This window comes from Pelobates fuscus, chromosome 5 (assembly GCF_036172605.1).
Source record: "Pelobates fuscus isolate aPelFus1 chromosome 5, aPelFus1.pri, whole genome shotgun sequence".
NCBI classification, from domain to species: domain Eukaryota; kingdom Metazoa; phylum Chordata; class Amphibia; order Anura; family Pelobatidae; genus Pelobates; species Pelobates fuscus.
Genome location: NC_086321.1, coordinates 61,798,399 through 61,870,487, shown reverse-complemented (window position 1 = coordinate 61,870,487; position 72,089 = coordinate 61,798,399). Strand labels below are relative to the sequence as shown.

The 72,089-nt window shown below is 42.0% G+C and overlaps 1 protein-coding gene across 5 annotated transcripts; it reads left to right on the top strand.

Annotated features, from left to right (window-relative positions):
- The first annotated feature begins 14,034 nt into the window (after positions 1-14,034).
- Positions 14,035-70,738, top strand: CCDC68 (coiled-coil domain containing 68). Of its 5 annotated transcripts, XM_063453901.1 has the most exons (15): positions 14,035-14,198; positions 39,976-40,042; positions 41,690-41,761; positions 42,405-42,532; positions 43,209-43,354; positions 50,827-50,910; positions 51,658-51,777; positions 56,740-56,865; positions 57,090-57,209; positions 58,050-58,178; positions 60,298-60,377; positions 66,884-66,989; positions 67,637-67,720; positions 68,735-68,808; positions 70,248-70,738. In XM_063453901.1, the coding sequence occupies exons 5-15, from the start codon at positions 43,241-43,243 to the stop codon at positions 70,330-70,332; spliced, it is 1,122 nt and encodes a 373-aa protein (XP_063309971.1). In that variant the 5' UTR covers positions 14,035-14,198; positions 39,976-40,042; positions 41,690-41,761; positions 42,405-42,532; positions 43,209-43,240; the 3' UTR covers positions 70,333-70,738. The 5 variants fall into 5 exon arrangements, with proteins under 5 accessions (XP_063309971.1, XP_063309970.1, XP_063309972.1 ...); XM_063453900.1 differs by lacking the exon at positions 42,405-42,532 and having other exon boundaries at positions 14,036-14,198; XM_063453902.1 differs by lacking the exons at positions 39,976-40,042; positions 42,405-42,532 and having other exon boundaries at positions 14,036-14,198.
- The last annotated feature ends 1,351 nt before the right edge of the window (positions 70,739-72,089 follow it).

Genomic DNA, 72,089 nt, shown 5'->3' with positions numbered 1-72,089 from the left:
CTTAACGGCAGCATGGAAGAAAGAGACGGCCTTGAGTCACTTCCTCCCACAGAGACGATGAACCACGGGTAAGGCTGAGCCAGGAGGCAGTGTGAAGGGGTACTCAGCAAGGGAAGCCAGACCCTAACTCCTAAGCACACCAGCCAGCACACTGGACCCCAGGAATGGTATCTGCAAAAGTAGGAAACTGGCTTTAAAAGTGTAAAGTTTGTGTGTGTTTGTGTGTATGTATGTGAGTATGTCTCTGTGTATGTCAGTCTGTCTGTCACAGTGTGTGTCAGTATTTCTGTGTGTATCAATCTGTCTTTCACAGTGTGTTTATGTATATATGTGTACATATCTGTGTATCTGCATATGTGTCAGTGTTTGTATCTGCATGTGTTAGATGATGTATCTGTATGTGTCAGTGTGTGTATCTGTATGTTGTCAGTGCATCTCCATGTGTGTCAGTGTGTGTGTGTATATCTCTTTTATTAGTGTATCTGCGTGTTTGTATGTGTGTCAGTTTGTGTATGTGTCAGTATAGCTGCATGTGTGTCAGTGTGTATATCTGTGTATCTGCATGTGTTTCAGTGTGTGCATGTGTATCACATTGTGTTTCTGTGTTTGGCAGTGCATGTGTATATGTGCATACATCTCAGCATTCAAGCGCCAACACTACACACAAATACACCCCTGCATTCAAACTTCAACAGTACATACAAACACACCTTTTTGTTAAACACCCAAATTATATATAAACACACCACTGCATTCAAAAACCAACACTACACATAAATACCTGCTTGCATTCATATGCCATCTCCACAAGCACGCTTGCATTCAAATGCCATCTCCACAAGCACACCCCTACATTCACACAAATATGCTTACATTTAAACACACAAACACTGCTCATTGCTAAATACAACCCTGCATGCATGGGAAAATGGTAGAGCTGTCAAAGCATTGTTGGAGTTGCATGACAGATGGGGATATACCGTTTGGCCACCCTTGCAATAGGGGAGCCCCCAAAAAACGAATGCACTAGAGCCCTCTCTACTTTACGTCTGCCTGGGGTGGGGGGCAAGGTCCAGGGGTCGCAAGCAAATTCTTGCCCAGGGTCCAATCAGTATTAAAGACGGTCCTGTTTTTGAGAGATGTACAAGAAAAGGATGTGGCTGAGGAGAGATGTTCAAAAGTCGGATAGGACTATTGGGTATGCATTTGTGAGAATAGGGTTAGTGTGCAGCAGTGCATTATTTAACCCATGGAGCACACTGTCTAGGGCTAGTCCTCTCAGACAATTTACACTTGGCTGTCAATCAATACTAAGTGGCATACCCACTGATTTGATCACAGTATGAAATCAGGGGGTAAATAATTAACATTCCATCACAGAATGTCAATTATCTTCCTATACAAGGAGAAACAGTACACCTTAATTATAACCAGCATTAATTGTAGGTATGCAACGCATTCTCTGCAAATATACAGTATATTATTATATGATAAAATAGCTTTTAACAGCAATTCATGTGCAATGGGTAGAATATATTTGCCTGATGATGATTATGCAAAAAGCAAAAAAAAAAAAGCTACAGTGAGTTTGTATTCATAACAGGTCACCATGATATTAGTTGCTACGATAGGGAGTTCAGTTTACATCATGGGAGTTGCTGCACGAAAACCTATTACGTGTAGATCAAGAAGGTGTGGTACTAGCAGGCTAAAAACATATTGTGTTGATTTAACATTAGCTCAAATACACAAATTGGGCTAGAGGTACACAACGCCTTGCTGTTTAAGAACCTCAAAAATAGCATTTTAAGCAGCATGGTTTTCTTGCAGTCCTAATCTATGCTCAGGCACAGTGTACCCCTCTCCCATCAGAGCAGGCACTTGCTATGTGGCTGCGCTGTGAATCGTTTGGATAAGGCGCTGCTGAGATCACTCGGAACTGGTCTCCCCAATCCCATGCATGCTCTGTACTTCTGCTGGAGCCAGAATATCACATAATTCCAGCCCAGGCATCAATACAGAGCAGCAGGGAGCTGGGCAATCAGTGCACAGTGAGTGATCACAGCAGCTCCCCAACTGGACATTACAACGGAGGTTCCACTCCAGCCTTCTCTGTCAAGGTATGAACAGGGTGGACCTTAGTGTTAACATTTTTTTTTTTAAATGTGTGTTTGTATATGTATATATATATATATATATATATATATATATATATAGATGAAAATTTATCCATACTTACTGTAATTTTCCTTTCCTGGTCATAGGCCATGGCAGCACAACAATGGGTAGCTCCTCCCTATCCCTAATTAGACAGGAACAGATTTAAATCAGGGGTATAAATACCCCCTCCCACCAATGAACCCTTAGTCTTTGTTAACAGCAATATCCCAGGGCGGGATCTAAGTGCTGCCATGGCCTATCACCAGGAAAGGAAAATTACGGTAAGTATGGATACATTTTCATCTTTCCTGGCCATATCCATGGCAGCACAACAATGGGTAATACCCAAGCAATAACCCAGGGAGGGAAAAAGGAAAGAAAAACACAGATTCAAACATTCTTTTAAATGCTGGTGTATTAGAAAACATACGTGCAATAGAAAATAATCAAGTAGAGTTAACTGCAGATAAGATTGATTTGTCAAAGGAGTCTGAGTGGCTGGCTTTAACGTCAATCTGGTAGTGCTTAATAAACGTGTTCGGAGAAGACCAAGTGGCTGCTTTGCAAATCAGTTCAGGTGACAAATTAGCTGCTGCTGCCCAAGATGAGGAAAGGGACCTCGTGGAGTGGGCCTTCAGCCCATCAGGAATTTTCATCTTTGATGCTCGGTAAGCCTGAATGATGGCGGCAACAATCCATCTACTAATGGCCATCTTAGAAGCCTGAAGCCCACTTCTGGGACCGTTGGGGAAGACGAATAGTCTTTGAAAGATCCGCCAGGCTGAAGATCTTTGTAGATAGATAGACAGACATCGAACAAGATCTAACGGAGAAGGTAGAGGTTCAGCATCCTCAGTAGAAGACTCCGACTGAAGAGCCGGGAGTACTATTTCTTTGTAATGTGAAAAGCTGACACCACTTTAGGACGAAATTCGGGAACAGTCCGTAAGATAACTCTGTCCTTATGAAAAACTGTAAAGGGCTCTTTAGTTGATAAGGCATGGATGTCATGCCTTAACTATGGTATCCTCTTACTTCCTGGTTCCACGGAGCTTAGCCACACCCCCTTATGACACGGTCTCCCTATTTAATTCGACCGCACCAGCTGAGCGACGCTGGATTATTGAACTACGTTCCGTACTCACGAACCGGCTACAACATCGTTGTGAAAGCCCTCTGTTACCGGACCGGACTGGAAGACTTCAAGTTCCCTTCACCTCTCCTCATCCACGACTAAAGCTGAACTCTCTCCATTCAGGATAACCGCCTCTGAGGAGATCTCGGGAACCAGTGTTCTATGTGCCGGAAGCTAAGTAAAACCTCTGTGATAAGCGTTGCATCTCAAAGCTGTTATTTCCTGTCTCCAAAGTCCTTCGATAAAACAAACCAGTTACAGCTAACTTCAACTCATACTTCATATCAGTTAGCTGCATTTGTCTTGCTTCAGTTAAAGCCTATGGAACAGCTATTGTTACTTCTTATCACCTAATTCATTAACACTACTAAGAGACTCTTTCTGATTCAGTGTTTGCTAATTACTACTGTTTACTACTTAAAGCTACAGTGCCTGTAATTGTGGACTTCAGTTATCGTTTACTCCTTAAAGCTACAGTGCCTATAATTGTGGACTTCAGTTATCGTTTACTCCTTAAAGCTACAGTGCCTGTAATTGTGGACTTCAGTTATCGTTTACTCCTTAAAGCTACAGTGCCTGTAATTGTGAAACTTCAGTTATCGTTTACTAATTAAAGCTACAGTACCTGTAAATTGGACTTAAAGTCAATACCTTTTACTTTTTATAATAAATACCCAAACTATAAGAAATCTGCAGTTGTGTTCCTTCATAACAAATGTTTAAACGTGACAATGGAGCTCAGACACTCGTCTACCAGAGGCTAAGGCCACCAATAGAACCGTCTTAATGGTAAGTAACTGAGGAGAGATGGATTCGAGAGGCTCAAATGGAGAATTGCTCAGAGCTTTCAGCACCAAGGGAAGATCCCATGGTGGGGAGAAGGGCTTGATAGGAGGCTTGATTTTTAAAACTGCAGCCATAAATATGATCACGTCTGTGTTCAAGGCCCATCTTTGATCCGTAAGGGCCGAAAGAGCTGAAATATGTACCTTCAGGGTATTGTAGCTTAAACCCTTATCAAGACCGGATTGTAGAAATTCCAGAATCTCCTTGGTGGAGATAGACTGGATATTCCTGTGGTTGGATGCAGCCCAGGAGGAAAAAACGTCCCAGATTCTGTAGTAAGTGGAAGATGTAGAGCGCTTCCTTGCTTGTAGTAGAGTATCAATGACAGCACGAGAAAATCCCTTGCAGATCAATCTTTCCCTTTCAATTTCCATGCCATCAGCTTGAGGGAGGCAGGGTCTGGGTGGAGGACAGGACCCTGATGTAGAAGGGAAGGAATATTCGGAAGCTGCCAGGGGTCTGCACTGCAAAGGCTCAACAACAGAGGAAACCACGGTCTGCGAGGACAAAAGGGGGCTATGAGGATGATGGATACCTTCTCCTGCCTCAATCGTCTCAGAAGGGGAAAGATGAGGGGTGTAGGAGGGAATGCGTAACCTAGGTGAAATTCCCACTCGATTGAAAGAGCATCCCTTCCTTAAGCTTGGGGATCGAAATTCTTCGAAAAGAAGTGCTTCACCTTCTTGTTCTTGTGTGTTGCCATTAGGTCGACTTGTGGCATGCCCCATACTTGAGAGATGTCTTCGAACACCTTGTATGACAGACTCCATTCCCCCGGATCTAATTCCACTCTGCTCAGGTAATCTGCTATGGAATTCTGGACTCCCGGAAGATGAATCGCTGTTAGGCCTGCTAGATGCTTCTGGGAGAAGGACATTAGTGGCCTCATAATGGACATCAGTTTTCGACTCCTTGTTCCCCCTTGATGGTTTAAGTAGGCAACTATAGTGGAATTGTCTGATCTGATCTTGATCCACTTGAAGCGAATGAGGGGCAGGAGAACCTCTAGAGCTTTTAGAACTGCCAAAAGTTCTAATTGGTTGGAGGGAGTCTCTGTTGCTGGAAAGGTCCATTTCCCTTGGACAAACTGATGTTGGAGGTGAGCCCCCCATCCCCACTGGCTTGCGTCTGTGGTAATAACAGTCCATGTAACATTTCCCAATGGAAACCCTTGGAACAGGGATTTCTTCTGTAACCACCAAATCAGAGATTGATGGACGTGAGGGGGAATCTTGATAGACTGAAGTGGATTTCTCGTTCTGAATTGTAGGATGAAATTCTTCTGGAAAATCCTCATTCTCCATTGGGCCCATCTTGTCAGTCCGATGGTGGAGGACATTGTTCCTAACAGGCTCATGCATCTTTCTGCTGAGGTCACATTGGATGCCAACATGTCTTTGACCTTGTTCATCAACTTCGTACCTCTTTCTGGAGACAGTCGCACTGTGCCCGACAGTGTGTCGAATATGGCCCCCAAATATTTCATCTCCTGAGCTGGCTGTAATTGGCTCTTCTTCTCGTTTATCTTCCAACCATAATGGCGTAGAAAACGTAGACAAACCTGCCCATGGGTCTGAAGGGTAATTGAGTCTCCTGCCAGGATGAGGATGTCGTCTAAGTAATGGTAAATGGCTATGCCCATTTTCCTGAGCTCCGCAATTAAAACAACCAAGACCTTGGAGAATGTTCTTGGAGCCATGCTGAGACCGAACGGCAGGGCTCGGAATTGAAAACGCCCTTCTTCCACCGCGAACCGAAGGAATTTCTGATGTTCTGGAGCAATGGGGATGTGGAAATAAGCGTCTGCCAAGTCTATAGAAATCATCCATTGGTGTGGAAAAACGACCTTTATGATGGATTGAATAGACTCCATCTTGAACTTTCGGATGAGGAGATGCTGATTTAGTCTGCTTAAGTCTAAGATAGGTCTCCAACCGCCTGAAGCTTTCCTGGTGAGAAACAGGTGAGAGTAAAACCCTTGACCTTGCTGTTGCTGGGGAACTGGAATGATGACCTGTCCTTCTTGGAGTGTCGATATGAAATCTTTTAAGGCCTGTCTTTTTTCTGCGTCTCCTGGCCACTTGGTCGTTTGAAAGGAGCAAGCTGGAGGGGGTCTGAAGAATTCCAAACGATATCCTCTTCTTATGATATCCAACACCCATTTGTCTGTGGTGGATAGTTCCCATGCGTCTTGGAAGAGTAACAGACGTGCCCCCACACCTATAGACCGGGGGGGGGACCAGTCATAAAGATCTGGGGTTCTTGTTGAACGAGGCACCTCTAGACTTACCGCCTCTGGTAGAAGACTGTCCACCTCTCCAAGGCTGGGGTCTACCATGCTCCCTTCCTGGCTTGTAAGATCTGGCATCTCGAAAGGAGAAATAGTCTGGGTATCGTTTGGATCGAAAGGAACCTCTGGGTTTACGATCCTGCGGAAGAAAAGCTATTTTGCCTTCAGCAGCTCTCTTAATACAGTCATCCAAGTTTTTACCAAACAACATGTCGCCGTGGAAAGGTAAGGCACATAAACTAGATTTTGAAGAGGTATCTGCTATCCAGGACCTTAACCATAAAGCCCTTCTGGCTGAAACAGAGAGGGCCATATTTCTGGCAAAGGCCTTAACCAGATCCACCGAAGCGTCAGAAGTAAAGTCTACTGCAAGCTTTATATCGTTTAGACTGTCCAGAAGACTGGATCTGCTCCTGCCTCTTTGGATGTCTGCTTCTAGATTCTCCATCCAGATCTTTAAAGCTCTGGAAACTGAAGTGAGAGCGACTGCTGGATGGAGGCCTGTGCCAGCAGCCACGTAAGCATTGGTGAGGTTCAGATCCATTTTTCTGTCCATAGGGTCTCTAAATGAGCCAGCGTCATCAACCGGTAGAGTAGTGTGTTTGGCCAGTCTTACTACGGCTGCATCTACCTTAGGAGCCGAATCCCAACAGCTGGAGTCTTTCCTCTCAAATGGATAAAGACGAGCAACTCTGCCTTGAGATGTCAGTTTTCGACGAGTATTAGACCATTCGTCTTGAATCAGCTCCTTGATAGTCTCATGAGCTGGAAATGTGGCTCTCTTTTTCTTTAGATCAGCGAAAAATCTACTGGAAGTAGAAGGTTGCTCTGAGGATATTTCCTTGAGACACAAGGGTTTGCGAACTCTGGAGATTAAATGGTCAACTTGAGCAGGCTCCATGAATTCTGGGGCATACGATTCTTCCTCTGAAGAGGACGGCCCGTCCCTGTAGGGGTCCATGGACTCATCTGAGGATTCCTCTTGAGAAAACCCGAAGGATTCAGCGAATCTGGGTCTCTTGTGGGACTTCCCAGCTTCTCTGATGCCCTGGGAGACCGCCTGCTTGATAAACTCCATCACATCTGGAGTAGGGGCAGTAGTAGAAGCACCAGCGGCTGTAGACAGGCATTCTGCGCAGAGACGTTTGCCTTCTAGTGGTTTACTGCTGCAGGCTTCGCATCTCTTCTTCATAGGCGACTTGCCTTTGGAAGTTCTGGATGCTTTAATTCCCGTAGAGCTGTCATAATAGGGAAATACAATTAAACCAGGCACTCTTTTGTTTGGTATAGATAAAGAGAGAAAAAAAATAAAAATAATGATGGCTTACCTATAACATAGGAAAGAATTGATATATTTATACCCAAAAAAGTATAAAAATTCAATATGTGAAAAAAAAGGGGATGTGCCTTTAAAAAATAAAACCATACCTGAGTTACAGAAAACTGGAGGCTTGAAAATAAATGAACAAAACTGGAACAAAAGATGCTGCAAGAGCTCCCAGGTGTCAAGGCAACCTGAAACAGGTAAAGAAATTAAATTTTGGCGCCTTTTTAAAGGCGGCGAATGACGTCACGATGACGTCACCGCGAACCCGGAAGAATGCTCCGCGCATGCGCACAAATACACCGCGCATGCGCGTAAGACCGTATGACGCGCCCCAGATCCGCACATGCGCGGAAACATCTACAGACGCAGCCACCGGTCCGCGCATGCGCGGGAGAAGCATAACGCAGCCGTCGGACCGCGCATGCGCCCGCGCGGGCGCCCGCGCGGGCGCAGAGCCCCAAGAGGACGCCGCCAGCATGGCGGCAAGCCGGTAAAAATTTAAAACTTTTAAAGGGAAAGAAAGGAGAGTACAAAATCCTTATTTGAAGGAGAATGAATGGCACATACACAAATAGGTGGAAGGGGGGAAACCTGACAGCCCTTAGCAATTTAATACATAAAAAAAAATGCATTTAAACTTACTATGCCCGTCAGGTAGAGGTGAGAAGAATCTTCTGAAGATGAGGTTCTTCTGCCACTTCCTGCTACCGCTTGGTTACTGCAGGGAATGTTCCTTATTGGCAATTTTTTCCTTGCTACCCCTAGGGTCACTGCAAGTGGCTCCTGGTCACTAAAGGAGCATCTCCAGGGGGTTATCCTTTGCGCAGGGCCACGTACTGGAGACTTCCCAAGGAAGAGAGGCTGAAACTCCCTTGAGGCCGAAGGTAAAAACCCTCAGGTAAGCCAAAAAGAAAAAAGTAAGTTCACAGTCTACACTGACTGGAGTCCTATAGGGATAGGACAGGAAAAAAAGACTAAGGGTTCATTGGTGGGAGGAGCTACCCACTGCCATGGATATGGCCAGGAAATATATATATATATATATATATATATATATATATATATATTTGTGTACGGGGTAATTCGAGGACGTACAATTAAAGGTATGTGGTTTGATAAGGACCAAAGTCGGTTGAGGTGTGCCGAAACCGACGAGAGGTCAGGCCTGTAAAAGAGGGCCCACCTGGTATATTGATGAAAATAATAAAGGGTGAGGTGGGAGGGGAACTTCAAAACGGCGACGATAGGTAAGCTGGGATTTACTGGGGATTTAAATAGGAAAATAACCCCTCCCACAAATTCAGGCATTTTGCCTTCCACATACATACATATATATATATATATATATATATATTTAAATGTAAGTATCTCTGTATATATGAATGTGGATAAGAATGTGTATGTGAAAATCAGAATTTGTGTGAAAATTCTATAACAAAAGAGGGTTGGGAGTGGTAAATAGGGATGGTAACGATGGAGAGTTTGGTTTGGGGGCAGGAGAGAAGGGGGACAAATATAATTTCCACCCTGGGTGCTAGGTAAAATAGGTATGTTACGGCACCATGCATTAAATATGAATGTTTTTAGTATACATTTGCTTTAGAAAAAGGCGTTCCTTATTCCTTATGCTGTCCTTCCTATCCATGGCTACACTCTATAGATTACACTCATGCATGATGGGTCCTTAAATGTTCCTCAATGAGAAGCATGTGATTCAAACAAAAAACAGTTTTAAATGGACATGGAAGCCCTGTTTCCCCTGAATAAAAATGATATATAATAAGTGTGGGTGCACTTAATATGAAAAAGATGAATTACTGTTGACATGTTGACAGACATATTGCGCAAATTCCAGGTTTTGTTTATGCTTTGTTTTGATCAGAACGTGTACATTTGGCTCAGTCCTTAACCCCTTAAGGACAGAGCTTCAGAAGCTTGTCTTTCACTTAATGACAACAGCATTTTTTGCTGTTTACCTTCAACTGCAATTTGCATTTTAGTAATTTATTGTACCGACACATATTATATACCATTTTTTTAAAGGACAGAAAGGGCTTTAATTTGATGTAACATATATATATATGCTTATTTATTATAAAAAAATACAGAAAAATGCAAAATAAATGAAAAATGTTGTTGTTTTTTTTACAGTTTTTGCAATAATAATTTGTGCATAATTAGGGCAGGTTAATGAAAGTAATTAAAAATAAATGCATTTAGTTGTTCTGATTTACAGAATATATAATGTGTCTGGGATTTTCAGGTTTTTTTGGTAGTTACAGGTCACAAAGCACAAGGAGTAAAATAAACTTTTAATGTGGAGCGATTTTAGAATTTGGTATGTTTGTCTTGTAAGCTTAATAGCCATAAAAGAAAACAAAATTGCCACACAAAAGTATACATTTATATAAAGTAGACATCACAGGCTATTTACCTAAGGTTGTTTTGACACTTTCTACGTAGCCATTTCACTGCCAACCTCTGCTAAATATTGGAGTAAAATTGTGTTTTTTGGCACACAAACTTATAACAAAGAAATTCTCATGTGTATTTTGTAAAGTTGGTATTAGACTTTCCTGTACAAAGTTTTATTTTGTGTTCAGTTACATCTGCTGAGTAAAATGACACCCCCATTGTATGTCTTTGGCACTATTTCGTGAAGCTACAGTGCCATATAGGAGACCTGTCCTTTTCAGTATTCACAGTAGAATTTTGAGAGACAGATTTTGATGAGCCTATGCTTCCATTTTGGGTATTATAACAGTTTGACTGTTCAAAAAAAAAAAAGTGTCTTTGGCACTAGTTTGTGAAGCTACAGTGCCATATAGGAGACCAAGCCATATCAGTTTTTACCGAACTTTGAATTTTGACGCTGGGCCTATGTGCAATTTCCAAGCATCTTAGCAGGGTTTAAATTCAAACTACCCCACAAAGGCCTACCATTTCTTAAAGTAGACACCCCAGGGTATTTCAAAAGGTATATTTTGAACCATAACGTGGGATAATTTTTCCGCTAGCTTGTACCAAGAGTACTGGTAATAAGTGTTTTTTCTGCCTTTTTGACACACAAAGTGAGTTTGCACAGTATATTTTGCAAACCTTATGTGTGCTACCACTGTATAATACTTCATATGTTTCTCAGCTATGTCGGCTGAGTACAGCAATACCCCCGTATGTACCTTTGCCAGGTATTTGTGGACATCGGAGGGGCACATTTGGGACACAGCCATTCCAGGTTTTTTCAAACTTTATATTTTTACGATGTGCCCATGTCGCATTTTAGAGCATTTTACCAGACTATATAATCCAAATACCCCATAAAGCCATACCATTTCTTAAAGAAGACATCCCAGGGTATTTCAAAAGACATATTTTGAACCTTAGCGTGGGATCATTTTTCCGCTAGCTTGTACCAAGTGTAGTGGTAACAAGCATTTTTAAATGTTTTTTTTTACTTTTTTAAACTTTTTTTACTTTTAAAAACTAGTTTTTAAACTTTTGTTTTGCTTATTAAATTTTTTTAAACTTTCCTAAACTTTCTTAAAACTTTTTTTACAGATTTAACATTTTTCTAAGCTTTTTTTTACCGTTAACCCCTAACTAGTAGTAAGCAGCACTAACAGTAAATTCCCCATTTTCCCATAACTCCCACCCACCCCAGCTAGCAAAATATATAATTATTAAATATTTAAATTAATAAATTAAATAAATTGAACCCCTGAAGGTTAAAAAATAAATAAAAGTTAATCCTCAGGGGTTAAAAAAAGATTAGATCACAGTATAATACTGTGATTTGTATTTTGATCACTGTAGGCAGTGATCGACTGGCAGGGAAGGGGTTAATTTTTATTTCGACTGGGTAAAGGGGGGTGTTTTTTTTTTTTTACTTAAAAGTTATTAAAACTTTTTTTAGCTTCATTTTTTTACTTTTTTACGTTTATTTTAAAACTTTTTTTTACGTTAACCCCTAGTTAGCCTAACACCAAATCCCCCAATTCCCCTAAACTTCCACCCACCCCAGCTAGCTAAACATATAATTTTAAAATATTTAAATTCATTAATCAAATAAATTTTACCCCTGAGGGTTAAAAAAAAATTAACCCTCAGGGGTTAAAAAAAAAAAAATCAGATGACAGTAAAATGTAATCCCTGCCAATTGATCACTGTAGTCAGTGATCAATTGGCAGGCAAGGGGTTAATTTTTTATTAAAATGGGTAAAGGGTGGTGGGATTTTAAATAAACTTTATTCTTTTTTTACACAGGGGGCAGGATCAGCACTGTTCTGGCTCCCTGCACTTCACACAGAACCAGGAAGTGCAGGGAGGCGGAAGGTAAGTATACTGAGCACATGTGCTCGCTCTGACATGCTGTCAGTGCAAGCACATGTGCTGGGGCAGCGAGATCGGGTGCTCCCGGTCTGCCTCTAATACAGAGGCAGACCGGAGCACCATTAACCCTGCGATCGCTGCGATCTGGGGTTAATTTTAACGCGTGACGGACAAGGTCCATCACTCGTCGTCATGGCAATCCCCTGAGTGACGGACTTCGTCCGTCACCCGTCATTAAGGGGTTCCGGCAATGTGATCGCGAGGACCCCGCGATCACATGGCAGATGGGGGCTGGATTGGCAGAGAGAGTCAGCCTGAGCTCCCAGGCAGACCCCAGGATGGGATTGGCGGGGATACCGTAAGTAGTTATGTCCTTCAGGAGTTAAGCAGCAAAAGAATGGTGTGGGTAGCAAAATTAACAAAATTTAAATAGTCTTAGGTGTACTTAAAGGGACACTCCAGACCCCTAAAGCATTTTAGCTTCATAAAAAGCTTTATGTGGGAAGAGTGTGTTCTATTTCTTTCTTTTTGCAAAAAATGCAGGTTACGATAGAAACTGACACTTTTATAACTTAACATGGTTACCCCCCCAGCAGCTTTCAAGTGGACAACAGGTCCTGGTATTACCTGGTTGTTTAGCTCAGTAGAGATAAAAACTCAAGAGGGAGGCAACCACTCAAAGCAGTGGTTCCCAAATCGTCCTCATGGCCCACCAACAGTCCAGGATTTATGTGTTTCCTGGCACAGAGCACCTGCCTTGCACAGACTTCTCATTGAGCTACATACTCAAGTCTGTGATTGGACAGTCAAACAGTGTTATCAAGTTAGAAGGGGAGGATTTGCAAAGGCAACAGACAAGGTGCAGCTTTTGCAAGCTGATTTTAGTCATAATCACGAAGAAACAAATGCATAATCAAATGCATGTTTTCATTTGGGGTATATCTACTAAATAGTGATTTTTTATTAGTAGAGTGTCCCTTTAAATTTTGTAAAAGACACAGTTTATCAGTGAGGTGTATTCTGACCACATCATGACTTAATCCGTGTTTACAGAGGGTGTAATCCGTAAAACTACCTACATTCCTCTTTACAAACTACAGTCCGGAACTATTATTTTTTTGCCTTTCATATAAAAGCAAGTCTCTTCTTAAAATCATGGCTGAGCCAAACAAAAACATTCAGGCAACAATGACAATTTGAAAAACGTAGTTGAAGATTCTAACGCCATGGGTCTCTCCCTTCATGCAGCAGGCTCTTGCCAATATCCATTCTCAGACATGTATAAAGTACTAAATAGCTATTTCTCTCTTTGCTTGAATCCCTATACTGGAATGCTGCAGAGGCTATTCTGGAGCTATTGTTTTTAGCTCATAAATGTATTTAAATTCGAAAACACAAAGGGCAGGGTGCAAATATCATATTCCTAGGTGCCTAGTAGGGCTGGCCAAAAGTTAGATCCCCAGTTACTCTAAAACTGTAACTCTTCATCACCTTTCCTGAAGGCTGGAAATGCATAATGGTAATTGTAGATCTGCTACAACTTGGGGTTATCTTTTTACAAACCCAATATAAATAAATAGAAATTGAAAAAATAATACTGTAAGGGTTTATCAGTTTGCTTAGTGAGGTGAGCACTTCCAAAATCAATATTTCTGGTGGGTGAGCAGACAAACAGTGCTGCTATCTTGCCACACCTGTAATATTATAGGGAACCCTAACCTGCCCTAGCAAGGATTTCTGTACTTGTACAGCTTGCTGCTACTGGCAATATGATGTTATTCAGCCTGAGATTGACACAGGCTCCAGGGCTAGGGCTGATTCATTATCCAGCTCAGTTATACCTGGGGAAAGGAGGGACAAACCTGATCGAAACTGCCACAGGTGGCAGGAGGATGGGCTGAACTTTGCTACTGTCAGTAGATCTGTGGGAGGGGAGCTGAGGAGGAGGGGGGAGGAGCTGCTGCACCTGTACTCACAGGTACGAGAGATCACCTGTGGCTGGGTCTCGGGCTCTGACTGCACAGCGCTGTACAGTCATGAATGTGACGCTGGAGTACTCTGCGTCAGTTCCATCATGAAACTGCAACTGTGCTTCAAGAGTTAAAGAACAGGTAAGCTGCTACACTGTAATACTACTGGTATTACTGCTGTAAGGGGTGGGTGTGGAACCAATAGTGATTTTTATTTTTTTTTAGTGCGGGGAGGGGGGGGAAATGTGACACACTAAACTCTGTCAAGGAAATGGATCAGTGTAAATAGTAATGAATGGGGAAATATGCAAGACCTTCCAATGACCTCTAGATTGGATGAACCAAGTCTTAGAATAGGCAAGCCTTCATAAGAGAGTAGGACACACTTGTTTAATTCTGAAGATGCTCTGTGACTTATTTCTTAAGGCAGTGTGTACTCTATATGTTAATCTGTGCTTGGCTCTAGAGGTTCTTTTTGAGTTTACCTGTTTTGGACTCTGGGGGTCTTTACCTGTGCTGTGGTTTGGGAGTGCTCCATGGGTTAATCTGTGATAGAGTTTTGGAGTGTATATGATGCTGTTTGCAGGTTTATCAAGTGTCACTAGATAAGTGTCTGACTCCTGGAGAGGTGGTGTCACCTGTTGGTTCTGTTATCTGATGTCACTGGATGGGGAAGTGAGAATTCATTGCAAGCAGGCAGTAATTCAGGGATGTCTTTCTCAGCAATCACAGCCATCAGTAGCTGGGGATGCCTACATTAATCTAACTGGTGGATGTAACCCAGTCTCTGTGTCGCTGGGTGACAATTCTACCGACCTCTAACTTCTGTATTTAGAAGCAATTTGGTAAAGGATTAGAGAAAGAGACATCTACATTTTAGAAACAAATTCTAATTTTAGAAATGTGGTATAAAATGCAATCCTTTTTTTTTTTTTCACAATTGTGTTCAGGTGTATACAGATTTCGTCCATAAACCAAACTTGTGCAAAGAATCCATAAAGACCTAAACAAGGGGCAGGGGCGATAATCTGGCTCAGCACTAGTGTGCACCTGGGCTAAGGGCAGTGGCGTACACACACTCCATGGGGGCCCCGGTGCGAAACTGATCCGTGGGCCCCCCCTACCCTGACCCACTCCCCCCTGACTGTGCCCCCCCCGACACATACATACAGACACAAACACATACACACACCCCCGACAGACACATACATACATACATACACACATGCAGACACATACATACAGAGACACACACACATACAGAGACACAGACACACACAGACATACATACAGATACACACATACAGAGACAGACACACACATACACACATACAGAGACACAGACACACAATCATACACACACACACATGTTTAAATTGATGTGATTGAGTGCGACCCTATCTCCTTTTTTCAACACACACACACACACACACAGACACAAACATACATACACAGACATACGTACAGATACACACACACACACACACACACAAAGACACAGATATACATACACACAGAGACACAGACAGACACACACATACAAAGACATACATACGGATACACACACACAGAGACACAGACACACATACATACAGAGACAGGCACATACACACATACAGAGATACAGAGACACAGACACACACATACAGAGATACAGAGACACAGACACACACACACACATACAGAGACACAGACATACACACATACATACATACACACATACAGAGACACAGACATACACACATACAGAGACACAGACATACACACATACAGAGACACAGACATACACACATACAGAGACACAGACATACACACATACAGAGACACAGACATACACACATACAGAGACACAGACATACACACATACAGAGACACAAATACACAAAATGTTTCCTACCATGTGTGACTTTCCCTGGGGTCCAGTGGTGGCTCAGTCTGATGGGAGTCAGAGTTCCCACTCTGACTCCCTCCTCCTTTCGGTTTCCTCCCGCGCGGGCTCTCAGTATGCTGGGAGGAGTGACGTGCGGTCACTTCCTCCCAGCCGTGATGATGTAATCACAGGGGGCCCGGTCGCGCTCTTGAAGTGCCCAGCGCAGACCGGGCCCCCTTACAATCCATGTCCATCGGGTGGCCCTGACATCATGGGCCACCCGATGAACCCCTTAACATGCGGCCCCGGCGGTTTGCCGCACGGGCCGGGGCCGCAAAGCGTGGCAGCTGCTACCCGGTCGCGGGGGTCCGCAGGGCGGCCGGGCCCCCTGGAGTGCCGGGCCCGGTCGCAGCTGCGACCCCTGCGACCGCGGTATGTATGCCACTGGCTAAGGGACAAATATACACAAATTACCCTTTTTTTCACACAATACACGCAGATCTTGGAGTCGATGGGATGGCCCTACTGCCATGGAGCATGCAATATATAGGTTTTGACAGGTGGAGGCTGCTGGAGTTGCAAGTGCCTTAAAATATCTCTGCATCCTCCATCAGTATGACCTGTGCAGATGATGGCACATTCACAAAGCCCGAGCAAGAGATGAAAACCATTTCTGGTGTGTGTTACTGTGGTCTACTGAGAATTCTCCTAATGGGCCAGTCCATACTGAGATAGTGGGCAACTAACCCATTCACAAATGCATACAGTGCTGGACTAGGAAAAGTTCCCTACTGCCTAAATCAGGGGTAATCAACTTTTTAAGACCTACCGCCCATTTTTGTATCTTTTTGATGGTAAAATTTCCTTACCACCCACCAGTGCAGCAGTAACTAATTTTATAGCGCAAGTATGACTTTTTTTTTATTTTTTTTAATTATTTTTTAGAAAGGAGAAATATATCTTAAATGTATTTTTTTTTTCTGTGTGTTTGTGTGTGAGAGAGAAGGATGCAGTGATCTCCCCAGCCAGCCTTGGTCCACGACCAACTAGGCCCACTGGGCGTTTTCTGCAGAACCCACCACCACCCACCGGAAATCATAAACCAGGCTGACTACCCATGGCCTAACTCCTACGGTAATCCAACAGACATGATAATGCGTCTCCGGTTAATTTAATCAACATAAGAATGGTTTGAGACTGCATTCCATAACCTCTGTATGCAACTGGCATACTAGGAAGCAACCACAACCTGCCCTCATTGCCATCTCTGCCATGGCCTGTGCACACCCATTAAACATTCCTCTTATGGCAGTATTCTGTACAAGGAATAGTTCTGCACTCTCATTGTGATTTAAGAGATTGTGGTAAACAATGTTGACATTGAGAGGGGAAAAAAAAATAACTTTATTTTTAGAATGGTGTACGTTAATTAACATAGTCAAGTACAAAGAGTATACTATGCAAACCAAAAAAGCTAAACCAGCGTGCTATCCTAAAGAGACATTCCCCAAATGTCAAAATAATAAATCTCAATATACCAGAAGGATGCACACCTACTAGAGTTGCTCATTGCCGACTCCAATAGGCTCATTGTAAGTTATTCGTCATTGCTCAGTGTTTTTTTTTTTTTTTTAAGCCTTTGTCACTTGTTACTGATGTGTTTTTACAATAATTGATGTTTTGAGTAATAAAGATTACTATTGGTAATAAGCAATTGTAGTAGGTGTGCATTCTTCTGTGTATTGAAAGTTATTTAACAAAAGTACAAATTTGTGATGCAGCTTACAATGACCGATTTGCTAGGTATTCAGAAAAAACTCTATAGTAGTATTAACGTAAAAAACATTTACAGCCACAAGGTTAGTGCATAAAGATCAGCAGCACTGGTGGATACAGTGTATCCAGTCACTTGTAGCGCTCAGCTAGAGTCCCAAAATAAAGATACAAAGTGTAAAGCGACATTGTCACCGTCTGGGGACTTTGCTGCATTCGCAAATGGAAAAGGGCTATTTAGACTTTAGTGAATTAGTAGGTTACTATATATTTCTAATAGGTTACTCATTCATAACTGGGGATGGGAGAGTTAAATAGACGAGGGTTCTGTAAAAAATGAAGAAAAAAAATCTGAAAAGTGCATCTGTAGCACTTCAGAGCCCTTAGGGGGGATATCGCTATATAAAAATGCGGAGTTTTATCATTTGGAAAATAAAATATCTTACCAGAGAAGCTGTGCTCTCCTGCAGTAGAGGCAGCCCTAGAGGCATGTTTTGTTGTAGGTAAATGCCTTTCAGTTCGTGAGGCGTTCACCTGGATCTATTTCAGGTCGTTTGACCAAATCCGTTATTTATTCAGATACAATGTTGAAAAAAATGCATACCTCAGGGCTGGAACAAATAAACATGTCTCTACTAATTACAGCTCTGAAGTATATATTTTTTTAAATGCCTGAATAAACATGAAATGTGCTCATCTTGCTTAACCCCTTAAGGACACATGACATGTGTGACATGTCATGATTCCCTTTTATTCCAGAAGTTTGGTCCTTAAGGGGGTGTATAAGGGGGTTAAAGGGATAAGGGACCTAGTCCTTTTTCAGTATAACTTGCCCCATTGTTTTTTTTTTTTGTTTTTTTTTAAAGAATGAACAAAATTTACTATTTACATTCATTAAATTAAAAATATGCTTGGTTATGAAAACAATTACATCTGCTCTGAGCTCTACCCAGATGAGGAAGTGTCTGATTCCAGTCAGCTAATGTGATCTCTCCACGGCCGGCACGACCGCTAGGTGAATTAGGCAGTCACCTGGGGGCACAATGTCCGGGTGACTGTTAGGAGAGGAATGCATTGCATAGCGCTCCTCTCCCCACACTGTATGTAGCATGGCCGAGCCGCAGACCTCAGTAGAGTAGCTTCTGTATCTTGTGAAAGTGCTCATTAAGATCACAAAACAGCTTCCTGTCAGACTGGGGAGAGAAAAGTAAAGCTGCTTCACTGCAGTCTGCAGCTTGGTCACGCTACATGGGAGGTGAGCAGGCAGAGGGAAGGGAGGGAACCACACTGGCAGTAAAGAGGCACACAAATGGCTGAGGGGGGCAATACGATGCACAGAGAGCTTAGGGCGAGACAAAAATATGCCACGGAGGGGCTGAGGGGAGAATGAGATGCACTGGGGGGGACACAGAGATGCACAGAAAGGCTAGGGGGGGGGGGGGTTAAAAAGACCACATAGGGGCTGGAGGGGGTAAAAAGATGCAGAGTGGCTAGGGGGAGAGATAGAGACTCACACAAAGGGACTTGAGGGAGGGGGGCTGGACAGAGACGCACACCAAGGGACTTGGGGCGGGCGAGAAAGAGACTCACACCAAGCCACACACATTGGCAATTTTTTTATTTTTATTATTTTTTAGGGGGTGAGGGTGCAAGTAGGTAGTCATTATGGTGACTGAAGTGTACGGGAAGGGCAAATATTTGTAAAGGCTTACAGGAATAGATGGTGAGCCAGGGACATGCTAAATCTGGTCTATTTATAAAAAAGGTGCTCCTACTAGGAAAGAGACATGTTTGTCTTGCATGAATTTCTGACAGCTGTGCTTAAAATGATTTATATGTGCTTTAGGGTTTCAATGTAATGCTATAAAGTTAACGTGCATTTTGGTGAAATTCTACGGCTAGGACCATGCATACCACTAACAAAGGTTCGCCATTTGGGTGTCACTGCATATGCATGAGATTACCTAACCCCACTCTAAACAGCCCCCTTGAGCACCCTTACTCTCAGCCACTCCATATTCTTCTAAACCCAATATAATTTCCACAATGTGACCTGGAGATTACCACCGGCCACCTAGAACTCCATCCCGGGTAACAAGTCACCATCCACCACTCAGAACTTTCTAGAAGTAGCACTCAAACATCAGAGTGCTAATTGGAGAGAAGGATTTAGAGGTAAAGAAGGATCTCTAGATGCTCATGCACTCCTCTCTCGTAGACTCCAGTAACACATTTTCCTTGAATGGGACTAACTGGCCACACGTGTGGAACTCTGAGCCAGATCGCTGGATGAACGTGACCCTGTCAAACTGCAAAGTGTTGTAGCTTGGACTAGGAACCTCCAAAGCCTGGCTTTGTTCCCTGGTGTCCATTGATGTACGTGAATGTGTTAAGTACTTATGGCACTGCATCCATGCAGGCGCACTTCAGAAGCGCTCCACACATGTGCAGAAGCGATTGACAACAAACAAAGTAACTTCTAGCCAACCTAACATTCGTGTGGCCTATTTTGATACACTTTAGTTTTTTCTAGAAGTTTACTCCTGCCCCATTATTGTGCCCCCTAACCATCCCCACGCATGTTTAGAGATGTGTATATTTGGGATTAATTTCAGGTTGGTGTGGTTTTATTTGTTTTTTATATTAAGCTGCATTTGGATATATAGCTTATATAATTTATACTTCTGAATCACACATTTCTAGAATAAACCTGTAAAAGAAAAATAGGTCGTTTTAATATCCTGCAGTCCTGTGATTTTAAAATCTGAAACCCTTATGACTCATTTATTCTTTGTTTTGCAGTTATGTGTTCATTGTATTGTAAACAATACGGTGATCCATGTCTATTAGCCACGCATTAAGCTTCATATTGACATAACAAGCAAGCGGTCAGTCATGTGTCATTCACATTTAAGCATGTGCAAGGCATCCTGCAATGACATTCATGTTTATTCACCAACTCTGAATTGTAGGGAATTACACATATTCGAATAAAATAGCCAAGCTGAAACAGGAGTAGGATAATTTTTCCAGCCTGACTATTTTGGTATAAAAAATTTTTTGTTTGTACTTTATTACTTCATCAGAGTCGTAAAAGGTGGTTATAATGTAACATGTTTTAATTATAACTTTAAAACTAAGCTTTAGCTCTTCAAATGACATATATCCTCTTTTTGACATATTTCACAGATGAATTGATAAATCGTTTTCCAATATAATGATATAATGCCTTCCCAAACCACCTCCAGTTAAACTGGATTATTCGATAACTCCACACCCAATTAGGAAGTATTTTATAGTACACTAGGGCACTCAAGGGGTTACTTGCCTTAACTTGTGCAAATAATACAATTACTTATAACATGTGGAAGCTTAAAGCGGAACTGTCACGCCTTATTTTATTTTTTTGCTCATCTCAATCGCTAACGACTTTTAGTTCCACAGTTGTCCTATTTGTACCAACTAGTGAGTTAACTCTTTAGTGCTTGTTCGTTTTTTTTTTTTGCCTCCGGTTCTCTGCATTAGTTGCATTTTTGCAATCTGTTTATTTTACCATATTTTTTCAGAGTTACTTCTCACACAGTGCACCATTATGTGTTCTAATCAAAGAGCAGTTAAGGCATTCTTGTGACACCCTATATGTATACTTATAGATGTTTAAAGCAAAACATTTGGTGTGCTGGGACTCAATGTTTTTTAATAGTGGTCACTGAATCCCAAATCGCTTTACAAAAGTATATATTTGTAGAAAGACTACCTCTCCAGATTACTACCCTAGACCATTTTTGACACTTTCATGTAAGCGCTTTATCACAAGCTCTGCCATAATTTTTGGTTAAAGTTTGTTTTTCACAAACCTTTATGCACATTGCAGTTTTCCTGTGAATAATAGTTTCCTTATGTGGGCTAATACAGAAACTCATTTTGTGGCATAATCATACCACAAATTGTTGGTTGATAGAGATGTTGTGAACATAAAATTTTCCGTTCGCGAACGGCAAACGCGAATTTCCGCAAATGTTCGCGACCGGGCGAACCGCCATAGACTTCAATAGGCAGGCGAATTTTAAAACCCACAGGGACTCTTTCTGGCCACAATAGTGATGGAAAAGTTGTTTCAAGGGGACTAACACCTGGACTGTGGCATGCCGGAGGGGGATCCATGGCAAAACTCCCATGGAAAATTTACATAGTTGATGCAGAGTCTGGTTTTAATCCATAAAGGGCATAAATCACCTAACATTACTAAATTGTTTGGAATAACGTGCTTTAAAACATCAGGTATGATGTTGTATCGATCAGGTAGTGTAAGGGTTAAGCCCGCTTCACAGTGATAGACCAAACTCCCCGTTTAACGCTCAGCAAACAACCGCAAACAGTCCATTTGCACAACCGCAAACTCCCCATTTGCACAAGGTTGGATACCAAGCTAGCCATGTCCCGTTCCTTGTCCTCACTGATGTCATTGAAGGTCTCTTCCTCCACCCAGCCACGTACAACACCAAGCGTCCCCGAAAGGTGACAACAAGCCCCCTGGGACGCCTGCTGTGTTTGGTCTTCCACCTCCTCAAAGCCACCTCCCTCCTCTGACTCCTTCTTCAGACTCCTCTCTCTGCATTATTATAAGGTGTGTTAAGTAGTACTATTCCTATCAGTTTAATCCCTGTTATGTCCCCCTCATCAGGCCTTTTTTAGTCGAATGTATCACCCACTGTCAGTCCCTTCGGGATCCATCCCTCATTCATCTTAATAAATGTCAGGTAATCTAGACTTTTTTGACCTAGGTGATTTCTCTTCTCAGTGACAATACCTCCTGCTGCACTGAAGGTCCTTTCTGACAGGACACTTGAAGCGTGGCAGGCCAGAAGTTGTATCGCAAATTGGGATAGCTCAGGCCACAGGTCAAGCCTGCACACCCAGTAGTCAAGGGGTTCATCGCTCCTCAGAGTGTCGATATCTGCAGTGAAGGAGAGGTAGTCTGCTACCTGTCGGTCGAGTCGTTCTCTGAGGGTGGACCCCGAAGGGCTGTGGCGATGCGTAGGACTTAAAAAGCTCTGCATGTCCTCCATCAACAACATGTCTGTAAAGCGTCCTGTCCTTGTGGGCGTGGGAGGAGGAGGATTACTTTCACCTCTTCCCCTGTTAGATTCCCATTGTGCTGTGACATCACCCTTATATGCTGTGTAAAGCATACTTTTTAATTGATTTTGGAACTGCTGCATCCTTTCCGACTTGTGGTAATTCGGTAACATTTCAGGCACTTTCTGCTTATACTGGGGGTTCTAGTAGCGTGGACACCCAGTACATGTCGTTCTCCTTCAGCCTTTTTATACGAGGGTCCCTCAAGAGGCACAACAGCATGAAAGACACCATTTGCACAAGGTTGGATGCCGACCTACTCATTTTCCGTTCCTCGTCCTCAGTGATCTCACTGAAGGTATGTTCTTCCCCCCAGCCACGTACAACACCACGGGTACCAGATAGGTGACAACGAGCACCCTGGGATGCCTGTTGTGGTTGGTCTTCCTCCTCCTCCTCAAAGCCACATTCTTCCTTCTGACTCCTCTTCCTCACAATCCTCTTCCAGCGTTGCCGCAGGTCCAGCAAGCGATGCTGATAAGGCTGTTTCTGGGGGTGATGGTGACCACAACTCTTCCTCTTCCTCTTCACGCTCATCTACGGCCTGATCCAGCACTCTTCGCAGGGCACGCTCCCGGAAGAAAACAAATGGTATGATATCGCTGATGGTGCCTTCGGTGCGACTGACTAGGTTTGTCACCTCCTCAAAAGGACGCATGAGCCTACAGGTATTGCGCATGAGCGTCCAGTAACGTGGCAAAAAAATTCCCAGCTCCGCAGAGGCTGTCCTAGCACCCCGGTCATACAAATAGTCGTTAACGGCTTTTTCTTGTTGGAGCAGGCGGTCAAACATAGGAGTGTTGAATTCCAACGTGTCGGGCTGTCGCAAATCAAGCGCCTCACTAGCATGTTGTTTCGCTGCTGGATATCTGAAAAGTGCGCCATGGTCATGTAGGAACGCCTGAAATGGCCACACACCTTCCTGGCCTGCTTCATGACGTCCTGTAAGCCTGGGTACTTATGCACAAAGTGTTGTACGATCAGATTACACACATGTGCCATGCACGGCACGTGTCAACTTTCCCAACTTCAATGCCGCCAACAAATTTCTTCCGTTGTCACAAACCACTTTGACGATCTCCAGTTTGTGCGGAGTCAGCCACTGATCCACCTGTGCGTTCAGGGCGGACAGGAGTGCTGGTCCGGTGTGACTCTCTGCTTTCAGGCAAGTCAACCCCAAGACGGCGTTACACTGCCGTATCCGGGATGTGGAATAGTACCTGGGGAGCTGGGGGAGTGCCGTTGATGTGGAGCAAGACGCAGCAGCAGAAGAGGACTCAGCCGAGGAGGTTATGGAAGAGGATGGAGTAGGAGTAGTAGAGGAGGTGGCAGCAGGCCTGCCTGCAAGTCGTGGCGGTGTCACCAACTCCTCTGCAGAGCCACGCATTCCATGCTGTCAGGGTACCTGCGGTCTCTACCTCCGAAAGAGGTAGAGACTTAGCTGTTCCTCCATCCAGACGGCCTGATGGCTCCCTTCCCCACGGTCTATCCGGTCATGCAAGGCCGGCCGCGAGGGAGTGACTGCCTTTTACAGCATCTAGGCAGGAAGTTGTCATCAGGACACTCCTCCGGAACGACCTGTCACTCAATTGCTGCAGGACCAATCAGGACGCCTCGGAGGCGTGGTTACTGCTCTGAACAGGGTATTTAACAGAGCTTCGTTCATTAGCTCATTGCCCTGTCGTGGTTCTAGCTTGTTCTAGTCACTCAGTGCTTGTGTATTCTATTATCCCTTTTGGTTTTGACCCGGCTTGTTTACCTTACTCTGCTTATCTCTGTTACCCTTGATTCGGCTTGTCTCTCGCTTACCTGTCTTCTGTTACCCTCGACCTCGGCTTGTCTTTGACCATTCTATACTGTACTACTTACGTTAGACCGGCCATTCTAAGGTCCAGTATACGTATCTGGCTACTGTTTGTACTCTGCGTGTTGGATCCCTGTCCCGATCCTGACATTACGACAGGGCCAATGGATCCTGCAAGTACAAACAGTCAGCTTGCTTCTCCTGATCCTAGGTTTGAAGCCATGGATCACAGAATGGATCAGATGGCCCTTGCGCTACAGGCTCTATTATCTCGTGCCAATAACCCACCAGAGGAGATACGTAATACCCCTGTTTCTCCTCTCGGTTCAGGTCTAGAGGTAGCCACAGTGGGTGCTTCTTCTCACATTACCCCCCCAGTACGATATGGTGGGGCTCCTGAGAAGTGTCGTGGTTTCTTAAACCAAATTAGTATCCATTTTGAATTGCAACCTCGCTCTTATCCTACAGATAGGGCAAAGGTAGGATTTATTATCACCCTACTTATTGAGAAAGCTCTGCGATGGGCCAACCCATTATGGGAGAACGATAACCCATTAGTTTATAACTATAACGCCTTTGTAGCTGCTTTTAGAAGAACATTTGACCCTCCAGGTAGAAAGGTTAATGCAGCCAGATTACTGTTGCGTCTGAAACAGGAGAACCGAACACTGGTGGATTATGCACTAGAGTTCAGGTCTCTGGCGTCAGAGGTCAAGTGGAATGAGCAGGCGTATATGGATGTATTTTTGAATGGCTTATCTGAAGTAATCCTTGATGAGGTTGCTACCAGAGAACTCCCTGAGAATTTAGAGGATTTAATTTTGTTCATCTCCCGTATAGATGAACGTTTAAGAGAGAGACAGAACACTCGAGAGAGGAACCGGAGACCTTCTTTTAGGTTAGCCCCCGCTTTTCCAAGTCCTGACTCCACGGTATCTTTGCTTCCTGAACCTATGCAGATAGGGTATACCCGCCTCTCTGAGGAGGAAAGACAGTACAGGAGAAGAGAGGGTTTGTGTATGTATTGTGGAGCTAAGGGTCATTTACTCTCGAACTGTTCTAACCGCCCGGGAAACGCTCGCACCTAAGTCTCTCTAGAGGACAGGCCTTGGGTGTTTCTATTTTGTCCTCTACTCCTAATTATAAAGATCACAGGCTTCTGCTACCAGTTTCCTTAACTTGCGGGAGGGAAGTAGTAAGGGCTATGGCTTTGATAGATTCCGGTGCTGCTGAGAATTTTATCGACCAAGCCTTTGCTAGTAAAAACAATTTCCCATCCCAGCTAAGGGAGACACCCTTGGCCGTTGAGGCCATAGATGGTAGACCACTACTAGACCCTGTTATCTTTCGTGAGACCATACCCATTGAGTTAAATGTTGGTATCCTACACGTGGAGAATTTATCTCTTCTGCTCATTTCGTCTCCTTCCGTTCCCATAGTTCTGGGGTACCCATGGTTGAAAGAACATAACCCTATTATTGATTGGGAGTTAGGGGAGATACTCTCGTGGGGCCAGGGCTGCCAGGATCGGTGTTTGTGCAAGGTTTCTCCATTAGCTAATATTAACATACAGGAGAATCCTACTCAGTCCACAGAAAGACAAATACCAGACCTTTACCTAGACTTAAGGGCAGTGTTTGACAAGAAGAATGCCGATTCTTTGCCGCCACACAGGTCATTTGACTGTAAAATTAAGCTTCTACCCGGGACTATGCCTCCGAGGGGCCATGTATATCCTTTGTCTGTTCAGGAAAACTCGGTTCTAGAGGAGTATATTCAGGAGAATTTAGAAAAGGGATTCATCAGGAGGTCTTCTTCTCCGGCCGGGGCGGGGTTCTTTTTCATTAAGAAGAAGGATGGCACGCTGAGACCTTGTATCGATTACCGAGGCTTGAATAAAATAACTGTCAGAAATGCCTATCCTATCCCACTGATTACCGAGTTATTTGATCGTCTTAAGGGCTCCAAAATCTTCACCAAGTTAGATCTCAGAGGGGCTTACAATTTGGTGAGAATTCAGCAAGGTCACGAGTGGATGACGGCATTCAATACCCGGTATGGCCATTACGAATACACTGTTATGCCATTTGGACTATGCAACGCTCCTGCAGTATTTCAAGAGTTGATTAATGAGGTACTTAGGGAGTTTCAGCATGATTGTGTTATTGTTTACCTGGACGACATACTAATACACTCTAAGGAGATTGAGACTCACCATAGACAGGTCAGAAAGGTGTTACACAAACTTCTGCAACATGGTCTATACTGCAAATTGGAGAAGTGCAGTTTTGATCAGTCTCAGGTAGACTTTCTTGGGTACGTGATTTCTGGGGAAGGTTTTAAAATGGATCCTGGTAAACTCCAATCTATTTTAGACTGGCCTTTGCCCAAAGGACTCAAGGCTATCCAAAGGCTTATTGGTTTTTCCAACTACTATAGGCGCTTCATTAAGGGTTACTCCTCTATCATTGCGCCTATTACCAATATGACCAAACAAGGGGCTGATACTAAGTTCTGGTCTGAGGAAGCTCTTGGTGCTTTTAAGACTCTCAAGGAACTTTTTGCCTCAGCTCCCATTCTAGTTCATCCTGATACGACTCTGCCTTTCTTGCTCGAGGTCGATGCTTCTGAGACAGGAGTTGGGGCTGTTCTGTCTCAAAGGTTAGGGGTGGATAAACCGTTACACCCTTGTGGTTTCTTCTCTAAAAAATTTTCTGGGCCTGAGAGCCGATATGACATCGGGGAGAGGGAACTGTTAGCGGTTATTAAGGCTTTAAAGGAGTGGAGACATTTACTGGAAGGGACACTACACCCTGTTACTATCCTAACGGATCATAAGAACTTGTCTTATATTGGGGAGGCTAAGCGCTTGTCCGCCAGGCAGGCTCGCTGGGCTTTGTTCCTCACTCACTTTAATTATGTACTTACGTATAGACCTGGTTCTAAGAACTCTAAAGCCGATGCTTTGTCTCGTCAATATGAACCATCCACTATAACTGAACCACTTCTGTCCTCCATAGTTCCTAAGGGGAATATCATCGCGAACATGAATCTCAGGATTCACTCTCCATTGCTTTCTGAGATCATGAAGTTTCAGCATTTGGCACCCAAACAGACTCCTGGGGATCGACACTTCGTTCCTGCCGCTCTCCAACTGGAGGTGCTACGCTGTCTCCATAACAGCAAGGTGGCTGGGCATCCTGGCATCCGCAAGACTTATGCGCTGGTCTCTAAAGATTTTTGGTGGCCTGACTTACGCAAGGATATTAAAGAATTCATCGGGGCATGTGAAGTTTGTACCAAGACCAAGCTACCCCATTCGCTTCCATGCGGATTTCTGCACCCTTTAGAGGTTCCTGAAAAGCCTTGGTCCTGCCTGGCAATGGACTTCATTGTTGATTTGCCTATCTCTAAAAAGCAGACTGTCATCCTCACTGTGGTAGACAGATTTACTAAAATGGCTCACTTCATTCCCTTACCTAAACTCCCATCTTCGCCCGAATTAGCGGAGATATTCGCCAGGGAGATTTTCCGTTTGCATGGGATACCTTCCCAAATTGTCTCTGACAGAGGCTCCCAATTTGTTTCCCATTTTTGGAGATCATTCTGCTCCCAACTAGGCATCAAATTGAATTTCTCCTCTGCCTATCATCCTCAGTCCAATGGAGCTGCTGAACGCACTAACCAAAAAGTTGAACAATATTTACGTTGTTTCGTTTCAGAACACCAGGACGATTGGGTCGGTTTGATTCCTTGGGCGGAGTTTGCACATAACAATCTCATTTGTGATTTCTACGCATTCTAGCCCTTTTTTCTTGAATTATGGCTTTCATCCTTCCATCCTTCCTTCGGAGTCTTCTTCTCAAGGGATACCGTCGGTGGATGTTCATGTTGCCAATTTAAGAGAGTTGTGGGATCAAACTCGACAAATCCTTCTGCACAATTCTACGCTGGTTAAAAAACACGCTGACAAACGTAGAAGGGCAGCACCGGTGTTTGTTCCAGGCGATAGAGTATGGTTAAGTACTAGAAACATTCGGTTAAAAGTGCCGTCCATGAAGTTTGCTCCTCGATATATTGGACCTTACAGGGTACTGTCTCAAATTAACCCAGTTGCGTATCGTTTAGCGTTGCCTAATGCCTTACGCATTCCTAATTCATTTCATGTTTCCTTGCTAAAACCATTAATATGTAACAGGTTCTCCTCCACGATCGCCCCTCCCCGCTCAGTTCAGGTGGAGGGTCAGGAGGAGTATGAGGTCAATTCCATCGTTGATTCTCGAATCTCCCGGGGGAAACTGCAATATCTGGTCGATTGGAAGGGTTATGGTCCTGAGGAGAGAAGTTGGGTACCTCAGGAGGAGGTGCATGCTCCCCGTCTCCGCAGGGCGTTTCACTCTCTATTCCCTTCTCGCCCTGGTGTATTCCGCCCGGTGGGCGTATCTGAGAGGGGGGGGTACTGTCAGGGTACCTGCGGTCTCTACCTCCGAAAGAGGTAGAGACTTAGCTGTTCCTCCATCCAGACTGCCTGATGGCTCCCTTCCCCACGGTCTATCCGGTCATGCAAGGCCGGCCGCGAGGGAGTGACTGCCTTTTACAGCATCTAGGCAGGAAGTTGTCATCAGGACACTCCTCCGGAACGACCTGTCACTCAATTGCTGCAGGACCAATCAGGACGCCTCGGAGGCGTGGTTACTGCTCTGAACAGGGTATTTAACAGAGCTTCGTTCATTAGCTCATTGCCCTGTCGTGGTTCTAGCTTGTTCTAGTCACTCAGTGCTTGTGTATTCTATTATCCCTTTTGGTTTTGACCCGGCTTGTTTACCTTACTCTGCTTATCTCTGTTACCCTTGATTCGGCTTGTCTCTCGCTTACCTGTCTTCTGTTACCCTCGACCTCGGCTTGTCTTTGACCATTCTATACTGTACTACTTACGTTAGACCGGCCATTCTAAGGTCCGGTATACGTATCTGGCTACTGTTTGTACTCTGCGTGTTGGATCCCTGTCCCGATCCTGACACATGCTTGGCATCCATCAGCAGGTTTACCCAATGCGCAGTGTAGGTAATATACCTGCCCTGACCATGCTTTGCAGACCAGGTATCAGTGGTTAGATGGACCCTTGCCCCAACACTGTGTGCCAGGCATGCCATTACTTCCTTTTGCACAATCGAGTACAGGTTGGGGATTGCCTTTTGTGAAAAGAAATTTCGGCCGGGTAGCTTCCACTGCGGTGTCCCAATAGCTACAAATTTTGGAACGCCTCAGACTCCACCAGCTTGTATGGTAAAAGCTGGCGGGCTAATAGTTCAGACAAGCCAGCTGTCAGATGCCGGGCAAGGGGGTGACTTTGTGACATTGGCTTCTTACGCTCAAACATGTCCTTGACAGACACCTGACTGTGGGCAGATGAGCAGGAACTGCTGAAGGCGAGAGACGGAGTGGCAGATGGTTGAGAGGGGGCAAGGAGGACAGCAGTGGTTGACGTGGCTGAAGATGCTGGACCAGGAGAAGGATGGCGGCTTTGAGTTTGTGTGCTGCTTGTACTCATGTGTCGGTCCCATAGGCGTTTGTATTGTGCGATCATGTGCCTTCGCAAAGCAGTTGTACCTAGGTGGGTTTGGACTTCCCACGACTCAGTTTCTTTTGGCACAGGTTGCAAATTGCATCGCTTTTGTCAGAGGCAGACACACAACAAAAAGCCACACTGCTGAGCTCTGCAATGACGGCATTTTGGTGGTGGCAACACCATGCCTTGATTGGCGTGCTCTCTGGCTGACCCCGGGTGCCGATGCATGCTGTCTGACTGTGCCACTAGCTCCTTGCGACGACCTCCCCCTGCTTCCAACTCGTCTCCTCCTCCTCTCTGTCTCCCCATCTGAACTTTTCCCCTGTTCTTCTTCTCTTCTAGCGGGCATCCACGGACGCATCGTTATCATCAACCGCTTCACTTGTATCTGACAACTCAGTAAAGGAAGCAGCAGCGGGTACAACATCATCATCATCACACCGTACGTCCATGTGTGTAATGCTGCCTGACATATCCCTGTTATCTACATCCTCTGGCAATAATGGTTGCGCATCACTCATTTCTTCCAACTGATGTGTAAATAACTCCTCTGACATACCAAGTGAAGCGGCTGTGGTGCTAGTGTTGGTGGTGGCATCAGGCGGGCGAGTGGTAACTTGAGAGGTGCCCGAAGCTAAGCTGGAGGAGGATGGTGCGTCGAGGTTCCGAGCGGAAGCTGTAGAAGATTGGGTGTCCTGTGTTAGCCAGTCGACTATGTCCTCAGAACTTTTTGAGTTCAGGGTACGTGGCCTCTGAACACTGGGCATTATTCTAGGGCCAAAGGGAATCACAGCACCACGACCACGACAGCCCCTGCGGGGTGGCCTGCCTCTGCCTGTCATTTTTTTTCGATTAGTGGTACTATGCGTGCAAGCAGGGCCGGTGCAAGGATTTTTGGGTACATAGGCGAAGATGTATTTTTCCGCCCCCCCCCCATTCAAAAATAACATCTTCACCTATGTGCCTCTTAACCAGCCCCTCTCACCGTCCATTATTGGTCCCCTCCCTTCCCTGTCCCACACACAGACACTCACACACACACAGACACTCACACACACACAGACACTCACACACACACAGACACTCACACACACACAGACACTCACACACACACACAGACACTCACACACACACACAGACACTCACACACACACACAGACACTCACACACACACACAGACACTCACACACACACACAGACACTCACACACACACACAGACACACACACACACTCACAGACACACTCTAACACAGACACTCACACACACAGACACATCACATACATTCACAAATTATTTTAATACATAAATAATATCCACCCAGCCTCCCTACCTGGAGAGCTGGTGTGGATCATTCCCTGGGGTCCAGTGGGGCTGCTGGGCGGCGTGCGGCAGTGCTGCGATCAGACACGGCGAGGGAGCTCTAACCTCTCTACTCTGCTCCCTCGCGGGCTGTCTGCTGATGCCGCGGGAGCCGGAATATGACGTCATATTCCGGCTTCCGCGGCATCACTAGACAGCGCGTCGAGGGAGCAGAGCAGAGAGGTTAGAGCTCCCTCGCCGTGTCTGATCGCAGCACTGCCGCGCCGGGGGCGGAGATGGTGACCGGCAGGAGTGAGAGCTTCCCTCCTGCCGGTCACTGAAATCTTGCGCCCCCGGAGCCGGTGCGCCCTAAGGCGGCCCGCCTGTGCCGCCTTATGGACGCGCCGGCCCTGCGTGCAAGCTACTGTGACGACAGATATGAGTGGCACTGTGCACGGGCAGAAGTTGGCAGAGTAGACGCTGTAGGCCTGACACACACGCTTGCAGACAACTAACTGCTATTCAATCTATTAGTCAAAATTGTATTTTTATTTTTTTTTAAATGTACACTACTGTTACACCAGATATGAGTTGCACTGGTGTGACACTGTGCCCTGGCAGGCCCTGAAACGCACACGTGTGAAGGAAACTGATTGCTATTATATTACAGTCAAAAAGGTTTTTTTTTTTTTTTTTTTTTTTTTTTTTTTTTTTTTTTGGGGGGGGGTTTAAATACAAGCTATTGTGACACCAGATATGAGTGGTGGCACTGGGCAAGTGGGCACAGTATACGCTGTGAGCCTGACACACACGCTGGCAGGCAGGCAGGCAACTGCAATTAGATTACTCAGGAAAAGAAAAAAAAAAGCAGACTGATGTTCTAGCCCTAAAAAGGGCTTTTTGGGGTGCTGTCCTTATAGCAGAGATAAGATGAGTCCTTCAGGACTGTAGTGGACACTGAATACACTAGCCTAGCTATCGATTTCCCTATTAAATCAGCAGCAGCTACACTTTCCCTCCTCTCACTAAGAATGCAGCTTCTGAATGAATCTAAAATGGATGCTGTCCAGGAGGTGGGAGGGAGGGTCTGCTGCTGATTGGCTGGAATGTGTCTGCTGACTGTGAGGTACAGGGTCAAAGTGTACTCAATGATGATGAATAGGGGGCGGACCGAACATCGCATATGTTCGCCCGCCGCGGCGAACAAGCTATGTTCGCCAGGAACTATTCGCCTGCGAACTATTCGGGACATCTCTAATAATTAACATTACATTATTTAAACCGTGAATGTAAACTTTTTGAGGTCTTGTATCATTATTGACGAGCTGAATGGTACTCCTTTTATTATCCTCAGAAGAGTGTGTCGACTATGCTGGAAATCTAGCCTGACGTTTTAACTGCTATTAAGGATACTGCAGTTGGAGCACTAACCACTAAACTATCTAACAATAACTATAACAATTTTATCTTTATCTCAATGTGTCTGAGTGGAATTTAGTACAAGTTCTTTATTTTAATTTTTTTTATACATATCATCCATAAGAAATTATCTCAGTTTGTCTCACTAGTCTTACCATTTATGTATATATGGGGGGGTTACTTTCCAGCTCTGATGTGTATACTGTATATAAATTACCTGAATGTTATAATCTCTCAATCTGAATGTTTGTAAAGAAAAAGTCTCTTTATTCATCAATATTTCTGCTATCCTAGAATGTATATTGAACCTACCATGTATGGCCAATACTCAATGTCAAGGCAATAAATCACATCTCTGAGATAGCTAGAGATCGATAACTGTACCAACAAAACATGAGTGACTTGGCTCTATTAGCTATCTGACATGGACCATACAATAGCCAAGCCCAGTTATATATATCTATATTTAATTTATTATGCAGCACTGTGCCAAAATATTCCATCTGTGTTTAGAACACATTTAACAATGAACAACCCGATATGATTGTTTAACTTTCCTTTAATCTGTTGGGTAAAAGCTATACTTGCCAGACAAGTCAACTCACACAATGCATTGCATTCATTATCTTTTTACCTTCGTGTAACCTGCACATGCCTTTCTGGAAATGTGAGGAGGGTGTGTAGGAGTAAGGAGTTAGGGTGACTGGCATTTCAGGAATTATGCCTGCAGTGTATGTCGAGTCTAATGGAAAAGCCAGCCATATCAAACTAATATTTTCTTTAAATATAGGAATGACAGCGGGTGAATAAAATAATAAAAAAATAACATCTCCATAAACTATAAACAACAATACAAACACTAGTGAACAAATGCAAAAGAATCGCAGCGATGGTAGAGGTGTAGAGGTGACACATCACAATGGAAAACATGTCTTAAACAAGTAGAAACAAACAGAAAATTATAAACCGAAGAACACTGAACATTTCGTACTGATATTTTCTTGAATGTATCTGTTTTTCCCTTTTATCCTAAGCTCTTTAAATTTTCTTTACATAATATCTGGTACGATACGCAATCAGTGGCCACTTGAAATTTGCCTATCAATGCAAATATCTAATCGACCAATCATGTGAGAGAAACCTTGTGAATAAAGGCTTGCAGAAATAGAAGAGCGATTCAGATGTTCACATCTATCCTCAGACTGGAGTAGCAATATTACTTAGGTGACTCTCATTGTTGCTATATGTTATGGTTTGAGAAATTCAGAAATTTGTATGTGCCACATTCTTTAGTGTTTACAGAGAATGATGTCAAAACCAAACTTCCAGTGAGCATCGGTTTAGTGGACAAAAAAAATGCCTTGTTAATGAGTATGGCCAGCATACTTCAAACCGGCAAGAAGGTGCTTGACATACGCACTGAAATGACCATATTTTACAAAATTACTATGCAGTGTGCATCTTGGAACATCCATCAAATCTTGACATAGATGGGCTACTGCAGCAGGAGCCCAGAGTAGGCACACTAGAACTGGGCCATACAAGTCCAAATAATTCTGCCTGGCCTGACAAGTCTCCATTTTTGCTGTAGTATGTATGATCGTAAAGTTGTCATGTGCTATAAACAAGCTGAATTCATGGAACCATCCTACATTGGAACAACAATTTAGACTAGTTGCACTGGTGGTGTGGACCCTATTTTCTTGGCACATGTTGGGCACCTTAAGAGCAAGCAAACATTGTTAAATGGCAGCATACCTGAGTGCTGTTCCTGTTTTTCCTCTTTATAGCTACTGTATACCCATATTGTAATGTGTATTTCCAGCAGGATCGCCCGTGTCCTAAAACTTTTTTATATTTAACTACCGTAATTACACAAACATGACAATGATGTCATTGTACTCTAGTGGTGTGCATAGTCACTAAATCTCAATCCAACAGAGCCTTTTAGAATGTAGTGGAATGTCAATCACACCGCCAACATGAAACAAATGGTGTTTTTTTTTGTTTGTTTTTGTATTTTTTTTTTTAAATCTCAGCACAATTTGTTCCCTGTTAATTGAAGTTTAATCACACAGGAGCCTGTTGCCGTTTATTAACGTAGCAGGAGTTCAGAGATTCTAAATTAAACAAAGTGTTCAATAAGACAAGCTAAATAATCTAGATTCGTTTTCAGGAAGTGTGTAGGGAGGCTATGTGAGTCTCCGCTGTTGAGGCTTGGCTATGGCTGCATAAACAAAGTGATTTGAGCACCGAGACTGCAGGAGTATAGTATATACAACAAATTCACTTAAGATAAATTTGTTTTTGTGCCTAGAGTATCCCTTTAAGCACATGACCTGAAACACAATCTATATGGAATATTTCCAGCACCTTACTAAATCCATGCCTTCAATAAGTCAGGCTACTTTGAGGACCAAGGTGGGTCTACACAGTTTTAGAAAGGTGTATCAAATAAAGTGCCCACTAAGTGCATGTTTTGCTCATAGTGAGTAGCTGGTTTTATTGTAAAATGTGTTTTTTAAATTACAAGCTCATGCCTGGGGTTTTCCCCCCGGCTATTTAAATCTAAGCAAACTCTCCCCCCTCTATATAGAGCTATTTTTATTCCTTTCACAGAAGATTCCTAACTTTTTTTTTTTCTGCTTGCATGAGTGTTCCAACTACGTACAAGGGTTTTTGAAGAGCAAGACAATACTTGTCTTGATATATCATTCTGCTTAAAGGATGATCATTCTGAATGACATCATGTTGGAAATACATGATTCTCTTTTTAATGCATGTTCTTTGGATTTATGAGCAGAAAAGCATTTAAAGAAACACTATAGTGTTAGGAACACAGACCTATATTCCTAATGTTATAGTGCCGTTATCACTAGTTATATATAGGATCCCCCCCTCTTTTGTAAATAAAAATTAATAAAATAAAGGTTGTATTTGCCTTTTTACAGCACAGAGACTCCCTTGGCGCTGCTCACCTACCTGGCTTTCATGACATCATCGAATAGGAATGGCCTTCTCTTGGGATGGTCCCATGAAATGCTGCTTCTAGAGAAGCACTGGCCACACATACAATGCTTCTCATAGGAATACATTGAATTTAATGTTTTCCTATGAGCTTCCACATCACGTGACCCTTTTACTCTGTCAGTGCAGTGAATGCACTTCTAGTGGCTGTCAGCATGACAGTAACTACAAGGGTGCTTAACCATTCAAGGTAAACATCACCCTTTATTTAAAATGCATTTAATTGGCTGAGATTTTTAATACTGATCTTAGCCATGGATGTGGGCTGGGGGGGCAGAGCTAAACGCCATCCTGGCCTGTCCGCATCTCCTCATAGTGATGAATTAAATCAATGTATGTCTATTGGGAAATCTCAGCATCTCCATACAGAGGGTGGACACACTGAATGTCAGTGCAGCACTGTCCCAGGAAGCACTTCCAGTGGCCGTCTAAGGAGTGGTTACTTGAGGTGTCCCTAGGCTGTAATGTAAACACTGCCTTTTTTCTGACAGTGTTTACTACAAAACACCTGCAGGGTCTTATTATACTCACCAGAAATCTACATTAAGCTGTAGTTATTCTGGTGACTATAGTGTCTCTTTAGAAATCCCTCTCTGCCATAGATCAATAATAAACCAGAAGTTGCACTGACAAAGGCTATTATATATAATTATTTAGTTTCATTATATAACAACTGATGAGTTTTCCTTTAACTCAGGTGGTCACTGCTTATTATAGAAAACTGTAAATGTGTGCCCTCACCGCATACCCAAAAGTGGCACATATTTAATGCTTATAACGTACAGAGGAGCATCTTTGCAGTAAAGAATAAATGGTCAATCCTGATAAACATGCTATCTTCAGGTCCAACAGAGGTTAAGAGTTGTAATTTGTGGCTGCAGCTGGAAGGGATGAGATGATCTGTCACTAGATAAGATGGCTATGTCCCACAGGCTCTGCAAATTAGCTCTCACACCCAGAGTCCAGGGAGTAAACCGGAGATATTCAGTTGTTGTTGTTGGTATTATTAGTATTTATATAGCATGAAACAAACCATATTTGGTAATCGGCAGACAGGAGAAGGTCATGGGCAGAGCGGAGAGACCGAGAAGGGACATACCTGTGGATCAGTAAAGAGATATAGGAGGGGCTAGAATTTGTCAGTGCTTTATAGGTGTGGATTAGTACCTTGAATTTACTCCTATAGGAAGCCAATGCAAGACATTACATTAGGGGAGATGTGAAAGGAGCGACAGGCGAGGAAAATCAGTCTAGCTGCAGCATTCATTACAGACTTAACAGGGCAAGATAACTTGTGGGAAGACCTATTAGGAGAGAGTTAAAATAATCCATGCAAGTGATTACTAGATTATGGACAAGCTCCTTAGTAGCATAAGCTCCTTAGCTCCTTAGTAGCGTAAGAAAGGGGCGGATGTGGGCTGTGTTTTTAAGGTGGAATCTACATGATTTGGTAACAGACTGGATGTGAGCCTGTATTGTAAGGCCAGAATAAAGTATAACGCTAAGACGGCGCACTTGCAAGGATGGACTGATGTGGGTACCACTTACTTGAAGAGAGCGTGAAGGAGAGGTTCAGTATTAGGAGGAGGAAAGACAAGGAGTTCAGTTTTAGAGAGATTGAGTTTCAAAAAGCGAGACAATATCCAGCCAGAGATGGAAGAAAGGCAAGCAGTGACACATTGCAGGGGACAGGTCTGGGGAGGAGAGGTATATCTGAGTGTTATGAACATACAGGTGGTATTAGAATCCAAATGAGGTAATAATTTTGCCACGAGAGGCAGTATAAAGAGAAAATAGGGGACCAAGTACAGAGCCTTGGGGGACTCCAACAGAGACAGGATGAAGGAAGGAGGTTTCATTAGAAAAGGAGACACTAGAAGGAAAACCAAGAGAGGACAGTGACCGCGTGTTTGAAGAGTTTTGTGAAGGAGAACATGGTCAACAGTGTCAAAGGCAGCAGAGAGGAGAAGAATTAGTATAGAGTAGTGCTCTTTGGATTTAGTTGTGATTAGGTGGTTAGTGACTTTAATAAGGGCAGTCTCAGTAGAGTGGAGGGGGGAGAAGCTAGAGGATAGTTAGAAGGGGAGGACGGGTCAAGAGATGTTTTTGTTTTGTTTTTTAAGATGGTTACTACAGTAGCATGATTAAGGGCAGCAGGGACAATACCAGAAGAGAGAGAGCAGTTGAAGATGTGTGTGTTAAGGAAGGCACAAGAGGAGAGAGATCTGAGGAGGTGGTGGGGCAAGAGGAAAGGAGAAGCGCAGCCACCTCTTGTTTAGTAGCCGGGGAGAAAGTCTGAAGGGTAAATAAGCCATGATCCAGGTGTGGTTGAGAAATATAGGGGCCTGGTCATGAGAATTCTTTCCTTAGCTGTTAAATCTTGTCGGTAAAGGTATGGTTGACATGAGTGAGCTTGAAAGATTGTATTTTATAGAGTAAACCCAGCTTGTGCCCATACACGTTGTGTGGTGAGGTTAATAGTTGTGAGAGCATTTTTAATGCTATTAAACACACACAAAAAATCTTAATCATAAAATGTAAAAGGAGTTTATTGTTCTAAGAAAAAAAGTCTTCCTTCCTCTAGTGTCAAAGAACAAGTAGCACCTTGCATGTCTGTAATTGTCTGCTGTGTTTATATACTGCCACGGGCTGAATGGATGCAATCCAATTTTATAAACTGGCATTTATCCCAGGAATGTAGAGTGTTCACAGGTATCCTAGTGTGACCAGGGTAAATGAACACAAACTTACATCACACACGCCTTGCTGGGTGTTGGGTACTACAGCATCTACTTGTTTTAGAATAAAACCATTCATATCTGGCAGAACTGTACATCAAACAACAAATGCAATCTTAAAGTTTAGACTTCAGATAATTTACAAATCACATTTAAGAAATACAATTAACAAAGGGTCAACGCTAAAGTGACGACTAATGAACCAATGCTTTCAAAACCAATAGACTCAATAATTGAATCTGTTTGACATCCTGTGTCGGTATGTGATGCTATGTGCATCCAGTTCCTCTAAATGCTGAAAGGAGTTGGTCCACCCAATGGAGGTAAACTTAAAAAAATAAGGATATAAACCACCCATGTACAATAAATACAAAAAGGTAATTACCCTTTCTTTTGAAAGAAAGGTATAACAAAGGATTCTTCTCGATCCTCAAAATACAAATCGCAAAATAAAGATATACCTAAAAGCATAAAGCAGAGAAAGAAAAAAATCATAGGGTAATAACGTAAATAATAGAATTCATGGTTGCACTCACAGCGTGTATTCAAATTTTACATCAGTGTTGCACTATGTTCCTTTTAATTCTCTTTGCATGAATCATTGGACATCTGAATATTGCTGGATCTGTTGGAACCTACAGATTATTGATGAGCCTGAATTGTCTGCTACTCTGTGAGTGCAATCTTGAATTCTGGGGTTCTCTATAATTTAAGTTATTACCCTATGAATTTTTCTTCCTCTGCTTTATGCTATTAGGTATATCTTGTGTTTTGCCACCCAATGAAGGGCAATGTCAACCTGGCATCACGCATGAAAGCCAACAGCCTCTCCAGCGGGGCTTCAACACAGAAGAACTTGCAGAGAGTTCTCTCTACATGGTCCTAATTGCCCACCACACAGTGGGAGCTCATCTAATGATGCACTCAAGCCATGCTGCCTGCAGACAGTTCTTTGGTGTTTCACATTCAGGGCACCAGGGAAAATAAATCATAATTGTGGGCCAGGACCATAAAAGGGGGACTTCCGGTTGAAATTGGGACAGTTAGAGGTCTGTCTATGCAATGCTATGGGAAGCATCTGATTGAACATGAACATGTACATGTATTTTTTTTTTTCTTGTTTTCAAAATAATTTGGTAGTGAAAGGATTAATGTATAAATATTATGTGTCAGGGAAGTACATCAATCTCTATGCATGCATTCCAAAATGTGAATAGATTTCTTACTGGCCAGCCTCCAACCTGTAATAAACATCTCAATGATTCAATTACTCCACAGCAATCATTCTAAAACCTGTCACCAGTGAACACACACCAGGCTAGGACCTGTGTATGCTGGAAAATAGGTAAGAGAATTGAGCTTCTAAATAACATTTAACAAATACAAAATTGTGTTTGAATATTTATAGATCTATTTTATCTGTGTGAAATATATAATTTTTAATGGACTATTATTTTACATCTGCATCACTGAACTAATACTGTGTGTTTGTTTATATTCTCTATTGCTCACAAATAAATTATGTATAGAAACTTTTTTTTGTAGTTTTCTACATCTTTCCTTCATTGACAAACATCCAAACCTATTTGATATTGTGTATCATTTTCTTATTAGCTTCAGCACCTCTAAACTGAAGTTTAGTTATAATGCACCTGATATACACCAATATGTTACCGTTTCATTTACTGGAATCAGCAAGTTATCTCTTATTTGTTTAAACGCCTCTAAGGAAGCATTATACAGTTGCACCCAGTATTCAAGAAATAAATCAGAGTTTTAGAAGGAAACTGTCACTTCTCTGGAATTTACTTGCCTGAATAAAACATTAAAAAAAATTTCCTAGCTTGTTGCAAAATTGGAAGTGCTTCAAACTGGTTTTTTTTTTGCCTTCTTTTGGATCAACAGCAAAAAACATATGTGAGGAAGGCTGAACTTGATGGACGCAAGTCTCTTTTCAGCTATGTAACTATGTAACTATGTAACCTATACGATATAACAATGATTGCAGAGACCAATGAGTGAGGCGCCTATTTGCAGGAAAAAGGGGTGTGGATTTCTGCATTTAATTTATAATTTTTACACTTTACAAATATATGTTGGTTGAATATGGGGCTGGGTAAACCTATTTAAAATCTAGGAATTGACTGTTTCCCTTTAAGTTGTGAAGTTTGATGCATACGTTTTAACAAAGAACAAAGACCTGTTTGGAAGGCTACAATGGGGTACTGAATAATTTTATAGTAATGTAGGATCTCTGAGGACAGTGGCAAAATTACTACAAATACACCTTGAATTTTTTAATTACTTAGGATACATTGTCGTGTTGTCCTGACAGTTTGGTCTGTGCTGATCCTGTGTGAATATAGAATGTCCTGGATTTAAATGAAATGAGTAGGGATCTTAAATATTTACAGACTAAAATAATACACTACAGAAACTGCATTTAATTTGTTGGTGATTTAAGCCTTTTCTATTGTGTAAGAACAATTGCACTTAGCCAAGACTCTCTTATCTTGAAACCTTAATTACTTGTGTGCTAAGACTCCGAGATAAACACACATTTCATATGAATGTTTGTTACTGATTAGAGATAGCAGCGTGGAGAAAGGAGACCTATTTACAAAGATGGTGGTAGATCAGAAACTAAAGAGAGCAGGACAAGGTACTGCTTTGTGTGGGTATTGAATACTAGTGAAAGTAAAGGAAGTGACATTCTGAAGGGTATTATATCTGGGGATTAAATAGAAGGGGAATGATTTAGGACAAGATAAAACGGAGGAAAGTGTCAATGTTTAGTAAAATAATGTGAATACATTTATGGTAACCCCTGGAATAATATTTGGAGAAGGAAGTGGAGATAATACAACAGATAGACATTGCATAATAATACCGTACTTGGATAGCATGGCAATATAATTTTTAAAAAGAGAAACATATTTGAGGCATCGAATTATACCATTCACTGACCTTTTCAACTTATATTTTTTAACAGGAGTTGTTCCACACGACTGGAGAACTTCACAAGCTCTACCACTTCATAAAACTGGCCGTAAGGAGTAATTAGGTAATTATAAGTTAGTCTCACACCTGTCATGAAGAAACTGAGTCATTTCTGAAGAGGCTGTTAATGAATGACATGCATTAGTTAAATTTCAGACACTTTGCGGAGTTGTTATATCATTTAGCTGACTTTATTATAGTCCTTTAAAATCTGTTTTGTTATGAGTTGCAATGGCTAGAATAGAGGCAAAATACAGTGCAGAGTGAGGAAAGCAAGAGTCTCAAGATATTGAACTGGATGGACTTAAGCAACTGAAGTTAATAATGTAAGAAGTTCTAAAATGGAGGGTTTAAGTGTAATGACACACCTCATTGTAGTCAAACTTCTTACTCTGGGTCAGCTGGGTATGGCTTCCCGTCTCTTCTAGCTCGGCCAGAGAGCTGGAAGCTCCGCCAATGACCTGGCTTTGCAGGCCATACTTGAGGTCAGTTAACAGAAGCTACTTAGTAGGAGTGTCCAGCTACCTTCCCTATCTGAAGTATTGGAGGTGGGAAGCAGCGCCTGGAGGACCCAAGATATGAAGTGAAATCATTCCAAAACCGTTTGACTCTTTACGATGGGGGATGGGGCACCCCTGGCAATAAAACAATTGCAACACATTGTAGTTGTTCTGGTAATGGAGTGTTCCTTTATCATCTCCCTAAAGACTGTGAACACGAGGTGCCACTAAGTCTAGCATAGAAATGTTTGTACCTAAACATGGAACCGATAGATAGGTCCACTTTTTAATTCCCCTATTTGTATAAACCCCAGCTAACAAGCCACCATATCCAGGTATGTACACTGTTCTCACAAATACAATACATGTATTTGTTCTCACTGACTTGTCCTTGTCCTTATATTTGATTATTCAAAGGGATTTGGGAAATTCATTTTTCCTTCTTGCAAGGGCAGGTATAATCACCTGAGCTATTTCATTTTGGCAACCTCTGCTTTTCTTTGTTAAGACTATGGACAATTGTACTCTCATGTAACTGTAGTAATAGAGTGTGAGAACTGGGTATAAAGCTAAAGGGAACGGCTGTTTTTTTTTTTTTTTTTTCTTATCTCAAACTACTATTTTACCCTAAGCTTAGGTTTTTTTATACACTTAAATCATATCTACTCCCCAACCCAAGTGTATAATTATACCATAATGCTAGCTGAACCCCAACCCAATGATCAAAATGGCAACTTTATGATTACATTGCTACAGTGCAAATAACACTGATATGTCTGCACATTGGTTTCTGTTTAACTTTTTGGTAGGCTGAGATGTCTGTGTTAAACGCCAAGACCCAACATGTGGGTAAATTCATGCCTACTAAAAGATCCATTAACCCTCAAGTTGTCTTTAAGTTTATAATGAAGTCAGCTTTTTCAGTTCAATGGAATTGGTAATCCAAGCTTATTTAAAAAAAAAAAAAAAACATTTTTTTTTTTAAAATCTGTTTTATTTATGGACAAACAGGTTTCTGAAACGCGATAGCAACACTTCCAAGAATGGGAGATGAGATGGTGATACAAGACAACCTGAAACAAAATGAAGATAATATGCTGTATTTGTATGGCTCAACTGTAGGACATATCACTGAAGAAACTGAATATATTCGAAGGGTAAGAAGTCCAAGTCACTCAATTTATTAAATAGAAAGCATGCACAATAACCCCCACCTGAATAAATAAGTTGTAGTAACCGATATATGTGTATATATGTATGTGTATGTATGTTTACACAGGCAAATATCAACTTCTAGAGACTTATGGGATAATTTACTGAAAATGGAATGAAGGAAGTCGGAACATTCCTTTTTCTAAAATTCACTGTATATTATATCATCCACACTGTAATATAGTAACATATGGTGACTTTATGGGGCAAAACACTATACCTTTACACAGTAACTTATGGCTAAGGTTTCATAGTCATGAAAAAGAGCTGCTTCCCTGGACATGGTTACAGAAACCACAGCAGTGTTAAAGATGGCAATTTCAGTGATTCCCCCAAGTGGCAGGTTTACACTGCTTAGCATCTTCTTTTAAGGAGTCACTGTGCGAGGGCTCAGGCTAGAGCAAAGAGTCCGCCAACAGCCGCACTTTACACCAGCTTCCTTTCACAGTTACCAAAGCACATTAAACATCATGGATGTATTGTCACACCAACAGATTTTCAGGTGCCACCATGTAAACACCTTGGCAATTTTCCACTGCTTCCTACGTAAAGGGGCTGATTACTTTCTGGCCAACTCATTTATTTGCATGGGAATATATGCGATCTTACCCCATTTTCAATCCCCCTTCCTTTATCTGGTGATGAACTTTCACTAACTTCAGAGAGTACTCACTATTATTTCATGAGAGCTGAACATATCTTGCTTTTACCAACTCATGGGGAGCCAAGGTGTTTTGTTCCTGATTCATGGATTATAGAACACTGATGATAGTGACTCTCATATTCTGTTGTTTGCAACGTATCGCTTCTACATTGAATGCTTTGTCTACAGGGATGATATTGAGGGTGGGTTGGACTCTTTTTACTTTGTGCAGCATTATTGTTTGGCATCCAGCTAGAATACAGTGGGACCTCTGTTTACAAACGACTCGGATAACATAATTTTCAGATTACAAATGAGAATCCATTGAAAATAATGCCTCGGTTTACAAAAAAAATTCACAGTACAAAGCAAGTTTCCCCAGGATGCATTGCACCTGGGAGGTTTATAGCAACGCCCTGTGCATGCTGGAGTCTGGGTAGCACGTGGCGTTGAGTGTGGAGGTGTTGGAGCAGCTTTTGCTCAGAGTTTTGGAGCCATTCTTGAAATTGTTTGCAGTTGTTTTGGGACTTTTTGGTGCATTTCTCAAGCTGTGGAAAGGTAGGGAGCTGAGCTTCATCGTTTGCATGCCTTTTATTGTGTGTTCTGTATTGTGGGTTGGTTTCCATGCCAGCTCATTTTGACTTTTTTCTGACCTCCAGAACGGATTAATTGGTTTTCAATGCATTCCTACGGGAAACCGTGTTTCGATTTACAAATTTTTCGCAATAAGAAACGTCCCGGAGAACACATTACATTTGTAAACCGAGGTCCCACTGTATGTCAAACAGACAAGGAGTGGATCCCTCTGAGTCTGCTGGAATTGCAGGGAAGTCATTTGCTCTTTTATTCTGCCTAGTTCATATCTGGTGTCATACCCTTCCCTTCTGGGCACATATTCTCAAATCAGAAGGTTAAGGTCCCAGAACCATAGGCAGCTCACCAGTTTACCCCAAGTCCATCATTCTTTACATAAGGCTGGTAAATGGAGCCAAGCAAATTCATGGATTGGGGGCCCCCTTTATTGCTTGCAGTATTCAAGTAAGAACTTGTAAATGTAGCTTTTATGTATGGTGTTTACACGTTATAAAATGTGTAAAGCTAATTACTTGGTGGACTATGCTGTACTATGCTTAAGATATAGCAGATGGTACATATTGTTTTATTTTTGTGGGGTGATTTAAAAAAAAAATAAAAAAAATAATTTATTCATTTTTTTAATCAATGCTATATTTTAAAGAGTACTTACTTGAATCCTGGAGCCTCAAGTTTATTGCAAGCAATTTATATGGTGTCTCTATCCACGGTGTGTATTTTAAGTACAGATTATTATGAAGAACTGGAAACACCGGCTGCTGGCATAGGTAGAGGTTGCTAAGTCCTACCACTATATAATTTCTGTATATGGTTATCATGCAGCTGAAGCACTAGGCAGCTGCCTTAGGTCACCTTATGGTTAATAATGCTCTGTCTCATGTATACCATATGTTCGTAGATTAGTGAATTTTACATGGAGCAGCAGAGCCGTGTGTGTTTTATTCATTTATTTATCTTTAACATTCCATACTATCTAGCTTAGAGTTCTCATTTCTGAAATACACGGAAACAAGCAGAGAGAAAATCTATCATGGGTAAGTCACATGCATATATACATTTGTCTGTGTGCTGTGTATCATAAAAAACATTTATAGGAAGACATAACTGACCCTTTAAACAGGTGAACAGTTCATTCAGTCAAACAGGATTAACAGGAAGCTGTTTACCTGTAATTTTGGAGGAAATTCCTCTAGCTTTGCACATAGTGAAACACCACTTGGGAGGACACATCGACATTGGAAATATGCAGAATATAGACTAATCAGCTCCAGAGATGGTGACCCTAAGACTCCAGGTATGATTTGAAACCCTGAGATATGCAAAATATGAGATACAATGTATGTTAAGTGCATGCTCCATCACAACGTATGGTTCTTGCATACATTATTTTACACAAATGCCCCTATATATGTTTGTCTTTGTCTTCTAATGACTGTTATCTGCAAACCCTACGGCAGCTGGAAGCCTACTTACCACTGGGATATGTCCTGGAGGGCATGCCACACACATGCTTGCCTAACGTGTCCACAGAGAGGACCGCACTATACAAGTCCTCTCGATTTAGATCCTTCACACACAGCTCCATTCAGACACTTCCTCCTCAGACTATCAGTAAGTTGATGGGAGCTTCCTGGGGGACTACATTGGCCAAACAAGCACATTATCCCACCACACTCCACTTACTTTCCTACAAAAATAATAATGAAGAATACAGCTACATAATATACCTTAGTATTGGACTGTAATACGTCGGCTCGCCATTCTCTCCATGTTGTAGCCTAAGAGGCTTTAGACCCTTGCTTCTTTGCCATCTGTCCCGCAGTAGCTTACTGCACCATTTAATTCACATTTTGTTCATGAAGTTCAAGATAAATGCTGCTGTCCTCTAAACTATCAGTAAGTCTCCTGTAAACCTCTACTTCGTGTCAAACATAACCGGTGTTATGTCAGACATATTTCCCACATTTTCCTTGTTTGTGCAGTTACCTCGGAAATTATATGTAGTGACTGGGCTTGTATGATTATATAATTATATGACTTAAAGCAGAGTATACCTGTGATGGGTAGCCTCATTTGTTTGGTGCAAGCCACAAGCTTGCGTTGCTGTTTTTGTCACTGTTTTCCATGTATCTAGAAATCGCTGTATTGTCTGGTAACCCGCGGCAACGCTCTGTTTGGCCAGAGATTGCGAGACACTGCACAGTCTGTAGCTCACACCTGATGGAGCTGCAGACTATGCTGACACTCTGCCTCTCAGGGCAGACTGGAGGGGCCCCTCCTTGTGTCGGATCCTCAGTGAGGGACTGAGGACCTGACACAGTCTGCCTGCTCTATGGCGAGTTAGGCAACCGCGAGTCCTTAGGCGGCCGCCTAACTCGCCTAATTAGAGAGTCGCCGACCCGCCACTGACAGAGGTGTTAAAATGCCACCCCTGTCAGAGTGCCACCTAGAGCCGTGGCTCCACCGCGGGCTATGGACTTGCTGGCACTAGAAATGCAGCCCGATAAGTCTGCAGTACCTTGTGACAACTTTGGAGATTACCCTGAACCCAGTTTTTTTTTTTTATTATTTTTTTTTTTTTTTTTACATGCCTTATATAGTTCTGACATTTTTTCACAAAACGGAAGCAAACTGATGACAATAAAGTAAAAAGTTATATTTTCAAAGGATCCCAGCTATGAGTGAGACTTTAAGCAGGTGGGGATTTTTTTTGAGATGTGGAGAAGTAGGAAACAGATTAGACATGTTTATAGTCATGTTCCAGGTTTGCCACATGGTGGCAGCATCAGACCATAGAGCAGTAAAATCTTTTCACATTAAGCACTGAATTTCCAGGCTAAATCAATTGTGATGCATATAAAATGTACCCAGAGCACTGGTGTAAAAGAAAAAAAAAAGTAAATGATTTTCCCAGAATTTTAAAAAATATATACCTTTCATAAATATTGGATTTGCTAGTCTGACCCATAGTATGAGTACGTTTCAGAAAACTTGAGATTTTAAAACAATCTCTCTAATACCAAGCTTCTTATTTTTCCTTCTCATAATAGTAATCCTTCTCTTTCACTCTTCCTGCAAGTTGATGGTATCCACATCACCCAGCCCTTAAAGGGACATTATAGTCGCCAGAACAACTACAGCTTAAAGTAGTTTTTCTGGTGATTATAATAGCTCCCTTCAGGCATTTTCATGTAAACCCTGCCTCAGAGAAAAGGCAGTGTTTACATTCCACCTAGGGACACCTTAATTCTCTCCTAATCTGTCACCTTAATTCTCTCCTAATCTGTCTCCCCAGAAACTGTATTTGCTATAGTCGGGCTGATTTATTTATTTATTTTATTCCTCTGTCAGTCCTTTCATTGGTTTCCTGTATGCTAATGGAGTCTTTAGTGGATTACGTTTGGCTACTATCCAACATCCTTATTTTGGCTGTCCATAACTGTTATTGTAACAACATTATGTTCAGTTTCCCATGGTTCGTTACTTTTAAGACAAGTAACCAGTGAACTGCTGAAGCATTCATCTGGTTGTTCAGTAGGAACCCAATTGCCAACATATTAAATGTCTCCATTCGACAAACGAACAAACTACCGAACAGCCAGACCACCCCAGAGAGGAACGTGGCTCGAATTAACCTCCCCATCATTTTCACACTATCCTGATTGAGAATCATCCGAACACACTGTGTATTCCTTGGGTGGGCGCCATTCGACATGCGAACACGAGGTGGTGGCCATCTTGCCATACGAACACACCAGCGGTGTTTGGTCACTGAGTGTCTGGAACCCAAATCGGACACTCAACCACGTGAACACCGCAGAGACCTCCATACCTCCACCTGTTTGTGGGAGAACACACGAACGGCACAGCCTTCGGTAAAAAGATACACACGAACAAGGGGATTCATACGAACCCAGGCAGAGCCCATTGTATTGACTATTTTCTTGTTTTTCACCTCACGAACTGAGACCGACCACAAGGCCAAAACACATGGAACTCCTTTCGGCTACTGCCTCGTGTGCGGTCGGTAAAACGAAGACCTCTAAGAAATTCCCGAACTCCTGATCCGATCTGGGTGATTTTTTAGTATGTTGCTCACCCAGATCAGAGCTATCAGGGAATATTTAGGGGTGTATGTCATGATCTTGGGGTACATCCAGAAAACGGGGGAAAATGTGTGCTTCAACTGTACAGTTAATTGTATTATCTCTCCGGCTAAGGGGAAGAGATCTGTGGGCTGTAACCAGTTTATGATTGGAGAATGTCTAATTTTCTGTGGGTGTCTCCCTTGCATGGGAGAGTTGCATAAAAGCAGGGTATGTTGCATTAAACATCAGTTCTGCTCCTGATACTGTGTGTCATCCAGTTATTGGGAAAGGTGATGGGATATTCGTGGATTATTTTATTTACTACTTATGCTGTCCTTCCTGTGATAATTTACTTGATCCTGAGAAACTCTTGGAATACCAGCGGAGAAAGTCTATGTTAAACTAGCGCTCCACTATAGATTCTGTTCAAAATACTAACCCTTACATATAAATATTTAAACAAATTGCCTCTGGTATTTTTTATTTTTTTCCACTAATTCAGTTTCTCTGCTCTGCTGGTGACTTTCTCCTGTCCGCTGCTCGCACCCTTTCTGCTAATTTGCAATTACAGGACTTCTCAAGGGCAGCTCCTTTTGTTTGGAACAGACTGCCTACCCACATCAGACTCTCCCCTAGTCTTAAATCATTAAAGAAGTTCTTCAAAATCCACCTCTAAAGAAAAGCTTATGGCTTCTCAGAGTAACTTCTATTTCACAAACCTGCCTCTTGCTCTCTCTTAAAGGGCCCCAATCCAATCTCCCCTTTCTGTTCTGTTACTTTCCCACCTTGTCTTTTTGCTACCCCGACACCCCTCTTTCTATTGTGGTTTATTACCCCATCTCCTCTGGATTGTAAGCTTGTTTGAGCAGGGTCTTCTTTATTTTAGAATATTGTAAAGAACTACTAAATAAGTTGGCGCAATATAAATGCTAATAATAATAGTATTATTACTATAATAATAATCCTCATGGCATATGTATTTGTATGCTGGGGGCATAACCGGAATTATGTGATATTGTGGTACAAGTAGGTAATTTTTGTGTAAAATATTTAAATATGGTGCTTAAAACAACACTCCCACCCCAATAAAATCTTAAGCCTTTTTAGATTGCTCTGTAGCCAGGAATGTTTAGATGCCTTATTCCTTCTTATGCTGTTTAGTAACAGTTAAACCTTTAAGTCAAGGCTCTACGCATAGTGCTACTGCATCTGGTATATTGTGCTTTTGTTGTTGTGCTGTACAAAGAAGGGGTAGTCAGGTGACCAAGGTCACCTTCAGGCTTTCAGTGAGCACCTGCTGCTGAAAATGCTACTCACCTTGCTCTTTAAAAAAAGATCACATGAGAAAAGTTAACAGAAGGTTGAAGTGATGTTCTGTATTTTATTCAATAATTTTCAGATAAGTGACCTTTCCCCTTTAAATATACTGTTTGGTCAGACTCTAGTGCAAATTTATTTTATTTTATTTTTTTTTTACACTAAGAGAATATGTATGACCAGCCTTTCTCTGTCTATATTTAAGTTATGCTAATCAATCTGTATTTCCTTGGTTATTGATCTACCTTTAGAACTTAATCTTTATAATTAACTTCCATATTAAAGGGACACTAAAGTTCTCAAAGCAACGTTGGCTTAATTAAGCAGTTTTTGTGTTTAGATCATGCCCTACAGTCTCACTTCTCCATTCTTTGCCATTTTGGGGTTAAATCCCTTTTGTTTACGTTTATGCAGCTCAAGCCACATCGTCCTTAATTGTGTATGTCAATTTATATTTTTGCTGTACTTAAATATGTCTGCAATTTATTGCTGAATGCTAATGGGACTTCCTTTTCCTCAGCGGTGTAGTTGCATTCTCTCACCATGTTTTGAATTCTTTCTGTGATCTGGTTAGTGAACCACTCATTTTTTTTTTATTATTATTATTTTGGCTTTGGTGAATCACTGCGGGTGGCTATATTAAATATTAAAATGCATGTCTTTACAATTAAAAAAAATATAGTAAGTGAGACTTTTTATTGATGTTCACTGATGCTCGATGAACAAATTAAAAATGAACTACATAAAAAGTGGTTTCTGTTTACTCCACTTCCAGATTCGAAGTACATTGGAAAAGATTCAAAATCAGTTATATAAAGATGATATTAATGGCAAAAACGTGATTTCCAACAATGAGCAGGTAAAGTAACTGTACACTTGCATTATCAGCTTTTTTATTTTATTTATTTATTTATTTAAATTTTGTAATGTTATTATTTGATATAAGGACCTGTTTTTGTGAGACTAAGTTTTATTACCTTTCAGTGGTAACTAATCGTGTGAGTTTATAAGAATGTTTTGCTAGAGATTAGATAGAATTTGTAAGAAATGTCCTGACATTCCTTTTCAGCCTGCAAATAAATGCAGAGTAAAATCATATTTATCTAATTTAAATACAAAGAACCGAATATAACAAAGTAATATCTCTAATTACACCTTTTATTTGCATCATTTCAACATTTGTATAATTGTCTATTGGACTTGTTTGCTTTAATGCATTCACTCCCAATGTCATATACAGTCTGGGCAAGATAAGTTTCCTTATGTAATTGTACTTGTTATATGTAAGGGTTTTAAAAATATTTATATCAATATCTTCTTGTATGTTACAATTTATTTTTACACATGCTAATATATCATGCCCTGTGTGCAATATCAAAAATTAGTTGCCATACAATCCCACACATGTTTCACCGAGTCTTCCTCGTTGTGGTAATGGGTTTAGAAAATTGCTCTTAATTCTATGTATATGTGCTAGTTTAAATATACAAAATGGCACAGAGAATTGAGGTATGATACAAAGAACAAGACATTTTCAACCAGTTAAATTTGCATTTAATAATTAAGCATTAAATTGTGTTTCTTTCATAATTATGTGAATTTACAGCACAATTCAGTTGAAGAAAGCTCATTTGGCTCCCGATATAATCAGATCTTGGAGAAGTTGAAAGACCAAGACTTGTCCTTGGTTGAAGCCTACAAAGAAAATGAGGATCTTCAGATAAAGGTACCTCAAGTTAATGCTATGTACTGTGTTCACTCCTTTAATATTATTTCGAAATTGGTATACATCATGCTCTATCAATGTGCAAGGTTTATTTTTGAAAAGCAAAACATTATTAATATTGTGGCAAGATCAAAAGTTGACCACGATTTCCCAAGTTCTATCTAACAAACCACTTTCATATCTAAACTACTTTCAATTACTTCCTCCCTTGGACTATTGCAGTGGGCTAATTCTCCCACTCATGTAGCTGGCAATACCCTCGACCTTATTTTCTCCTATTCATGTACATTATCTAATATCTGCAATACTCCATTTCCTCTCTCTGATCACCACCTCTTATCGTTTGCTCTCAATTACCCCCTCACCCAACAACCTCAGACTAACCCCCCTCAGCTCAGGAGGAACCTTAACTCTATTGACCTCCAGCAGCTGTCGGCTGACATTGATTCACAACTGCTATCCATCCCTTCCCTCTCCTGTCCCTCACTGGCCATCTCCACATATAACACTACCCTCACATCTGCCTTGAACACTGCAGCCCCACTCCAAACATGCACCTCGAGGAGAACACGACCCCAACCTTGGCATAATAAATCAACACGCTATCTGCAGAGTTGCTCCCGCTGTGCTGAACGCTCCTGGAGGAAGTCCCGCACCCAGGCAGACTATCTTCATTATAGATTCATGTTGCTTTCATACAGCGCAGCCCTTGCCCTCGCCAAACAGTCCTACTTTTCCTCTCTCATTAGTTCATGCTCCCGCAATCCCAGACGTCTCTTTGACACTTTTAATTCCCTTCTCCGCCCTGCTGTGGCCACCCCCCAAACTAACCTTACAGCTGATAGCTTTGCATATTACTTTACTGAAAAGATTGAACAGCTAAGGAAACAATTCTCCCCTCCTTGCCGTTCTCTTTCTCAACCACACATAAATCATGCTTTCCCTACCCTTCAGACTTTCTCCCCAGCTACTGAACAAGAGGTGGCTGCACTTCTCCTTTCCTCTCGCCCCACCACTTGCCCACTTGATCCTGTCCCATCTCACCTCATCAGATCTCTCTCCCCTTGTCTTGTGCCTATCCTAACACACATCCTTAACTGCTCTCTCTCTTCTGGCACTGTTCCTGCTGACCTTAAACATGCCACTGTAATACCTATCCTGAAAAAAACATCTCTTGACCCGTCCTCCCCCTCTATCGTCCCATATCCCTGCTCCCTTACTCATCAAAGCTTTTGGAAAGACTTGTCTTTACCTGTGTGTCTCACTTCCTTAATTCCAACACTCTCCTTGACCCTCTTCAGTCTGGCTTCCGCCCTCTCCACTCTACTGAGACCGCTCTTATCAAAGTGACTAATGACCTAATCTCCGCTAAATCCAAAGGTCACTACTCCATATTAATTCTCCTTGACCTCTCTGCTGCCTTTGACACAGTTGATCATGCTCTCCTCCTTCAAACTCTTCAATCACTCAGTCTCTGTGACTCTGTCCTCTCTTGGTTTTCCTCCTATCTCTCCCAACGCTCATTTAGTGTCTCCTTTTCCAAGGATACCTCCTCCCCTCGCCCTGTCTCGGTTGGAGTTCCCCAAGGCTCTGTCCTTGGTCCCCTTCTATTTTCTCTTTATACTGCCTCTCTTGGAAAAGTTATTGCCTCTTTTGGATTCAACTACCACCTGTACGCTGATGACACTCAGATATACCTCTCCTCACCGGACCTCTCCCCGGCCGTCCTGCAACGTGTCACTGCTTGCCTCTCTTCCATCTCTGACTGGATGTCGTCACGCTTTCTCAAACTTAACCTCTCTAAAACTGAACTCCTTGTCTTTCCTCCTCCTAATACTGATCCTCCTCTCTCACTCTCCCTTCAAGTCAGTGATATCCACATAAGTCCATCCCTACAAGCGCGCTGTCTTGGCGTCATACTTGACTCTGGTCTCACCTTTGAGTCTCACATCCAGTTTGTTGCCAAGTCCTGTAGGTTCCAACTCAAAAACATAGCCCGCATCCGCCCCTTTCTTACGCAAGATGCTACCAAGGAGCTTGTCCATGCTCTAGTAATTTCCCGCATGGATTACTGTAACCCTCTCCTGATTGGTCTCCCCAAAAGCCGTACTGCCCCGCTACAGTCTGTAATGAATGCTGCAGCTAGACTGATTTTCCTATCCAGTCGGTCCTCTCACACCTCGCCCCTCTGCCAGTCCTTACATTGGCTCCCTGTATCCTATAGGAGTCAATTCAAACCCATACATTTAAAGCACTGAACAATTCCAGCCCCTCTTATATCTCTTCACTGATCCAGAGGTATGCCCCTCCTCGTACCCTCCGCTCTGCCCGCGACCACCTCCTGACCGCTGCTCGCACCCGTACGGCCAACTCGCGCTTGCAGGACCTCTCACGTGCGGCTCCTCTCCTTTGGAATAACTTGCCTACTGTCATCAGACTCTCCCCTAGTCTTCAATCATTTAAGAAGGGCCTTAAAACCCATCTCTTCAGGAAAGCGTATGGCCTCCCAGAGTAATCTCTCCCTTACATACCTGTCTCTTGCTCTCTCCTATGGGATAGTGCTTTGCTCTCTCCTCCAGCTCTGCTTCACTCCTACTTGATATTTCCTATTATAATGTTTCTAATACCCCACCTCCTATAGACTGTAAGCTCATTTGAGCAGGGTCCTCTTCAACCTATTGTTCCTGTAAGTTTTCTTGTAATTGTCTTATTTATTGTTACATCCCCCCTCTCAAAATATTGTAAAGCGCTACGGAATCTGTTGGCGCTATATAAATGGCAATAATAATAATAATAATAATATCCTTTATACATTACATTTAACATATCACCAAAAACAAACCACATATTAAATAAGACCTTTTTCACAGCGATTAGAAATAGATCCTCTGAATGGGACGATGGGTCATCTGCAGTCTAAAATATATGGATGTGCATTCTTTGCTTTTTTTTTTTTTTTTTCTTCCGTATTGTTTTGGCATGGAACCGTGACTAAAACGATAAAGGTCAAATCGTCGCTGATGATGACTTGCATCCATTCAGTTCCCTGAATTCTTTCCTCAAACTTTCCTATTTCCATTGTTCTAGTACAGATTGGCCTCTGTCTCTTCAGTCCACAAGACTCTCTCAGGGTTATGTACTAAAGTGAGCTGTAGAATTAATTTGGTAAAAATGGAGAAACTTTCCCAGTCATCTAGGCTTCAAATTCAGCTACTTTGACCTTAAATTTGTAATTCACTTTGCATCCTGAATTCTGACTTAAGTAAATAACCATGACTGTTCCAGAACTAGGTGTTCTCTTTGACTCCGACCTCTCCTTCAAGCCTCATGTTCAGTCTATCGCCAAATCCTGTCATTTCCATCTCAAAAACATTGCGCGCATCCGCCCCTACTTAACGTCAGATGCGACCAAGGTGTTGGTCCATTCCACTGTCCTTTCTCACCTTGACTACTGTAATTCGCTTCTCAGTGTTCTTACGTGCTCCCAACTTCCACCGTTACAGTCCATAATGAATGTGGGGGCGAGGCTCATCTTGCTGGCCGCCTGCACCGCCCACGCCTCACCCTTCTGTCAGTCCTTACATTGGCTTCCTGGAAGATATAGCGCTAAATTTAAAATTCTGATTCTTGCTTTAAAATCTCTACATAATGCTGCTCCCACCTACCTATCCTCCCTCATACACAAGTATGTCCCGTCTAGGCCCTTACGATCTGCTGAAGACTTATGTCTATCTTCTGTCCGTACTCCCACCTCTGATGCTCGCCTTCAAGATTTCTCGAGGGCTGTTCCGTTCCTGTGGAACTCGCTTTCCTCCTCCGCTAGATGCTCACCCAGTCTCCACTCCTTCAAAAATTGTTAAAAACCCACTTCTTCATAAAAGCGTATCGCTTAAACTGTTAATAGCTCCCTACTGATTCCTCTTCTGCAACTGCTACTAGTCTAATACTATCCTTACCTTTTGTGTCACTTTACCCCACTCCCTCTAGCATGTAAGCTCATTGAGCAGGGCCCTCAACCCCTCTGTTCCTGTGTGTCCAACGTGTCTGGTTACAACTACATGTCTGTTCGTCCACCCATTGTAAAGCGCTGCGGAAATTGATGGCGAAATATAAATAACATAATAATAATAATAATAACTATACAGGCTCTATTATGTACAGGTTCTAGTTTTTACTTATAAAAGAGCCAAATAAACACATTGTACAAATCCGTATTAAATATTAGAATTTGGAATACATCATGTTATCCATGAGCATCCACAGTTTTGAGTGAGAGGTTTGGAGAGTTCCACTCCAAGAACGTAACTAAAAATATATATATATTTTTTTTTTAAATCGGTTTGCATTTTGTGGTAAACGTTCTGCTAGCACAGTTGTTCTTTTAACACACTGTTTACCTTTTGCATGCCTACATTCCAGAAGTTTTTTTTGTTTGTTTTTTCCAGAAAATGTTCCTGACCCGATTGACTCTTAGACTGAAATATCTAGGGATTTTTTTTCCATAAAAATATTGTCATTCTTTCTGAAAGTCTACTAGAGTGGTCTCATGGTTTGCTGTATAATATGCCATCTTGCCTGTGAATTGTTACTTTTTAAATAATGTATCACGCAATTGCTTTTGACAAATCTAACGTTTCTGCTTTGATATTTCTGTCTCAGATTTTGTAATCTCTCAATGACCTTCACTACTGTTATTGATATATCTTTGCCATTAGTCAGTTGCTGATGTGTCTCAATATGAATTTTAAATGCTACTTGATGTTCCAAATATAACTTTGTTAGTTCTTCTGTCCCTGAACATACACACTTTGCCAACAAACATCCAAAAAGCTGACTCTTCAAATACTTGTGCTAGTGATAGGCACATGCTAGTATTTCACGCTTGGCGCCTTTTTGCACAAAAATATTTGTAATAGTCAGTTCACTTGTAATTTTGTATGGAATGTTTCTACTCATTTCCAGTTAGAAGCTACACGTGAAGCCGGGTCAGGCGCTATTCGCGATGCAACACGTAAACTTTATGAAAATTACAGCAAGAAATCTGAAGACCTCCGGTCAAATCATAAAGCAGAACAGCAAGTGTTACGGGTACAGTAATGGTCTTTTTATTGATATTTTTCTAATTAAAAAAGGAAACATTTATATAGAATTTTCTAATATCCTAGGACTGTATTTCTGTTATGAAGAGAGAACCAGTTTCCTTTTTGGCAATATGGATATAATGTACAATATTTTTTAATTAGTTTGCAAAATCGTAATATTTGCTTTGTCAGAAGAAAATAAAGAGAAGAGAGTATGTGTGTATCTTCCAGCATACCTGCAATACGTCCGGGTTTGGCCCTGAGACTCCAGGTGTGACAGCACAGCTGCACCAAGGAGAATGCCAGGACCTCTGTCTGCAGTCCAAGCTGCGTGGGACAAGGACATACAGTGTGAGACTGCAGCCTCCACAGCTGAATCATGTTTTGGATAGCCAGGTTTTAGTGACTGTGAAATGCTGACGTGAGAGAGAGCAGAAGTGGTCCTGTATCTCAGATCAGTTTTTTCATATGATAGAATGAGCATTTAGTAGACTAAAGGGAAGTGTGATTGGTAGAGAAGAACTTTTTTGTGCTTAAGCCTTGTTGAGTTGTGAGACATGGTGGCGGAGCTACTAACCTGTAGAGATATAAAGTCCAGGACTTGAAGAGTTGTCACCAGCTGCAATCAGGATGATTATGGACAAGGTGGAGATCTAGAAATGTTATGTGTTATGTGAGTGATAATGGGGAAATCTGCTGAGCTGTGAAGAAGGTTCTCCTCCAGCATTTGAAGGAGGAGACAAGGATAGATGAATAAGAGGAACAGGTAAAGTGAGAGGTAGATTTTGGTTTAAAATAAATGCATTGCAGTAAAATTCTGAAAAACCATAGACTGAAAATATTTGGAAGGTTTGTTGCTGGAGCAATGCCCACCTTCTCGCCACTTTCAATCCAACTTGAATATCACTTTATAGAGACCTAATTGTGCATTTTCAATTACTTGATCCTATTAGATGCTTGCCTGCTTGATACGAGTATTATTATAGGGGCCACGTTTTGAAGCTACCAATCAGATCAGTGTTAGGTGTTGGTGACATCCAGAGCAAATGTAGCAGATACAGATTTTCCAAGCAAGGACTTGGACAGCTGATTTTGTAACACTAACCATGCATGGGTAAATCGGCTGTCAAAAAAAAAAAAAAAAAAAAAAAAATGGCAATAGAAATCTAAAAATTACATTCCATTTTCTAGGCGGCTGTTGCTGAACACGAAGAAACCTTTAAGAAAAGTGTAGAGAAATTACACAATGTAGCAGAGAAAATTGAAGAAAAACATGGTCGAATTGTAGAATTGGAAAACCTTATGAAAAGAATGGAAGAAGTGAGTATGTGTGTTATTATATGCTGTTAGAATTTAGACATTTTGCATATCCCTCTTTTTTTTCTGCTAATATTACAAATTGGGTGTAGGAAGAAAAACACTAGTATGTACCTTGTTGCTTATGTCTAAAATGTACCTTTGTAATCAGATGGTCGGAAGTTCTGGAGCATAAATGGCTTTGTAAAAGGCCACAAAGATATTTTCACTAAATGGCAATTATGGCGCACCGCTGTCACTAAGTTACATGCCCACTGCTCATCTGTGTGTTTTCCCCTGTGTATTATATGTTTCCCCTTGTATTTCGTGTAATCTGCCCTTTTGACCGTTCGGGAGAGCGCATGCGAATGGAACCCGTTCGTCTGCCAAAAGCGGACCACCCCATTACCCCAATAGAATGTTCACACCAATCAGTCAGCACGTTCGCACCTGCAACAGTGTGTAACCACAAGGGCAGTAATTTATAAGTGCTTCCCTGGGTGACTGCCATTTCGTATAGGCAAAAGCCACCCCGGGGGAGCATTTGTATCCCGAAAGGAGACACTTCCCTTGCAGGGTCTTTGCTTTGGAATTCCACGAACAGATCTCTGAGGTTGGTGAGGACACTGTTTGGGTACTGGTGGTTCTGATTGCCCTACCTGCTTCTAACGGAACTATGATCACTAATTTACCCTCCCGGGAGCTGCGAGGCCAGGCTCGTAGCTGCCCAAGGAGTGCTCTACCCGGGGCTGCCTAAGTGGAGGCAGCCACCGGAGAGAGGCGCGAGCCCCAGCTTAGACCCTGGAGCTGTGAGTCGGCTTCGCAGGCACAGCGGTCCTGCTGTCCACCTTGAAGTCCGTGCCGACCAATGGGAGAAGGAACTCCTATTCAAACTGAGTTCGCGCCATTCTCCTGATAGGTTGGCACGAGTGAGCACTAATTGGATACTGCGGAGCAACGGCGACCAATCAGAGAAGGAGCGCCCATTCAAATGGGTATTTGCGCGCTTTATCCTAATTAGGCGATTGGTGCAAACGGGTTTAGCGCACTTTATCCTGATTGGGAGGCGAAATCCCGCTTCTCCCTGAGTGCCGATTGGTGCAAATGGGTTTAGCGCCCGTTCTCCTGATTGGGCGGTGAAACCCCGCTCCTCCCCGAGCGCCGATTTTGGTGCAAACCAATTTCTCCTGATTGGGCAGCAAAACCCCTTCTCCTCCCTGGGCGCTGATTGGCCCAAACTGGTTTTGCACCTTTCACCAGATTGGTTGTTGCTTGGATTGGGCACGAAGTTTGAATTAACCGGCCTAAACCAAGCAATCCTATGGAACTAATTTCAGGGATGTACAGAACCTCGAGCCCAGACTTTGTACAATGGTTTCTTGGGCTCTGTACATCCGACAGCCCCGCTATTTGCAGGGTTCCTAGTTGTTATAGGTTTTACATGTGTGACCTCTTCCCTTTCCAGGCACAGAGCCCCAAGTTGTGTTGAAAACCACCTGGGTTATTCATTAAATTCCAAATGACTCCTTATCAAATGGGGAAATCAGTCCGGCTCTAAATTTGTTACAGATTTTAGCCAGACCAAACACTGCTGAATGGCTGAAATCCAGAGTAAAGGCTTCAAATCTGGGTTCGGAATATTTTTTTTTAATTCCAATCTCTATCCCCATTTTCAGCGATGGCAATACCAGACAGAAAATGGTTCAAATTTCTCAAACATGAGGGATAATTATGTAGCGGGAGGCCTGCATGTTGCTACCCAGCTGCCACATTAAAAAAAAAGCCCTATGGGATTAAAGAAGACTCCCATATTACTATAAAGGAGATTTAGAACAGTGGGGTGACCAAGAACTCTAACAGCCATGTCTCAAGATATGTGACCTAATGTCTATTGGAGTGCACCTGCCATCCAACCGTATTCCGTGGCTTTAGTAAATATGAGAATTACCATTGTGGCTGGAATTCGGTCCTTCTCACTGAATTTTGTCCAACCGGACAAATTCCTCATTTTTCACAGTAAGGACAATGTTTCCCAGACTTTTAAAAAAATAAAAAAAATAAAAAAAAAAATAAATAAAAGGTTTTCCTCAGCTGACTGATGCTTCAATGACATTAATTGACATTTGACATTTATTATTTCCAGGAAAAGTTGGGGTTACTTGAAAAGCAATGGTTGCTCGAGAATGAAATTTCCCGAAGAATGTTAAATCCTGGAAAGAATGGGTCAGTCACTGTACATGTTTTATGCTGTATGTGATGGGTGCCTAGCTAGAGTGACACATCTGCAAAATCCTGATTTAGTAATTGCATAATTGCTGGTAAACAAAAAGGCTAATCCGTTTAGTTTTCTTCCAACAACAAGAATTTCCTCTTACATTTGAATTAAGCTGCATACCACAAGGGCCAGGCCATATGTCTGCAACCCTACATTATTTTTCTTAAAACAAAATAAAATGCTGACATTTCAAAACCTTGCAGCTTTATTTGTACATATACTTGCATGTATGATTAAATAAATGTATGGGCAAATATGATTAATTAGGCACTTTCTAGGAAAGGGTGATCAGACAGATCTACTGCTACGGTGGAATGAAGGTACTATGATGAAAACTGTAGATCACTGACATCCAATGTGCAGCATTTTTATTGGATTCATTTAAATATGCATCCCTAATCTGCACTGATGGCCTTCCCATATTGTAATATCATATCCTGTAGTTGCAATAAACTATATTGCATGTATACAACCATTTATACAAAAGATGTGTTGGCGTTATTGAATGGATGTAATTCAAACTTTTACATTCATAGTCTGACTTTTGAACAGACAATATAATTTTATTTAACGATTTGGGATTATATACTCCAAACAAAAGCACTGCAGCTTCAATGTGAAGAGTGTGTCCACCGTTTCCTTTTGCTTTTTTATTTATTTGTTTATGTTCAGTTCAGTAGAAAGCAAGACTTTTCTAACTTAACCTTGTTACATCTCCCTGGATGTCAGACAGCTGGTCCTTGCTTATAGTCTCAGTAAGCTGTCATACAGCTCATTTGGACTTACAGTTAGGTCCATAAATATTGGGACATCGACACAATTCTAATCTTTTTGGCTCTATACACCAACACAATGGGTTTGAAATTAAACAAACAATATGTACTTTAACTGCAGACTTTCAGCTTTAATTTGAGGGTATTTACATCCAAATCAGGTGAACGGTGTAGGAATTACAACAGTTTGTATATGTGCCTCCCACTTTTTAAGGGACCAAAAGTAATGGGACAGATTAACAGTCATAAATCAAACTTTTGCTTTTTAATACATGGTTGCCAATCCTTTGCAGTCAATTACAGCCTGAAGTCTGGAATGCATAGACCTCACCAGACGCTGGGTTTCATCCCTGGTGATGTTCTGCCAGGCCTCTACTGCAACTGTCTTCAGTTCCTACTTGTTCTTGGGGCATTTTCCCTTCAGTTGTGTCTTCATCAAGTGAATTGCATGCTCAATCAGATTCATGTCAGGAAATTGACTTGGCCATTGCATAACATTTAACTTCTTTCCCTTAAAAAACTCTTTGGTTGCTTTTGCAGTATGCTTCGGGTCATTGTCCATCTGCACTTTGAAGCGCTGTCCAATGTGTTCTGAAGCATTTGGCTGAATATGAGCAGATAATATTGCCCAAAACCCTTTAGAATTCATCCTGCTGCTTTTGTCAGAAGTCACATCATCAATAAATACAAGAGAAACCGTTCCATTGGCAGCCATACATGCCCACGCCATGACACTACCACCCCCATGCTACACTGATGAGGTGGTATGCTTTGGATCATGAGCAGTTCCTTTCCTTCTCCATACTCTTCTCTTCCCATCACTCTGGTACAAGTTGATCTTGGTCTCATCTGTCCATAGGATGTTGTTCCAGAACTGTGAAGGCTTTTGTTTAGATGTTGTTTGGTAATCTCTAATCTGGCCTTCCTGTTTTTGAGGCTCACCAATGGTTTACATCTTGTGGTTCTGTATTCACTCTGGTGAAGTCTTCTCTTGATTGTTGACTTTGACACACACATACACCTACCTCCTGGAGAGTGTTCTTGATCTGGCCAACTGTTGTGAAGGGTGTTTTCTTCACCAGGGAAAGAATTCTTCGGTCATCCACCACAGTTGTTTTCCGTGGTCTTCTGGGTCTTTTGGTGTTGCTGAGCTCACCGGTGCGTTCTTTCTTTTTTTTTTTTTAATTCTTTATTTTAGTTGTGCAGATTAATACAAATAAGCAACAGACGCCACAACAGTGTGTTCCGTGAATTGCAGAGGTTAAACTGTGGCATAGAATTGTGCACATTTTTATATTTTTCAAAGATACCAGGAATAACCAAACGTTTCTATTATCAAAATAGTAGTGAGTGAGTATCGTTAACTGTGTTAGTGTGGCTTACGCTACCGTGTGCTTAGTGCAATATTATTGGCAATATTATTGGTAACCGTGTAGTAGCGATCGGCTTAGAAGTAGTACTTAGATGACTTGTGTGTCAGAGAAATAACTCATGCTCAGTGAGGGCGCTATACTGTCAAGGTAGGGTTAAGTGAGTTGTGATTAGCCGTGTCAGTGTAGCTGTGGCTATGGGGGTTGTGTGAGAGCATGTTACGCCTCGCGGTAGTGGCCGGCCAGTATGCAGCAGTATGCAGAAGTCGTGCCATGAGTAAATGGGCTAATGAGTTTTAGACGGTGCCCCGCCGGGCCGCCTGTACCCAAAGTGTAGAGACCGGTGCCCTATGGTATGTTTAGTGCCTATTTGGGCTTGTGTATCGTGTTGCGCGGTTAGGATTGTCTCTGTGTTGTTACTTTCTATCATTATAAACATTAACATGGAAAAACAAGTGTGTGACCAAAATGCAATTATAAACTGTTATAAACTGTGATCTCCATCGGGGGTCTTCGCAGGCTGGTCTGCATGGTGAACTGGAAGTCTCTGAGTGCGGGGTATTGGCTCAGTACAGCTGGGTGCCCTTGTGCATCTGAGGGATTTACCGTGAGTCCTTGCGAGTCCATCTCACCGAACATTCAAAAGTCCCGTGTAAAGGGTTTGAGTGGACCCCGGTTTGGCGTGGTCTCCAGAGCGTCCAGCAGTGTAATGTAGCCAGGTATACAAGTAAAAGTCAACGGAAACAGAAAATATCACCGGGTTAGTCACTGAAGTGAATAGCTGCAATATCTTGCCAGAATAGAACGGTTTTGCCACAATTCCCCTTGTCAGCTGTGTATGCAGTTCAGCTGTATTGGCTGGATTATCAGTGTTTAGTGCCCGGTGTACCCGCCTCAAGTATGCAATCCAGTCCGTGCTTCAACCTATACCCAGTTTCGGTGTGGTCTGATTGCTCGCTGACGGTTTCTCCAGGGTCGTGGAGCTGTGAGGGCAGCACACTCCCTCCTTTCGGTTCCGGGGTGGTTCGAGGGTTCCCCCTTCTGTGAGTTGTGGAGGGGTCCTCTGCCTGGGGTTCCATCCTGCAACTGACCTCACCACATCCCGGTTTGCGTCGCGGTCGGGACCATGCTTTCTCCCGTGTGGGAGCGTGTCACGCTGGGCATAGGTTGCTGTGGCCGCTGAAGGGCGAGCAGGTCGGGTGCGCCGGCGGTTCTCGCTCTGGTGCTTGGGGGCATTTACTCTGGTGTCTATGCTTTCTTGCACTGTTTCCTGCTGTGTTGGCCTTTGCCTCCGGTTCTGTCGGGGGGCCGCTCTGGCTCCAGGGGGATATACCCTCAGGCGGCGTCGGATTGCCGGGCGGATCCATCCTGCTACCGCTCTCATCACCTGCTTGAAGGTCAGTCTCCGGGAGTTTAGCTGTGTCCAGAGGCTGGTTCGGAGCCGGTCATAGAACTCCCATGTACTCTGAGGAGGCTCAGTAAGTGGGTGCTTTGGTGTAGGCTGCATCCGTGCCGCCATCTTGGGCGGGCCTCACCCTCCACGTTTTGCTTTAGAAATCGTCGCTTGGTCAGGCAATTTTGTGGGGGTATTCGCCCCCGGCGAGAACCGGGATATCCCCCGCCGGTCCATAGGGGGGGTAGCAGGGCTGTGTGGAGGTCTCGCTTGCGAGCGTGTCCTGTGCCGGTTGGTCGGACGATTCCCCCGTACCTCAGGCTCTGCTCTGATGTAGGCCGCATGGTCGGCGCAGGTTTTTCTGCTTCGAATTGTAACCGGACCATTCTTTGTCTCACGGTGTCCTGGGTCGGTCCCCGGGTACCGTTTGTTGCCATTGTTAGTAGGTCGCTCGGTAGTAGCTCGATTATGCTCTTTGTTACAGGAGCCCTTAGATTGTGTGACCGGCCATCTTGGCTGCTAGGCCCCGCCCCTCGCGTTCTTTCTTTTTAAGGATGTTCCAAACAGTTTGGCCACAACTGTTTTTGCTATCTCTCTGATGGGTTTGTTTTGTTTTTTTCAGCCTAATGATGGCTTGCTTCACTGATAGTGACAGCTCTTTGGATCTCATATTGAGAGTTGACAGTAACAGATTCCAAATGCAAATAGCACACTTAAAATGAACTCTGGGCCTTTTATCTGCTCCTTGTAAATGGGATAGCGAGGGAATAACACACACCTGACCGTGGAACAGCTGAGCAGCCAATTGTCCCATTACTTTTGGTCCCTTGAAAAGTTGGAGGCACATATATAAACTGTTGTAATTCCTACACCGTTCACCTGATTTGGATGTAAATACCCTCAAATTAAAGCTGGACAGCCACATAATGTGTGTGCTGGGGCTTGCAGTAGCTGCAGATACTAGTTCTGCAACTATCGTAAGCCAATGTTTCATATATCAACAAAGACCACATGCAAAACAGATTTCATGCATGTTTTCTTTAATTTACGTTTTTTTTTTGTTTTGTTTTTAATTGATTCTTGCTTTAAAGTTACTTAAGTATTGTGTATAAACACACTGAACAAAGTTATAAATGCAACACTATTGTTCACAAATCTGTCTAAATCTGTTGGTGAGCATGTCTCCTTTGCCGAAATAATCCATCCACCTCACAGGTGTGGCATATCAGGATGCTGATTAGACCGCATGATTATTGCACACTACAATAAATGGCCACTCTAAAATGTAAAGTTTTATCACACGGCACAATGCCACAGATGTTGCACGTTTTGACGGAGCGTGCAATTGGCATGCTGACTGCAGGAATGTCCACCACAGCTGTTGCCTGTGAATTGAATGTTCATTTCTCTACCATAAGTGGTCTCCAAAGGCATTTCAGAGAATTTGGCAGTAGATCCAACCAGCCTCACAACCGCAGACCATGTGTAACCACACCAGCCCAGGACCTCCACACCCAGCATCTTCACCTCCAAGATCGACTGAGACCAGCCATCCCGACAGCTGCTGCAACGATCGGTTTTCATAACCAAAGAATTTCTGCACAAATTGTTAGAAACTGTCTCAGGGAAGCTCGTCGTCCTCATCGAGGTCTCAACCTAACTGCAGTTCATCTTCAAAACTGACTTGAGTGGGCTAATGCTCACATTCAATGGCGTCTTGCACTTTGGAGAGGTGTTCTCTTCACGGATGATTCACGGTTTTCCCTTTACAGGGCAGATAGCAGACAGAGTGAGCGCAGGACTTCTCTTTTTGTATATGTATTTACTTTGTATCACACAGCCTGGTTACAATGCTGCTGCCCATCCCATCCCATGTGTTCCCTATTAAGGGTTAATATGTATATAGGGGTGTATATAAAAAATACCCTTCTCTGTCTCATTAGAGATATCTTTGCCAGAAGCTCAAGGAAGCAGGCTGAAGGGTCAGTGTTAGGACCCGCTTAGGGGGGTCTGCCTTGACCTTGGCAGGCGGGCATTCCCTCCAATGGCCATTGGAGCAACTAAATGACCTCCATTTGTCTAAATATACATAGGGATTAAGGAGAGAGCGCAGGTAACTTTTTATTTTCTTTAGATAGCAGACAGTGTTCATGGCATTGTGTGGGTGAGCAGTGGGGTTATGGTATGGAGAAAGGAACACAGATGCATTTTATTGATGGCATTTTGAATGCACAGAGATACCGTGATGAGATCCTGAGGCCCATTGTTGTGCCATTAATCCACGACCATCACCTCATGTCGCAGCATGATAATGCACTGAAAACATCCCAGTTCTTGCATGTCACCCATTGAGCGTATTTGGGATGCATGTTCCAGGTCCTGCCAATATCCAGCAACTTCGCACAGCCATTGAAGAGGAGTGGACCAACATTCCACAGGCCACAATCAACACCCTGGTCAACTCTATGCGAAGGAGATGTGTTGCACTATGTGAGGCAAATGGTGGTCACGCAAGATACTGACAGGTTTTCGGACCCCCCTGATCCACTAATACAGTAAAACTGCACATTATAGAGTGACCTTTTATTGTGGCCAGCCTTGGGTACAACTGTTTCTTAATCATGCTGTCTAGTCAGCATCTTGATATGCCACACCTGTGAGGTGGATGGATTATCTAAGCAAAGGAGAAGTGCTCACTAACACAGATTTAGACATGTGTGTGAACAATATTTGAGAGAAATAGGATTTTTGTGCACGTAGAAAAAATATTATTAGATCTTTGAGTTCAGCTCATGAAAAATGGGGGCAAAACAAAAGTGTTGCATTTATAATTTTGGCCAGTGTATATTGGGCATTTCTGTTCATGGTTTTGTTCAGATTTAGTATTAAATAACTGATCTTTCCTTTGTGCATTTTAGTTGTGTGAATGTACAAATAGAGCTCTGTACAACCCAAGAGCAGATCACTCACTTACAACATCTGATGATGGCACAGCACCAGAGCCTGGGGACTTTAATCCAGGAGGCAAGTTTCTTTTTGGCAAATGTGAAAATAAATATTCCTTAATTCAGGTTTCTAAAGAAGAGAATTGAACATCAATTCTGATTCCTAATAATTCATTGAATTATAATCTGTTGAATTCTCCCTGGTGCAATGCTCTTCAGTGCATTTTCGATTACCTCATTGTTGAACTTGGAAGGCAAGCTCATGAGGAATTCAGTTGCACCAATTGTCTAGTGTCTTTGGACAAAAGACATCAGTCATTTCAATCAGTGCATGGATTGGGAGGGAATGGTTGGGAAGACACGCATTCCCCAATGCTATTACACATCTCCTCCTTTTCATGATCTCTAGATAAACCTCTCCATCAAACACCCATTATAAACCCCCCACCTTGAAACTTCATCCTATTCCTACAGACCTCCTTTCCTCCCATCAAACTCATTGATAGATTCTCCTCCTTACAGTGCAGAGAACCCAGGGAATGGGATTGGCATGGCTCTGCAAGTGGTGCACATCTGCCACCCACTTATTAAGAGCAAATAAAACCTTCTCTATTATGCCAATCCCCCGTGGACCATTGGTATTGCTGCCTGCACGGTTTTGCCTAATAGTTCAGTTGCTGTAAGTAATGTTGTTTGTAAATAATATTTTTGTTATTTAACTGACAGAGGGAAGAGCTGAAAAACAGACTACAAGAGCAAGATGACACTATCGAAAATTTAAGGGAAAAAATCAACTTGCTTGAATTTCAGGTATGCCTGTAGAACATGTTGTCCCTGCATAACTGGATCCTGTTATCAACTCATCGGACACATTGTTTCAAATCAAACCAATATCTTTCCTATGCTTTTGTTCTTAACCAAAGATCCCCCATTCTCTTAATAATTTTGGAGTCCTTCTCTATGCTTTTCATTTCCATAATGGTTCTCAAAATACACGATTATATATTAACAGCCTTTACAGTTGCTTGCTGACATTATACACAATTTATAAGTGTATTGACAACAATTGCTCCCAAATTCTTTTCACTTATCAATTCCCGTAGCTCATCCTCACTTTGGATATATGTTGTAATTTTTTTGCTTTTTAACGGTTACATTTCATTTTTATTCCAATATTGTATTGTTCGATTAAAAAGCTGTTGATAAAAACAATTTGAAGAGTTTTAATCCAAAAGCAGTCAGTTCAAGGACAGTACATTTTTGTTTGGGAGAATGTGCTCTGTAAAAATCATCTGAACAGCCAGAGAAGAGCCATGTGTAGTACATTGGGACTGACATCTTAAATAGTGACCCTTTTACAGGTCTGCGCCTCCTTAATTAGTGAGGGTTTAACTTAAGCCAGATAAAAACTTGGACTTGTATTTTATTTTTTGAGGCTTTTAAGAGTTCATAACATGTTCTTGTCTTCAGTTTATAAAAATGAAAGGGGAAAAAGCAAGGTTATGTAATTCATTCTTACTTACACTGCATCAATCTAAGTCTGCCATCTTTTGGTAATTTGCAATAATTACAAGCAATGTTGCTGAGAACGTATTCTGCTAAAAACAAATGGACAATAGAATTACCATATTTAAATTTACAGGTGCGAGAGTTTTACAATGTTTTTTTTTTTTTTAAGCTACCTCAAATCATAATTCAGTACGGTCAAGGCTGTGCAGAGGACCATGACCTCAAACTGAGATGTAAAAAAAAAAGGCAAACCTGTCTTGTTTATTATACCTGCATTGAAATGATGTGCTCTAAGATGCATTGTCTTTTTCCTAGAATAAAGAATTGAAAGGCAAAGTGGAAAAGGTCGGCAACAAAACACAAAAAATCTCCAAAGGCACTAGTGTAAAGTAAGTTTTGTGGGTGTTACTGTTATCCTGTTTTATTTTTATTTTTATTTTTTCTGTTTTATATTTGTGTTGGTTAGCATTATAATGCAGATATATAGTGTTGTCTGAAGTTGTTTCAAATTCTCTAACCTGCACCCATCTTTAGCAAATTTTAAGGATTACAAGGACCATATAAGTTCTACTTTAAATCATGTAACCTTGATGCTGGGAAAGCAGCATGGGATTTATATTTCTACAACATTTGCCTTATGGCCACCCCCAATATAAATATATTACAGAGATCTGCAGTACAATATTAGCCATCTATGCTTCATCCCCTTCAAACTACCCACCATATCATGGCTGGCCATTATATTACAAATTACACCAAAAATGCCTGCCTAACATGGAATAAACATGTTGCACAGCTTGTGATCTTAAAGGAAAATTCAAGGTATATAAATGTATGTGTATATATAAGATGCCAAAATACCAGAGTATTGCAGTATGTATTGATACTTTTTTTTTTTTTTTTATTGGACTAACATAATATTTCAAAGACAAGTTTTCAAGAGGTTTCCTCTTCCTCAGGTCTGAAGCAATACTCTGGTATTTTGGCATCTTGTCTACCCGACTAATACACTAATGCTCCGTGATCCACTAAACAGCAACTTTAAAAAACACCTAATCTATGCAAAAATAATGGGGTTGTAGTTAGTTTATAACCATACATTGCACAATCCTGCCACAATGTTAATGTACCTCATTTTTGGCAGGTCCTATTCTGACAACCTAATGTCTGCTTAATATACCCTAAGTTCATATTTATAGCAAGAGACATGTGCAATGTGACCTTTTTTGACTACCCATTTAATTCAACAACTTTAGTAAAAGGGATCCGAGGGGTTAATTGTGTTATAACTATTTTATTTCCCACAAATAAAACCTACATTGTACAATATCATGGACCATCAGGGGATGAAATTGGCACAGCGGTGGTTTGTATTTTACATTTTCCAGTAAAGCTTTTTGAGTATAATCACTGATTCAGACAAATAATAAAAAAATGACAGATGCAATCTAGGACATCCTCATAACATGGGTCCATCTATTCTGGAGCCACAAACATACAAAACAATGTTTTGACCAAAGGTGGACTTTATCATCACTTTTAAAAAAAAAAAAACTAAAGCCATCATTTTGGTCAAAACTTTGCTTTCTGTGTTTGTATCTCCAGAATAAAGGGATTCCTGTTAAGAAGATGTACTGGACGGCATCTGTTATTTTTTTAATACTTATTACTGAGTTGTCCAGAACCAGTGTCTGTGCTCTCTTGGTGGTAAGTGTGTTCCATTATTATTTACCAACTGGAAAACTGGTTACTGTGGTCCGGTTTAATAAATGTCAATTCGTGACAATTTTGTTCTGTATGCAATCATGTAATTGTTTTTGTATTGCAGAGAATCTATGTTGGATACAATGTCTCCCTACTTCATGCTTCGGAATACTCAAAATAAACTCCTGAAAGGGACAGAAAAGACTTGATGTGTTCAGCTCACAAAGAAAGAAGTTCATTTTAATTTATTTCCAATACACGCCTTTCTTTTGATGTTCGAAGGCCTACTTCAATTTGGATGAATCATCCACTTGACTATTCCGTCCGTGCGGATCAAAGATTTCAGTATAACAGATGATGCATTCATTGTTTATTATTTAATCATTACACATAATGTTAACGTCGGTATTCATGTTGCTTCAGGAACAAACATAATATTTGGAAGATGAACTGTAACTAAAATCCTTTTGTCGAGTATAAAATCTGTCAAATAAGATTGTAAATAGTATTGGTGCATTTTGTGTGCTGGTCTTACATGCCTTTTATCTTGTAATTGTTTCAGTAAATATTATTCATGCTAATTGTGCAAATAAAGTTGTTAACATATATGGTTTACCATTGTGTGTCATGCTTATTGGCATTTGCTGGGTTAATGATTACACATTCCACCCTTTGTTGACAAACAATCAATGTTTCCATAGTCGTCAACATCAGTCTGAGTGTCCATTTTTTTGTTCACATTGCATTAAATATTCTTCAAGCTTACATAATTAACCCCTTAAGGACGAGTGACGGACGAGGTCTGTCACTCAAGGGATTGCCTTAATGACGAGTGACGGACCTCGTCCGTCACGCGCTAAAATTAACCCCAGATCGCCGCAATCTCGGTGATCGTGGGGTTAATGGTGCTCCGGTCTGCCTCTGTATTAGAGGCAGACCGAGAGCACCAGATCCGGCTGCCCCAGCACATGTGCCCGCTCTGACAGCATGTCAGAGCAAGTACATGTGCTCTGTATACTCACCTCCACCTCCCTGCACTTCCGGGTTCAGTGTGAAGTGCAGGGAGGCGGATCAGTGATGATCCTGCCCCGTGGTGTAAAAAAAAAAAAAAAGTTAAATTAAAATCCCACCCCCCTTTACCCATTTTAATACAAAATTAACCCCTTCCCTGCCAATTGATCACTGACTACATACTATGACTACAGTGATCAATTGGCAGGGATTACATTTTACTATGATCTGATTTTTTTTTTTTTACCCCTGAGGGTTAATTCTTTTTTTTTTTTTTTTTTTAACCCTCAGGGGTTAAATTTATTTTATTAATTAATTAAAATATTTTAAAATGATAAATTTAGCTAGCTGGGGAGGGTGGAAGTTAGTGGGGAATTGGGGGATTTAGTGTTAGGCTAACTAGGGGTTAACGTTAAAAAAAGTTTTAAAATAAGCTTTCAAAAGTTAAAAAATTAAGTTAAAAAAAAGTTTTAATAACGTTTAAGTAAAAAAAAAAAAAAACCCTTTACCCAGTCCAAATAAAAATTAACCCCTTCCCTGCCAGTCGATCACTGCCTACAGTGATCAAAATACAGATCACAGTATTATACTGTGATCTAATTTTTTTTTAACCCCTGACTATTAACTTTTATTTATTTTTTAACCCTCAGGGGTTAAATGTATTTAATTAACTAATTTAAATATTGTATAATTAAATATTTTGCTAGCTGGGGTGGGTGGGAGTTATGGGAAAATGGGGAATGTACTGTTAGTGCTGCTTACTGCTAGTTAGGGGGTAACGGTAAAAAAAAAAAAGCTTAGAAAAATGTTAAATCTGTAAAAAAAAAAAAGTTTTACGAAAGTTTAGGAAACTTTAAAAAAAAATTAATAAGCAAAACAAAAGTTAAAAAAATTGTTTTAAAAAGTAAAAAAAGTTTTAAAGGGGGCGGGGCCGGACCGCCGAGCTGGACGGTCG

Excerpts from the sequence above, each read along its gene's own strand:
- CCDC68 (XM_063453901.1), top strand. The coding sequence starts at position 43,241 with ATGGGAGATGAGATGGTGATACAAGACAACCTGAAACAAAATGAAGAT. Across the intron at positions 66,990-67,636 it reads TGGGGACTTTAATCCAGGAG|AGGGAAGAGCTGAAAAACAG; the intron begins GCAAGTTTCTTT and ends TTTAACTGACAG. Across the intron at positions 67,721-68,734 it reads TCAACTTGCTTGAATTTCAG|AATAAAGAATTGAAAGGCAA; the intron begins GTATGCCTGTAG and ends TCTTTTTCCTAG.